The following is a 72,089-nucleotide window of genomic DNA, read 5'->3' on the forward strand; positions in this document are numbered from 1 at the left end:
CGGGTCTAATGCACAAAAGAGGATGTGCATAGCCTTAGCATTGAGTTGGAAATTCTTATTCTCTCCATTATTTTAATCATCCATCTCACCGAGTGGAGTGGAGTATCCCTTCATGATTGAGTTCCAAGCTCCTAGATCATTGGATAACAAGGTGGCTTGTTGACCAGTTGAGAGTCTTCGATGTAGTATGAGCCGGAGGTCGAAGCCATCTTCTTTCCAGTTATGACGAGAATTAGTAGAGCTTCTTCAAGGATCGTCTCAAGGATGTGAAGCCTTCTCAAGAGTTAAGCTCTGATACTAATTGTTGGGATTTTTAATCTTAATTTGAACAACCGAAAATTGCACAAGGGATGAATTGGAAAATTTGTGTTTAGGGAGTAAGGAGAAAGAAAAAATAGTTAATTTTGCATAGCGATTTATAGTGGTTTGACTTCTCAACTAAGTCTACCTCCACTACCTTAGCTCCTCACTAAGGATTTTCCAACAAATTCACTAATTTGTTCTTTCATATTCAAGGATCAAGAGTAACCTTTACAAACTCCCAAGTTTTTCAATTGGCTAAACTAGAACCAATCCCCTTTACAAAAGGTAAAAAGAAGTAAACAAATAAAACCACTTAAAGGTAGGGTGTTAACAAAAAAAAGCTCACAAGAACAAATATATACAAGAGAATAGAAAATAAGAAAAACTCGAATAGAAAATAAGAATGGAAAACTCTGCTCTTGTGTTTAAATCCTTGGATGGGTGTTCTAACCCTTCTTCAAGTGTCTTGAACTTGTATTTATATGTTGGAATGAGTTTGTCGTCGTTTCTAGCCGTTGGGAGTGATTTGCAGCCGTTGAGGATGTTTTCTGCAAAATAAAATTAACTAGTATAGAGGGTATCAGTACTCCTATAGGGAGTACAGATACTACCTTCGTTATTTTTAAATAAAACTAGATGTTACTAGCCGTTGGGCTTGATAGTATCGATACTAATCCTATGGTATCGATACTACTATGTAAAGTAGTATCGGTGCCCTTTTGGGTATCGATACCATTTTTGCATTCTAAAATTTGAGCAACGCTAGAAGTATTGATACTACCTAGTGAGTATTGATACTTCTTTTACCATTGGTATTGGTAGCATATTAATAGTATTGATACTGTTCATGAGGTATCGATACTGTAAGAACAGTATTGATATTTCTTGTCTAGAATAGCATTTTGTGTTCAATTCCAAGTTAAATCGACATTTGAATTATTTTTGAAAAACTTTGAATAAATTCAATTCAAGTCCAAAACATTTTTTTCTTAATTTGTTATATCACAATATAGTTCAACAAATACCGATACCGAAGGTTTTCCCAAAACGTCGAAGCTATTTTTGGTATCGATACTCGGGGTGAGTATCGATACCCAAGGGCTAGTATTGATACTTTGGCATATTATCGATACCATCATCATGAACTGGGCAATTTTTCCAGTTGGGTTTAGTGTTCATATTTGGGGGGTTTGAGGTCGTATAAGCTTTATGTACACTATTACATTAGAAAACAACAAAAGTATTTGAATTTACAACTAGAAACCAAGAAAGATAGGATGACATAAAACTAGCTATTGTGTGACGCTCAGGAAACAGTCAGGACATCCGAGTTACTCAAGTAGTATGACAATCATCTTTTATGTTGAAATATTTGGATATTGTTTATCGGGCACATATCTGACGCTCGTAAAATTTTGGATCTTGCCCAATACTTGAGAGCCTGCATGTGGACTTGGGATGTGAGTTTTCGATGCACGTAAATCTTTGGTATTCACCCCAAAACTTTTGAGTATTCGAGAAAGACTAGGGATGTAAGTTTCAATGCATGAAAAATTTTGGTTCTTACCCCGAGGCTATCACTTATTCAAGGTATGTTGTGTTATATCCTGATATGCACGTAAAATTCCTCTAACAATATCGCTAGACCTATTTCATGTTTTTTTGTTATACTTATGCATACCCATGACTTTACGTACCAACATGTTCATGTAATGAATGCATGTAGTATTGCATAATTATTATCGTGACATTGAGCTTGTGAGCTCAATGTTCGGAATGTGTTTCCTTGCGCAGGTCAGTAGAGGATCGATGAGGAGCCTATCGTGTAGATACATTCCAGATTAATCATTTTTGGAGTATGTCTTGAGCCTGTTAGAGGGCACATATTTATGTGGACCTTGTATTTATTCGAGTCATAACTCTGTTTTGATTTAAAATTCACTGGATGTATCTATTATTGGGATACTCCCGTATTTTGTAAACTATGATTTATGATCTTTTATCATGTTGTGGTGATTGATTTTAGATGTTTTACAAATGTTTTGAACGAAAATTTTGGGTTAGCCACTTTAGTGGTCCGTGTAATGCTTTAACCGTTTGATCTTTTAGTCGGACCAAGTTAGAGTGTTACATGTTCGGTGCTATGTAATTAATTTTCTCATAATTCTTATCACAAACTACAAGTCCTTCAGTTGCACTTGTGTCTGCCCCAATAATAACACTATCATTCAGAAAATTTCAAGTGAGAACAATGACATTGCCTTACCCGAATTAGACCATCCTATGCAAACTGTCAGCATTATTACATCCCATATTAGTGAAGACGAAATAAAAGAGAGGACAATTGAGAAGTTGACAACACAATGATACCATCTCTAGTTATTTTTCAAGTTATGCTGCATGTATTTCACCATTTGTTTTCAAGGACACCTATCTTGAACTTAAAGTCATGACATAAAAGAAACAAATAGCGAAAATAGCCACTTCAGCAAATTCTTAGATACTACTACAGCAATCAACTGTTTCTAACTTCAGCTTTTGCGTAACACGCTTGGAAGAATCAGCAACTGGGTAAAATGACTAAGGGCATTCTAAAAGTTACTCTTCTTTATGCCTATAACATATATTCAGTATAATTCTTCCTTTCTTCTACTCTTTAATCTAAAAATCAATAATAAAAACTTCAAACAAAGGGTTAAAACTGGCCATTGTCAACCAACCAATAACCGAAATATTGTATCTAAATAATACAGTAAAAACAGATAATGAAACGACTTTATCAGTAAAGTGACAAAACGAATTAAAAACCAAATTGGATTCTAAGTTGTACACTAAAATTAGGTAAAACTACACGTTTTCTTGGTAAAAAGAACAAAAAGCCCAGAATTAGTTTTTTCCCCAAACCTGGAAGATCATGCCAACAATTGTGGTACCAGTTTTCCTAAAAGATGGTGGATTAACGCATTTCTTCGCAAGCATCTCGTTTCTTTTACAAAGATCAAAGTTAAATCCACCTTTTGGAGGCATTTCGATCATCGATTTCGACATTTTAAGAAAAAATCTCTCAAATCAGTTGATAATTTGACTTAAAAATAAAGCATAAAATTGAAAATTGGATGCAATTTAAAGCAAAAATGGTTGGGATTTGGCCGGTCATCAGGACACCTATAAAGAGAAGAAAACTAGAAACAATTAATATCCTAACCCTATATATATAAAGCAAAGAAAACTAGAAACAATATACACACACTTAAGATATCACTTAACTTTATTCGTTAACTCGTTCATAGCATTAAACTTTTAATTTTATCAACTATAATATTGAAAGTTATTTTTACATTCAATTATATCACTTTGTTGAGATGATGATATAATTAACTGTTATTAATATGGTTTGTCACATCAAACGAGCTTCAATTTAGTGCGGCTATTTTGAGGCCTAAATATTAAATTTTAAGATGTATAAATTTTGCCACTAAAATTTTAAACAATTTTCTTTTTTAGTGTTGTAATTGTTGGTCATCGACGATAGATATGGACCATCATCTCTCATATTTAGTGACAATATCAATATTAAAATGTTTATATTTCACTTCCTTTTTTTCTAGAATTGATTTTTCACAAAATAGTCTAGAACTTAGGATTAGAAGTCCTAATAGTCATTTATTGTAGAACATAAAGAAAAAGAAGAATGGAAGGGGACAGTGAGAGTTTTTACACGTTGAAGCGTGACTCCTTTTTCGAAGTCTATATGGGAAGGAGCTCTCATAAAAACATTTATTTTTGTGACGAATGAGGACTAATGCATTGATGCAGATCATTTGTAAATAACATTTGCTACATATACTATCCAGAGGAAATAAATCGACTCACAGAAGACTTGTGAAAGGTCGACTCACAGAAGACTTGTGAAAGGTAAAAGAATAAGGTTCAAATGCTTGAAATGTGGGTTCTAATAACGCATCATCATCCCTAAAGGCTTTCTTTTGAAGTAACTTAATATCTGTAAGAGATGGCTCTCACAGTTTCGACTTCGGAAGAGTAAGTTCTGTGCCATGCCCAATGGGATTTTATCATATGAATTACAGTCAAAGGATGATGATATTCCTCTTAATCAAGCTTGTTTGGCTCCCATTAAAATCCATGAACCACCACTCATTCCTTTTTCACATTGATAAATCTGCTGTTGTGGGAACTGCATTTCATTCTTCTTCTTATGCTCCTTTTATGTTTCACAACAGCTGGTGACTTTTTTGGTTATTTAATAAAAAAGAAGTTAAAATTTTGTAATCAATAATGTAAAGGATCATAACTAAACTATCTTTTTCTAATCGGTGATCAAAATCGAACAAATCAAAAACACAAGGGACTACCAATAGTTTACCCTTAATCAAATTAAAACTAAAATTCATTTTGTAATGCCCCAAATTTTTTATAGTGACCAAAATATATGTTTTGAGAATTTAGTGGCCAAAATATAAATTTTGAAAAGTTTAGGGACCAAAAATGTAAAGTCTGGTAAGAAACTAGATAATCGGATGAAACTGAAATTTTACGAAATTTTTAAGGATGCTAGATAAAAGTTGGAAATATTATTTTCATATTTTAGAATAGTGAAATTTAGGATGGATCAGTTGGAATGAAGTTAAAATTCCCTTTTCAGCCAAAATTGGGAAAATTAAGTGACTATATTGCAATTTTAAAAGATTACATGGCTAAAATAGAAAGTCAACTTCAAGTTGGTTTATCTTTGACTATGAAATATTTTAATGGAAGATATTGCAATGGCATACGGTAATTATCATCGTTAATTAATGGAAAATTTGAAAACTAGAATTAAATGAATTTTAAATTCATTTATATTATTAAGTCACATGTATTATGATAATTAAGTGTGTAAAATTCAAGAAAATTGTTTGTTCTTCAAGCTCTAAGCCGTGAACCTCATGGTAGGTAATGAAAGCTTTTCCAATTTTATTTTTCAGGCTATATGATTGATTTTTAGAATAAGCTATTAGATAGAGAATTAATCATCTTGAAATTCTCAATCATTTGCTATAAATATTTCATTGAAAATATGATTGGTTGATGACATTCATGATTAGGGTTCATGACGAACATGTTGAATTGTGAATAATTAAAGGATGATTTTTATGTTATTAGTGTTGTAGATTAATTTCCAAGCCTTTGTGATGATTAAAATCAAGTGTAAACGTACAAATAAATTTTAGCCATGTTAGGGTTTTTAAGAATGAATTGAATTTTGACTTAATTTGATGTTATAAATACTAGAATAGCATGAATTCGATGTAAGGAGATTGAATTCATGCTTGAAAATGAATGAAAAAATCACCCTGGTGAATTAGTAATATTCGGCTAAATTGGTAAAAATAAGGGAAATGTTGAAAACATTTATGGTCTAGAATGAATATTAGATGAATTCTATGTGCTTTGGGGATGGAATTGGATCAATTTGGAACCTTGAGATACTGAAATGATTATTTTGTAAGTTTTGAGAATTATGAGACATTGATGAATAAATGTGTAATTTGGGATATTCAAGGATGAAATTTAATTATGGAGTGTTGAATTGTAAGTTAGAGTGTTGATTGGAAGATCAAAATGTAAATTTGACAAGTTGAGTAGTGGAATTCGAATGTTCTTGAGATTTAAGGACTTAATTGTAAGTTTGTAAATGTGAATGCACTAGTTGAACAAGAAATTACAATGCTGGAAATTATTAATTGAATGTTGATTCTTAAGTTTAGGATTATGTTTGGGATCAAATTTCAAATTTTTTAAAGTTAATGCTTGAATTCAAAAAGGCAAGGATAATTTTGGATGAAAATACAAGTTTTCAATTGTTTATGTATTGGATTAAGCATATTAGTTATATACTGCAAATTTTAAAGATTGATTTGAAGTAAGTAAAGTAGTGAATGACTATTGTAAATTAAATGGAAAAGTTAAAGTGAATTCTAAAAAAAAAATTTATAAATCGTGATTAAGTGTAAATATTGTGAAAGTTGAAGGATTGATGATGGAAATTAATATTTGTGGAATCGAATAGTTATTTTCAGAAAGTTTGAAGTTATGATGGAATTCAAATTCAATTTTATATAGATTTAGTAATAATTTTGTTTCAATGAATTTATATTAACGGAAATAGAATATGTTAGTATAATACTAACATATAATTGAAATTGGTGTTATGTATGTGATGTCGTACAGATTACAACAAATCTTGTGATCGTAGTGACTCAAAAACAAAAGGCAAAGCATCTAAGTAAATGAATATTGTATTAAAGGTTTAATTGAGGCAAACTTGAGTGCAGTTTTTTTATTTAATTATTCTGATCGAGGAAGACTTGCAATAAGTCAACCTCATATTACTTTTTAAAGAATGATATTGTTTCAACTATAGATTATTGTCATAAAGTCGTATAAAGGATTTATGATTATTTTGGGTATGAAATTACCCAATACATTTTTAAATTATAATTTCTGGAAAAAAAATACCCGTATGAATTTTCTAAAGTGATTTTAGAGAATGATATGAATTTTAATTATGAAATATTTCTTTAATGATTTCGGGAATATAAATTGAATTATTTCGGGTGTGAACTATCCAAATAATGGTTTTGATAATGATGTCTTGGAAATGATTTTGTTATAGAAATGTTTGATTTAAATGAATATAATATGATTTGGAAGCACATTGTATGTTGCATTGAGAGACGAAGGTATACTTGGCATGTCAAGAAGTTGAGTAAAGTAAACTAAAGTTATGGTACATTCGTGTACATTATAAATGGCACCGTTGGTGCAAATGATGTGATTGCACTTGGAGTGCATCATATAATAAAGATGATTCATATTGTTGGTGCTTAGTATGCACATGATGTTTGACTGACGTACCTACCTTGCATTCTCTTACATGTACATTGATTTATGAAAATAAATGTGAAAGTTAAGAAAAGTATATGAAATAAAAGAATTGAAAGTGAAAATGTGAATTATGTACGAATGAAAAGAATATGAAATAATTGTTATATCTAATGTTGATTTACATGATTTTGATAATATCATGAGATGATATTTTTCAGGTTTCCAAAATGAAAAATGGCTTGAATAGCTCGATTTGAAAGTTTCAATGATTTTCTTTAAATTACATTTTTATGTTTTAAAATATTTTATGACATTTTTTGTTTTATATCACCTTAGTTCTATTACTACCTCAGTAAGTTTTACTTAGCGCGTGATGATTTTCATGCGTAGGTTTGGAAAAAGAAAAAAAAGTGAAATAAGAAGAACTAAGAGCATCTTTTCTTGGGAAATCAAACCAACCTACAGAATCAATAAGACACATTTTACTCACTAGTGGCACGTACATTATAAATTTTTTGAATTGCTCTGATAGACTAAATTAAAATGGTTGGTAGTAGATATAATATTTAATGGGTAATTGAATAATTTTTAAATTTGACAGTATTTTGGAAGTTTATATATATTGAGAAATAACATTAGAATGCCTAATTATTGACTAAAATCAGTTTTGTTTTAGATGATAAATTATTATTTTGTGATTTTACCCTATTAATTAATTGGATTTAAGTCATTAAATTGAGGTTTTAAAAATGGTCTAAAATTTTAAGAGTTTATATACAAAAAATGTTTGTAATATTAATGTAACATATTTAACTCGTATGTCAAGACATATACAGGTTATGGGTGTTACATGTATTGGTATCAAAGGTACAGGTTTAGCCGATTCTCGGCCTAGACCAAACTTATTTTATGTTAGAAATGTGTACATGTCACTAGGATGTCGATATTACTAATATGGTATAGTAAGGTGATTTTTATTGATGATGGTACTCCTTAATAATGTAAGTTTGAAATGTATGTGTTAGATGTCAGAAGTTAAGAATAAGGGTAAGAAAGTTGAAAATACTACAAAGAATATCGAGATTAAAATCAATCGAAACAGATCATAGAGGCTTTTAGTATTTCGCCTAAGAAGAGTGAGAGCTATAAGAGATTATCCTCCATTTTGTGGAAGAAATACCCCACCTTTTAATGAGGTTAGTGAATTAGAGGAATCTATCAGCAAGTTTAGAAGGTGCACAAGAGAAATTGAGACTGAAAAAGATTCGGAGATTATTGAATTTATTGATGATTCTAGGGTTTTTACAAGTATGTTTAAATTTTTTAGAAGTGTATAAGTTAAGTATTAAGTTGCTTAAAGAAATGTCTCATTAGAGTTAATCTTGGGTGATAGATTAAATGTTAAATCTTTAAGGTCGGAGAGCAAGGGTAAGCGATAAGTAAGTTGTCCTGTAAAAGTTTAAAGAAAGATGATTTCATTTGGTCATATATATATTATCATCAATTAAGTGAGATGATAGTAGAAGATGAGTCTATATAATTCTGATCTATTTGGATTTTATGTAATCCCATGTTGGTACTAAATTAGTCAGAGAAAAAGTATTTCATTAGAACCCATTGATAGTGATATGATAGCTACAAATCCGCTAAGTTATAGTGCTAGAATAAAGCGGATAAGTAGAAATTATTGATAAAAATTCAAGGGGTTTTGTTCTCAGTGAATCTTATAGAATTTCCATTTGATAAGTTCGAGATCATTTTGGGCATGGATTGGTTATCTCCGCATTATGGTTGGATATATTTTCGCATGATGCAATTATTTTTGAAAGATATAAAGGGGTCTGAAATAATAGTAATAGGAGAAAAAGTGCAATCATTGCCCAATGTGATATAAACAGTGACTGCAAAGAAATTGATATCAAAAGGTTGTTCAGTCTACTTGGCTAGTGATTAAAACTTGAGAATCTTAGGTTAAGTAGAAGGATATTTGCGACAATTCAGGAATTTATGGATGTTTTCCCTGATGAATTACCCGTATTATATATTGAATTCGAGGTGGAATTCAAGATTGATATTTTTCTGGGTACTACACTTATATCGATGGCTTTGTACCAGATAGTTTTAATAGAACTTAAAGAGTTACAGGAACAGTTACAGGAGTTACTTAATTAGGGTTTTATTAGACCAAGTGTGTCTCCGTGGGGTGCATCAGTATTAATTGTTAAAAAGAAAGATGTATCTATGCGGATATGCATAAATTATCAGCAGCTGAAAAAAATGCCGGTAAAGAATAAATACCTTCTTCAGAGGATCGATGATTTATTTGATCAACTTAAAGGTGCTTCAGTATTTTTAAAGATTGATCTTTGATCTGGATATCATCAATTAAAGATTAAAGAAGAAAATGTTCTGAAGATATTTTTTGGGACCTAATATGGACACTATGAGATTGTAGTGATGTCATTCAGATTTGATGAACTAGGTGTTCCAGCTATATTTGGATCAATTTGTGATCGTATTTCTTAATGATATTTGGTTTATTCCAAGACTAAAACTGTACATGATGTACATTTCTGCATTGTACTTCAGACATTACGGAAAAAAAGCTTTATTCTAAGTTGTTAAAGTGTAAATTCTAGTTGGCAGAAGTTTCTTTTCTTAGCCATGTTATTTTAGTAGAAGGAATTAGGGTAGATCCCAAGAAAGTACAAGTAATGATGGAGTGGAAAACTTTTAAAAATGTCTGAAGTTCAAAGTTTCATGGGATTAGCTAGCTATTATTGAATATTCATAAAGAATTTTTTATGATTGTTTATTTCCACTTACAAAGTTGTTTAGAAAATACGTACCATTTGTTTGGACTAAAAAGTTCCAAGAAAGTTTTATATGCATAAAGAAGAATCTGAGAGAAGCACCAGTTCGAGTGTAACCAGAATCAGGTAAAAAACTATGTGATTTATAGTGATGTATCTTAAAATGGTTTGGAATATGTACTTAAACAAGAAGTCAAATTTTTAGCCTATGCTTTGAATCAACTGAAGGCGTATGAAAAGAATTATCCTACTTATGAATTAGAGTTAGCAACTATAGTGTTCGCTTCAAAATTTTGGTGTCATTATCTGTATAGTGAACGATATTATAACTATACGAATCATAAAAGTTTGAAATATATGCTAACTCAGAAGAAATTGAGTTTGAGATAAAGGAAATGGATTGAACTTCTAAAGGATTATGATGTGATCATTAACTATTATCTTGGAAAGGATAACGTAGTAGCTGGTACGTTTAGTTGAAAAACATTATCTTCTTTGAGAGCTTAGATGCTCGATTATCAATGGAAAGAAATGGTGCACTCGTTGCAGAATTAAAACTAAAATATGAATTATTAAATCGAATATAGGATCTTCAAAGTAAAAATGAAAAGTGTTTAGCAAAGATTGAACAAGTAAAGAAATGTGAAACAAGAGATTTTAAAGTTAAATTTGATAAATGTTTATATTATCGGGGTCAAGTTACATACCCGATGATGAAGTACTGAAGAAGGATATTCTTTCTGAAGCTCATTATAATCCTTTGACATTGCATCCGAGAAGAAATAAAATGTATCAAGATCTGAAAAGTCGATATTGGTGAACAGGTATAAAAAATGATATAACAGAGTTGTATTCAAATGTTTGACCTATCAGCAAGTAAAAGCAGAGTATCATGTACCATATGGGTTGCTGCAACCTATTTCTATTCCTCGGTGGAAATGGGAAAGAGTTATTATAGATTTCATAACATGTTTACCTTTGACACCTAGTAAGAAAGATTCGGTATGGGTGATTGTGGATAAATTGACTAAGACAACACTCTTTATTCCAGTTCGAGTGGATTACTTGATGGATAATTATGCTAAATTATATATATCAGGAAGATTATACGGCTTCATTGAGTACCTATCTCGATAGTTTTTTACGAAGACCCAAGGTTTACTTCGAGGTTTTAGAAGTATTTGCATGCTGCTTTGCGAGCTCAATTAAATTTTAGTACAATTTTTCATTTGCAAACTGATGAACAATATGAGCAAACTATCTAGATACTTGAAGACATAGTAAGAGCATATGTTATTAATTTTAAAAAATCATATGATTAAATTTAAGTGTTAAGGAATAAATAAATTTCGGCCATGTTAAGGTTTTTAAGGATATATTGAATTTTGACTGAATTTGTTGTTATAAAGATTAGAATAGCATGAATTTGATGTAAGGAGGTTGAATTCATGCTTGAAATCGAATGAAAAGTTCACCCTAGTGAACTAGTAATATTCGGCCAAAATGGTAAAAATAAGGGGAAAATGTTGAAATTTTTTTTATGGTCTAGAATGGGTATTAGATGAATTATATGTGCTTTGGAGATGGAATTGGATCAATTTGGAGCATTGAGATAGTAAAAGGACTATTTGTAAGTTTTGAGAATTGAGAGATATTGATGAATAAATGTGTAATTTGGGGTATTCAAGGATGAAAGTTAATTATGGAATGTTGAATTGTAAGTTAGAGTGTTGATTTGAAGATCAAAGTGTAAGTTTGACAAGTTGAGTGGTTCAATTCGAAAGCTCTTGATATTTAAGGACTTAATTGTAAGTTTCTAAATGTGAAGGCACTAGTTAAGCATGAAATTACAACAATGGAAATTATTACTTGAATTCTGATTCTCAAGTTTAGGATTATGTTTGGGATCAAATTGCAAGTTTGTTAAATTTAATGCTTGAATTAAAAAAGGATAAGAAATTTAGGATGAAAATGCAAGTTTTCAATTGTTTAAGTATTGAATTACGTATATTATTTATATACTGGAAACTTTAAATTTTGATTTGAAGTAAGTAAAGTAATGAAGGACTACTGTAAATTAAATGGAAAAACTAAAGTGAATTCTAAAAAAAGAATTCATAAATGATGACTTAAGTGTAAATATTGTGAAAGTTGAATGATTGATGATGAAAATGAATATTTGTGGAAAAAAAATAGTTATTTTTGGAAAGTTTGAAGTTATGATGGAATTGTGATTCAGTTTTATATAAATTTAGTATCGATTATATTTTAAAAAATTTATATTATTAGAAATAGAATATGTTAGTATAATATTAACATATAGTTTAAAACGGTGATATGTAAGTGATGTCATACAGATTAAGACAAATATTGTGATCCCAGTGACTCGAAAGCGAAAGGCAAAGCATTTGAGTAGAAGAATATCGTATTAAAGGTTCAATAGTGAGGCAAAGGTAAGTGCAGTTTATTTATTTAATTTTTTTTTGATCGAGTAAGACTTGCGATAAGTCAACCTCATTTTATTTTTTAAAGAATGATTTTATTTTTAACTATGGAATATTTACATAATGTCCTATAAATGATTTATTATTATTATGGGTATGAAATTACCTAATACGTTTTTAAATGATAATTTATGAAAAATATATATGAATGAATTTTTATAAAGTGATTTTAGGGAATGATCTTAATTTTAATGATGAAATATTTCTTTAATGATTTTAGAAATGTAAGTTGAATTATTTTGGGTGTAAACTGCTCAAATAATGGTTTTGATAATGATGACTTGGAAATGATTATGTTTTTAAAAATATTTGATTTAAATGAATATAATATCATTTGGAAGCCCATTATATGTTACATTGAGAGTCGTAAGTATACTTGGCTTGAAAGAAGTTGAGTAAAGTTATGGTACATTCATGTACATTATAAATGGTATCGTTGGTGCAAATGATGTGATTGCACTTAGAGTGCATCATATGATGAACATGATTCAAACTGTTTGTAACACCTACAACCCATATACTTATACCAGTCTAAGTTATAGATATCACATGAATTTCTTAAAACATTTCCCAACTCAAAAGTGATTTAAAAAAAATTTATTTTCTTTAAAAGGTAACTGATAATATAAAAATATTAAATCAAGTAAAATTATCACATGATATGTAAAACATATATATGTCATAATCAAATACATCTATTTATAATAATTTTATTTATATTATGTTGTTTTGATTATGGTATTAGAAAATGATATTAAATTTCATGCATGATTTTTATTGCACCGTTTACTGTTTTTAATTGCCTCACTAAGTGTATACTCAGCGTGTGATGATTTTCATGCGTATGTAAAAAGCCAGAAGTAGAGTAAAGAGTACAAAGCGACATCAAGCATCAAGGAATGTATTACAATATCAATAAGACATCCTATGATGTAATTTTGACTTAGTTAGTGGCGTGTACTTATGAATGTCCTAGTTGCTCTGTTAAACTATTTTGGGAACTGGTTTGTAATGGATACACTAAATCGTTTTAGTCTATTTTAATATGGATAATATGAATCAATATTATCATTTCTATCAAAAACTATTGCCCACAATTTTAATCCATGAGGAATCTGATATAGGAGTCAAATATTGCACAATAGTGCTAAGGTCGAGCCTTGCTCACATAATAATACACCGTAGTGCTGAGGTCCGACTTTGCCCACCTAACTTGTACTATGTGTCTTTATTTGACACTCTAGTACTACTTAAATTTGCAGCTGCTAGACTCTATGGCATGCCATTAATACTATTGAACCTCAATAACATACTTGGGCATCTAGTAATGAATTAAATCATCCATGGAAACATATAATCATGTAATAAACATTAAGGTAGTTCATACTCAAAATAACATCCACGGCAAAATATGATTCTGATAAAAACAAGGTACACTTGTCTCAAGTCTTCCTGATGATGTATAAAACATCTATGTACAATGTCATGCATGTATTACACTCACCTTGACACTTTATATATCAACAGATGTGCCTCACTATGCTCCACACTAGACTCTTTTATCATCTCCAAAACAAAAATCCATAATATACTTGAAATTTATTCTCTACTGAAATAATCGAACACTTAATAATTCAATTAATATTGGCACCAACTTTTTCAATTTACACAAAATGGTCTTTCGCCATTTTATCACTTAAATTTTTAATACCAAATATCCAACATGTAAATTATTACAATCCAAGTGCTTTTAAAAAGTTACAATTACATTTAAGCACTCCAACTATACGAATATTGCACTTAAATCACCAAACTTTTCAAACTTCCAAAATGGTTATATTTCACACCTTAACACTCATTTCAATTCCAAAATAGTAATTTCCAGTATAGCACATCATTTATTAAATAATTACACAACCATTCACAACTTTTCTAAAATTTCTTAATTGGTCCCCTAGCTTTTCAAAAAGTACATAATGGTCCCCAAATTTTTCTAAGGCTTGTAACATACTTCCTACATCATTTCCATCCCTTACATAATTTTCCATAATTTTTCTCACTCAAACATACTATGGTCGAATGCTTTAAACTTATAAAACTAGGTTTTCATGATTTTGTTCAATTTTGATTCGATTCAAACATGAAATCAACTTCCATTCAACCTTACAACATCTCTACAATCAAAGCCCTAACCAACTCTCATAAAAATACAAAGTTCTACAATTTCATCATTTGGCCGAAAAACCATAGAAGCATTTCTAGGATGATTGAACATGTTTTAATCATCAATCAAGCTTGAAAATGAATCTACAACCTCAAAAACATCAAGATTCATCATCAATTTCATGAACCGTAGTGTGAACACAAACTCTAGGATTTGGGATATTTGAAATCAATCAAGTTGAGCAAGCATAATTGATACCAAAATATAGCATTTTTCGAATAGAACAATTTTCTATTTCACGTCATAATTTGAAATCCAAAGGAAATTGCTCAAAAATAGAAACCAAATTTTTTTCTTACCTTAGGAGGGTTCGCGACATTTGGAGAAGATGATAACAAATTGGCATGGAATTTTACATTAATTTCATGTTAATTTGCCTTTAATTTAAACTTTAATGAATATTAAATTCATTTAATTAGGAAAAGAACAATTTACCCTTAATAAAACTTCATATTTACCATAAAAGCAAGACACCTTAACCTTATCATCTTCCTAAAGTCAGATATGAACAAGTAAAATCTTACTTTATCGATTTACCCTTGCATTTTTCTAAGAAGTTCAATCTTAACACTTTAATCCAACGATCCAAATTATACATGGAATTAAATCCGTAAATCCAAAGATTTATATTATTTGCCATCATTTTAAAATATGGAAATAATATTTTCAGGTCTATTTTATCATCCTTCATTTTTTTCTGAAATTTCTATTCGTTCTGATTTACCGAATTTTTCCTTAAACTTTATCGCTTTATAACTTTTAAAACAAAATCCGTACGAAAATTCTGATTCCCATAGAAACGTTATTCTTGAAGTAAACTATTTATTTACAGGGCCAAATTACAACTTCTAAAATTAACTTTTTGCTCCCTAAACTTTTTCAAAGTTTATACATTGGTCACTTAACTTTCAAATTTTGCATTTTAGTCCCTATTTAAAATTTGGGGTATTACAACTCTCCCCCTTAAATAAAATTCTTCCTCAAATTTTAATATGTACCTGGTTTGAAGAAGTATGGATACTACTTCCTAATGTCCTCTCTTTTCCATGTAGCGTCATCGACTTTATGATTTTGCCAAAGCACTTTGACTAGAGGAATCGTCTTGCTACGTATTTCTTTGATTTCTCGAGACAAGATATGTATTAATTCTTCTTTGTAAGTCAAATCTGGTTAGATCTCAATTTTCGTCGATGCAATGACATGTGAAGGATTCGATCGATACTTTGTAAGAATCGACACATGAAAAATATTATGAAATTTGTCTAACTCCGGAGGTAATACTAACTGGTAAGGCACCGGTCAAACTTTATTTAAGATCTCATAAGGTCCAACCCAAAACGCAATATCTTTTTCCAATGCGATACTCTAAGAAAAACATTATCGCGTTCTTGAAATTCAATCTCTTTTCGCTTCAAGTCTATATAAGACTTCTGCTAATCAGATTCCATATTGAGATTATCTTGAATTATCCTCACTTTATCCTCAAGTTCTTTTAATAAATTCGGGCCAATAATATTCTGATATTTTAACTCAAAACAATTTAATGGTGTTCGAAATTTAGTCCCATATAAAGCTTTATACGGAGCCATCTTGATGTTCGATTGATAATTGTTGTTGTAAGCAAATTATGCTATAGGGAAATACATTTTCCATGATCCCTTGATCTCAATCACACATGCCCTTAGCATATCTTCTAATATTTGAATAGTCCAATCTGAATGACCATCCTTCTATGGATGAAAGGTCATAATGAAATTCAATAAAGTACCCAAATCTTTATAAAAAGAATTCCAAAATATTGAAGTGAACCTTGGATCCCTGTCGGATATGATCGATATTGGCACTCCATGTAGTCGAACTATCTCTTTTATATACAACTCCGCATATTTGTCTAATAAATAGTAAATTCGTACTGGAATGAAATGTGCCGACTTAGTTAACCGATCAACTATCACCCAAATGGAATCCTTCTTATTTGATGTCAAATGTAGCCCAGTAACATAATCCATAGTGACTCTTTCCCACTTCCACTCTGGAATAGAAATTGGTTGCAATAATCTCGATTTACTTGTTGACACGTCAGACATGTAGCAATAAACTTAGTAATGGCTCTTTTCATACACGGCCACCAAAACTGACTTTATCATGATACATCTTGCTCCTGCTTGGATGCATAGTTAGCGGACTATAATGTGCCTCAAAAAGAATATCTTTCTTCAACATATCATCAAGTGGAATGCATATTCTTCCTCGATAATACAGATATCCATCAGATTTGACTTCAAAGTCTTTAGTCTCACCTTTTTCCACGAGTGCAATCTTTTCCAAGCATTTGTCGTCTTTCCTTATATCTCTTTTATACGATCTATAAGCATCGTCTTTAACTTTAATTCGGCCAACAATGTGACATTGTCTTTCAACAATACTCGCACATCCATAGTCGTAAAGCTGCAAAAGTTTTCTGACTAAGCGCATCTACTACAACATTTTCCTTCCATGGGTGATAATCAATGAACAAATCATAGTCCTTTAAGAGTTCTATCCATCTTCTTTGTCTCAAGTTTTGCTCTTTTTGAGTCTACAGGTACTTCAGACTCTTATGATCCGTGTAGATGTAGCACCGCTCACCGAACGAATAATGACACCAAATCTTTAGAGCAAAAACAACCACTGCTAACTCAAGATCATGAGTGGGATAATTTCTCTCATGCGCCTTTAGTTGTTTGGAAGCATATGCTACCACCTTACCTTCTTGCATAAGTACACAACCCAAACCATTATGAGATGCATCACTATACACCACATATTCTTTTCCATATTTCGGTTGTATCAGCACTGGTGCTTTCGTCAAAATATTCTTTAATGATACATGCATTGCAAGGCTCACATCAAATGAAGAAGTAATAAGTCTTCCAAATGATCCACTCATCCAAGCCTTCGAAAATAAGATCAAAACAGCAGCAGACTTACGACGACTTTTTGAATGGGATCCTGATCTTATTTAGTCAACATGTCTTCTGGATATACAACCATATGTCTCTTAGCTTTCCAACGGTACTTGAATCGTATCAATATGATATCGGGAACTCAAGATACGTTCATTTTAGTGAAGACAACACATGCAGAAATTCGTATACGAGATTAATACGTGATTTTGTAAATATTACGAATTTTAAATATTTATATTGATTATTTGTAATATAATTTAATATAGGATGATGCATTATCTTTTAGGATTAGATTTATTATTTTGTTAGGAATTAAGGTTGAGTTAAAACATTAATTTTAGTTGTTATTATTATTATATTAGGAATTAGAGTTAAGACATGTTTAGTTTGTAATTATTTTATTCATTAGTTATTTATGACCTTTAGAACTCAGCCCTATATAGAGAAGGCTTCATTCAACTTTGTAAAAACAAATTTTTCTTTGATTAATAATACAACGAGAGTTCCTTTTTGCAATTGTTGATTGTCTTGTGCCTTCGAAGCTTCTTCTCCTGGAGTTCTTTCAAGTTCTTGTGAGGGAGATTAATCTTCACACTCCAATTTGCCTTTTCATTACGACTAGGAGGGTTGGATAGAGCCATATTATTGAGTTTTCCTTTTCATTGTGACTAGGAGGGTTCGATAGGACACTTATCCATCTATTTTCCACAAATTCATCTTCACCATCATCATCTTTACATTTCACCTTCACAAGGGAGCCGCCTTCTACTATTCATCCCCCTTTGTTCTTCATCGAGTCTAGAGCTTTATAGGTTTGATTCTTCAACAAGAGCAACCACCGTTTCCCTATCAATTGGTATCAGATATAGGCTGATTTTTGGAAAGAAGCAAGCAATCTTCCTTGTTCTTGCACACAAAACCGTCAAGGTACCCCAAAGGAGTTAGTTCGCAAAAGATTCATCATTTCATGTTCTTTTTATTTAATTTTAATTTAGATTCAAATCTTTCTTGTTATTGTTTTTTTGTTTTCATTTAAAAAAGGCCGGAAAAAAATGAAAAAATACAAAATTCAAAAATTGCAAACAAAGGAATTTATGGCTGACTTTCTCCATATCTCATACTCATCCTAAGCTTAATCTCCACTCCAAAATGCACCCCAATCGGAGTTCATTAGAGCATTCAAATACATCGTTCAAGTTTCATTGGCAAATTCGGTCTAGAATCTAGTCGAATTTCTTGAAAATTATACATGAGGAATTTCGTGGTGAAAATTTTCATATTGAAACTACATATATTGAAGATAATTCACACAAAAATAAGAAATTTTGGAGATCAATAACACCTTCGAACAAAGCAATCACGAAAAATAATTTGTTTGAGGACTCATCATTCAACAGGGTCTACTGGATACTAATGAAGGTATTTGGTTATGAAAATTTACAGGTGGTTTCTACACACATTGAAATACCTTCTAGAATTTTTTCTATAATTTTTGGACATGGGTAAACCCTAAAAAACATTTCTCAAGTTGACCCAACATTTTCTAGGTTTTTGGTTTAGTTCTTTTTTTTCTTTCTTTGACTCTTAGTCCTTTAGGTTCTTTTGTTTTCCTTTTTATTGTTCTTTTACATTATCTTCCTTGTGTTAGTAGGATGAAAGAGTTTTCATATTTCTTTCTTCTTTGCAGTCTCGTTCTCTTGGAGTCTAACCTTTGTTTGGCCTCTTAGAGCTTTTAAGTTTTTCTTATCGCCTTTGCTAGTAATCAAACTCCGATATGAATTGTGGAAGACTACTTGATAATGTGAGTTTTAAAGAGTATAAGATAGACTTACTTGCCTCTCGTTGTGTTACTTTCTTGGAGTGACTTGTGAGGTTTCTTACTTTGCTTAATTTTATTTCTTTTATTTTTATTTTACTTTAAAATTTTCTTTTGAGTGTTATGATTTTAGGATGGGCAACAATAACAACAAGACACTTACGGCTATCTTAGCCGCACTTGCACAACTCATGAATCAATTTGAAAGATTTTATGAACTTAACAATATCATGAGAGAATGACAAGAACCATAACTAGATCTACCAAACCAGAATCCAATACCACACAATGTTGAACTTTTGCGACCCAGACAAGCACAGCCACGTTTCCAAGAACCCAAATGTTTTGCAAAACCAAAGTTCACGATCTCATCTTTCAAAGGAGACAACGATCCGGAGAAGTATATTGATTGGGAAGGAAAAGTTGATATCATATTCGTATACCATGATTGCCCCCAAGTTGAACAAGTTCACTTCATCACTATGAAATTCGAAGGATATGCCCACACTTGGTGGATGCAAACAAGAAAAAAGATCAAGAACTTCCAAATTCAAGCAATCAGTTCTTGGACCAACCTCAAACAAACCATGAGGAATCGATTCCTACTGACAGATTATACATGAGAAGTTAAACTACAACTACACCGACTTTGACAAGGTAGAAGTTCAGTTGAAGACTACTACATGGAGATGCACTTCTTACTCAATAGGGCTAACATAACCAAAGAAGAAGAAGACACTGTGTCAAGATTCATCGTCGTCTTGAACTTAAACATCACTAATCTTATTGACCTCCATGGGTACGAAAACCTTGAATATGTACTAAAAAAGGCAATAACAACCGAAGAACAAATCCAAAGGAGATTTTGATTCAGAGAACATTACCAAGGTACTTCATCCTCTTACCAAGGTAATCCTTTAAATCCTTCCTCATCTTCTACTCTATCTTCTCAAAAAAAGCTGAGAGATGACAAACCAGACAATGAGAAACAATGATAACACACTTCCAGCCTCTAAAGATCAAATAAGAATTTGTGAGGAGATAGGGAAAGTAAAAAAAAGCTGAGAAAGAGGCAAAAGTAAAAGAGGTCACTAGTTATAAAAGTCAAAAGAATAATGACCCATGGGAGGTGAGTGAACCTAATTATGAGAAGAAAAGAATGACTCAAAATCTATCTGTGAGCAAAAAAGAATTGAAAGAGAACCTTATTTACAAATAGCATTGCATCCTTGTTCGCTTTAAGGAATCAATTATTTCGATTTCTAACACTAACAATGATTTGTCTAATGTGTTTTCATCTTTGTTATAGGATTTTTAAGAAGTGTATGGTGATCCACTTAACGGATTACCACTGGAAAGAGGAAAATAACACCAAACCAATCTAATTCAAGGTTTTATCATACCTCATCAAACATGCAATCTCGAATAAACCAAAGAGTTAGATTTGTTACAAAAAGGCTACATCCAGGAAAGCCTTAGTTGTAACGCACATGATTCGAACAACTCCATAGGCTTTATAATTCGCGCACAGGGAATCCATGTAAATGATAAAAAAGTAAAAGTGACGAGACTGGCCCACACCATCTTCTATCGCCAAGAGTTTTCGAATATTGATAGGTGACCCTCCTGACGGGTTACCACCTGAAAGCCCTAATCACTATGCCATATCAATGAAGAGTCATGACTTACGAGAGTCCATAGGTAAGTATTTTATTACTCATTTTAATGATATTGTAACGTACTTGTTCTCCTTTTTACAAGGTAAGACTCTTCAAGTTGTCAACCATACTAAACACAACTCCTTTAGGTGTGTAACAGAACGATGTAAGCAAAACAAAATAGACGATGCACTACCACGAAGGTTCTAGAGTTCACAAATCTCCTCCTGAGAATTCTTAATTCATGAACCAAGCTTAAGAGACTTAAGGGATTAATTTAACAAACCATTTGACATGTTTTTAAACACTCATTCTCACCACACACGAATAAAACCATGGAGAAATTATCTGAAGCAATCATACAAAAAGCCAATAGTGGTCGGTGCCGTGTTGAATTTCAACCCAAACATCATATTACAAGACTTGTATGCAAAATAGGATTTCAAGACTATAAGAAATCAGTTCCTACAAAGAGGAAACCTCGACTAAAACACATAAAGACACATTACATTGATCATGGTAAATGTTTCACAATTTTTCCTTTCAACACATCTAATTCTCTTTCTCTTAGATTTTCATATTCGAGGAGGAATCCTTTTGTGGAGTGGGGAAATGATACATGCACCAGAGTCCATAATACATGCTTCTTTGGACTAATGTTTCTAATATAACCTATTAGAAGAACAAAGTCTTAAAGATTCAAAGCATATCTATTCGGTAAGCTTAATGTGAATGAATCATTAAATGATTCTAATGTTGCTCCCTTTAATTTTCAGATTTGAGGTCGAATGTTTTTTAATAAAGGTAGGATGATACATGCATCGAAAGGCTCTCATCAAAGGAAGAAGTAATAACTCTTTCAAATGATCCACTCGTCCAAGCCTTGGAAAAGAATATCAAAACAGAAGCAGACTTGCGACAACTTTTGAATGGGATCCTGATCATATTTGGTTAACATGTCTTATTGATATACAACTTTATGTCCCTTAGCTTTCCAACGGTTCTTGAATCACATCAATCTGATATCGGAAACTCAAGATACATTCATTTTAGTGAAGACAACACATGCAGAAATTCCTATACGAGATTAATACGTGATTTTGTAAATATTACGAATTTTCAATATTTATATTGATTATTTTTAATATAATTTAACATAGTTTAGTTTATTATTATTTTATTCATTAGTTATTTAGGACCTTTAGAACTTAGCCCCTATACAAAGGAGTCTTCATTCAACTTTGTAAAACCAGATTTTTCTTTGATTAATAATACAACGAGAGTTTGTTTTTGCAAGTGTTGATTGCCTTTTGCTTTCGAAGCTTCTTCTCCTGGAGTTCTTTCAAGTTCTTGAGAGGGAGAATAATCTTCACACTACAATTTTCCTTTTCATTGCGACTAGGAGGGTTGGTTAGAGCCATATTATAGAGTTTGCCTTTTCATTGTGACTAGGAGGGTTCGATAGGACACTTAGAGCTATAATAACAAGTTTGCCTTTTCATTGCGACTACAAGGGTTCGATAGGACACTTATCCATTTATTTTCCATAAATCCATCCTCGCCATCATCATCTTCACCGTTCACCTTCATAAAGGAGCCACCTTCTACTATTCATCCCCATTTGTTCTTCATCAAGTTTAGAGATTTCTAGGCTTTATTCTTTAACAAGAGAAATGATCATTAATTCACCTCCGCTTCCCCTATCATTTAAAGTTTCAAAACTCTCTTGACACTTCTTAGTCCAAATAAATGAACATCTTTCCTTAAGAGCTTTTTCAATGGATAAGAAATCGTCGAAAAGTTTTTCATGAACCTTCGATAATAACCAGGAAGTCCCAAGAAGCTTCGAACCTCTGTAATATTCTTTAGGGTTTCCACTCCACTATTGCCTGAATCTTCTTAGGATCAACTCTTATGCCTTCTACCGAGACCATATGACCAACAAAAAAATCTTCTGACAGCCAAAACTCACACTTTGACAGCTTGGCATATAACTTTTTTCTCCTTAAGTATCTCGAGTACAGTGCGAAGATGGGAATCATGCTCTATCTTGTTTTCAAGTACATCAGAATATCATCAATAAATATCACCACAAACTGATCCAAATAAGGTTGAAATACTCGATTCATCAAATCTATGAATGATGTCGGGTCATTTTTCAAACCAAATGGTATTACCACGAACTCGTAGTGCCCATACCGTGTTATAAAAGTTGTCCTTAGAATATCTTCCTCTTTAATCTTTAACTGGTGATATCTCGATCGAATATCAATCTTTGAGAAAACTACTGCTCCTTTAAGTTGATCAAACAAGTCATAAGTCCCTGGAAGAAGATACTTGTTCTTGATAGTCACTTTGTTTAACTCTCGATAATCTATGTATAATCACATTGTTCCATCTTTCTTTTTCACGAACAACACCAGTGCACCCCAAGGTGAAATACTCGGTCTAATGAATCCTCGATCTAGCAACTCTTGCAATTAGGCCTTTAATTCCCTTAACTTTGAAGGGGCCATTCGATAAGGAATCATCAAAATAGGAGTTGTATCTGAAAATACGTCAATGCCAAACTCCACCTCTCTGTCTAGAGGTAATCAAGGTAACTCATCAGGAAACACCTCTAGATATTCTCGTACAGTTGAAATGTTTTCCAACTTAACTTCACCAGTTCTTGTATCCAACACATTCGCTAAAATTGTTTGACATCCTTGTGACAGTAACTTTTTAGCAGTAAAGGATGAAATCACATTGGATAAGGGATTTACCCTTAATCCAACAAATATTATCAGTGAACCCTTTTCATCCTTTAAAAATAATATCTTTAAACGAAAATCTACCCAACCATAGTAGGAAGATAACCGATCCATGCCTAAGATTATTTCGAATTCCTCAAAAGGCAATTCCAACAGGTTTGTAGGAAATTTTACTCCCTATATCTTTATCAGACACTCATTACAAATCCGACTAATCTTCGAACTATGGCCCAGCAGATTTATTGCCACAGTATCACTAGAAATAGGTTCTAAAGAAATTCCCCTATCTCTAACCAGCTTTGAACTAATATAAGAGTAAGTAGAACCATGATTTATCAACATAAAAATAGGTTCATCAAAAAGATAAAAGGTACATGTGATAATCTCAGGAGCATCTATGTCATCATCAGTCTTGATAAGATAAACTCGTGCAATAGTCTTGCCTTCACGATTAGATGCCACCTCAGACGTTCCTGGTTTTCTACTCTTTTTACTTCCACCTTGATGTGGTGCTGCTACTAACTGATCTGGATAAAGTTCTGAACATTTATTTCTATAATGTCCAGCTTGCTTGCAATGATAGCATTTTCCCTCTATGAGTTGGCATTGACCGAAATGATTCTTTCCATATAACTCACATTCTGATTTAGGAAGAAATCTCGAACCTTTAGTATCTGCTGAAGTTGTCTGTGTCTGCTTGAATTTTCCTACAAAAAATCTCTTTTTACCAGTGGATGCTGATGAAACATAATTTTTCTGCTGCTGACCCTTGTTGCGTTTGGAAAACGGTGCAGAGTATGAATTTTAAAACCTTTTGTTTGTCTGTGTTTTCTTTGCCTCCAGATCTTAAAGGTTCACTTTTTCATAGCTTTAGCCTTGTTTACCGCTTCTTGAAAACAAGTAAAATAATGAGAAACCATAATTCATTTATATCGAGGATCCAATCCATAAATAAACCTATCAATTCTAGATTTCTCCATTGGAAGTAACTCCGAAGCGAAATGACTTAGCTTGTGGAACTCACATTCATACTCATAAACTATTCTATTAGACTGCTTCAAATTCAGGAACTATTGCATCATTTCACTGGCGAACACGTCCCCAATATACTTTTCCTTGAATTCTTGCAGAAAGAATTCCTATGTGATCTGCTCAGGGGAAACTCGTGCGGCGACTGTATTCCACCACACACTGGGTTTCTCCATCAGAAGAGACACAACCCCTGATCTTCACAAGGAATCCTGTTCAACATGTTCTTAACATCATTCAACCAGAAATCAGCAGCCATTAGATCAGCGTCTATATCGTCCCGAAATTCAAGTGCTCTCATTTTTCTCAGTTCTTTCGGAACTGACACTGGAGTTTGGTGATTGATAATGTTATCCAGAGCTTGTAAGAACAAACCCCAATCTTGAACATGCATATTATGTTGCTTCAGATTAGCCGGTTCTACATTCGGTTGAGCATTAGGTGGATTTTGATTCACCTCATTACCCCCACTTTGTGCAGGAGTAACATGCTCACCTGCCCTACTAGATTCTTGATGATCTGATATCTGAACAGAGTCAAACTCATCTAACATTAGTAAGGAGTAACTTTACTCACTAATAAGCATCATAGTATATATACAACTATTAGTAAACTTTTGACATTCTAGTGGAATGTATACATTCTTAACTTAATATAGACTCATTTCATGTCTAGAAATGACTAAACTTGTAGCTTTTATACCAATAAATGTAACATCTACAACTCATATACTTATACCAGTCTAGGTTATAGATATCACATGAATTTCTTAAAACAATTCCAACTCAAAAGTGATTTAAAAAAATTATTTTCTTCAAAAAGTAACTAATAATATAAAAATATTAAATCAAGTAAAATTATCACATGATATTTAAAACATATATATGTCATAATCAAATAAATCTATTTATAATAATAATATTGATTCATATTATCTATATTAAAATAAAGTAAAAACAGTTTAGTTTATCCATTACAAACCACTTCCCAAAATAGTTTAACAGAGCAACTAGGACATTCATAAGTACATGCCACTAACTAAGCCAAAATTACATCATAGGATGTCTTACTGATATTGTAATATATTCCTTGATGCTTGATGTCGCACTGTACTCTTTACTCTACTTCTGGCTTTTTACCAACACATGAAAATCATCACTTGCTAAGTATATGCTTAGTGAGACAATTAAAAACAATAAACGGTGCAATACAAATCATGCATGAAATTTCATATCATTTTCCAATACCATAATCAAAATGACATAATATAAATAAAATCATTTTTATCAATAATTACTGGCCACAATTTTAATCCATGAGGAACTCGATACAGGAGTCAAATATTGCACAATAGTGTTAGGTCGAGCCTCGCTCACCTAATAATGCACCGTAGTGCTGAGGTAAGGCTTTGCCCGCCTAACTTGTATTATGTGTCTTTATTTGACACTTTAGAACTACTTAAATTTGCAGCTGCAAGACTCTATGGCATGCCATTAATACCACTGAACATCAATAACATGCTTGGGCATCTAGTCATGAATTAAATCATCCATGGCAACATATAACCATGTAATAAACATTAAGGAAATTCATACTCAAAATAACATCCATGGAAAAATATGATTCTGATAAAAACAAGGTACACTTGTCGCAAGTCTTCCTGATGATGTATAAAACATCTTGGTACACTTGTCGCAAGTCTTCCTGATGATGTATAAAACATCTATGTACAATGTTATGCATGTATTGCACTCACCTTGAAACTTTATATATTGATACATGCATCACAAGGCTCACATCAAAGGAAGAAGTAATAACACTTCCAAAAGATCCACTCGTCCAAGCCTTGGAAAATAAGACCAGAACAGTGGCAGACTTGCGATCCTAAACTTATTTGTTCAACATGTCTTCTGGAGATACAACCTTTTTTCTCTTATCTTTCCAACGGTTTTTGAATCGCATCAATCCGATATCAGAAACTCAAAATATGGCTATTTTACTGAAGGCGGTGCATGCAGGAAATCCTATACGGGGATTTTGTAAATATTACGAATTATCAATATTTATATTTATTATTTTTGATATAATTTAATATAGGATGATCAATTATCTTTTAGGATCAGATTTATTATTTTATTAGGAATTAAGGTTAGGTTAAAACAATATTTTTAGTTATTATTATTTTATTAGGAATTAGAGTTAAAACATGTTTAGTTTATTATTATTTTATTCTCTAGTTATTTAGAACCTTTAGGATTCAGCCCCTATATAAAGGAGGCTTCATTCAACTTTGTAAATCAGATTTCTTTGTTTAATAATACAATGAGAGTTCGTTTTTGCAAGTGTTGATTGCCTTGTGCCTTCGAAGCTTCTTCTCCTGGAATTCTTTCAAGTTTTTGTGAGGGAGATTAATCTTCACACTCCAATTTGCCTTTTCATTACGACTAGGAGGGTTGGCTAGAGCCATATTATCGTGTTTGCCTTTTCATTGCGACTAGGAGGGCTCGATAGGACATTATCCTTCGATTTTCTACATATCCATCCACGCCATCAATCATCTTTATCGTTCACTCTCATAAGGGAGATCTTTTGATTTCTTACACCAAAAAGAAACCCTAAAGAACTCTAGCTATTGCCGCCACCTTCCTCATTCATCCCTTATTGTTCTTCATCGAGTCTAGATCTTTTCTAGGTTTGATTCTTCAACATGAGCATCGTTCATAAATCCGCCACCGATTTCCTATCAATTGGTATCAGATTTGGGCTGATTCTTGGAAAGAAGCAAGCAATCTTGCTTGTTCTTGCACACAAAACCGTCAAGGTATCCCAACGGAGCTAGTCGAGAGAAGATTCATCGTTTCAGGTTCTTTTTATTTAATTTTATTTATATTCAAATCCATCTTGTTAGTTTGCTATTTTTTTCAAAAAAACAAAAAAGTCAAAATTTCAAAAAAAAAATGCAAACAAAGTTATTTAGGGCTGATTTTCTCCAGATATCATATTCATCCTAATATAAATCTTCATTCCAAAATTCACCCAAATCAGAGTTCATTAGAGCCTTCAAATACATTCTTCAAGTTTCATCGGCAGATTCGGTCTAGGATCTTGTCGAATTTCTTGAAAATTATAAAAGATGAATTTCATGGTGAAAATTTTCATATTTCAACTTCATATATTTAAGATCATTTACACAAAAAATCAGAATATTTAGAGATCAAGAACACATTCGAACAAAGCGATCAAGAAAAACAGATTGTTTGAAGACTCACCGTTCAACAGAGTCCACTGGATACTACTGAAGGTATTTGGTTCTGAAATATAACATGTAGTTTCTTGACGCATCGAAATACATACAAGAATTTTCCCAAAATTTTCGGACACCGGTAACCCCCTAAAAAACGTTGCTCAAGTTGGTCCAGCGTTTTCCAGGTTTCTGGGTTGGTTCTTTTTTTCTTTGACTCTTAGTGCTTTAGGTTCTTTTGTTTTTTATTTTTATTGTTCTTTTGCATTACCTAACACATTATCTTTCTTGTGTTAGTAGGACTAAAGAGTTTGCATACTTCTTCCTTCTTTGCATTCTCGTTCTCTTGGAGTCTAACCCTTGTTTGGCCTCTTAGAACTTTTAAGTTTTTTCTTATCGCCTTTGCTAGTAATCAAACTCTGATACGAACTGTGGAAGACTACTTGGTAAAGTGAGTTTTAAAGAGTACAAGATCGGCTTACTTGCCTCTCGTTGTGTTACTTTCTTGGAGTGACTTATGAGGTTTCTTGCTTTGTTGAATTTATTTTCTTTTATTTTTATTTTACTTTAAAATTTTCTTTTGAGTGTTATGATTTTAGGATGGGCGACAATAACAACAAGACACTTATGGCTATCTTAGCCACACTTTCCCGACTCACGACTCAAGTTGAAAGATTTGATGAAATCGTGAGAGAACGATAAGAACCACAACTGGATCTACCAAACCAGAATCCAAAACCAAACAATACTGAACTTTTGGTACCCGGGCGAGAACAACTACGTTTCCAAGCACCCGAACTCTTTGCAAAACCAAAGTTCACGATCCCATCTTTCAAAGGAGATAATGATCCAGATAGCTATATCGAATGGGAAGGAAAAGTTGATCTCATGTTCGCATACCATGACTGCCCCCATGCTAAACAAGTTCACCTCATCACCATGCAATTCGAAGGATATGCTCGAACTTGGGGGATGTAAACAAGGAAAAAGATCCAGAACTTCCAAATTCCAATAATCACTTCTTGGACTAACCTCAAACAAACCATGAGGAAGCGATTCCTACCGACACATTATACACGAGAAGTTAAACTACGACTACACCAACTTCGACAAGGTAGAAGTTTAGTTGAAGAGTACTATAAGGAGATGTAGTCCTTACTCAATAGGGTTAACATAACCGAAAAAGAAGAGGTCATCGTGTCAAGATTCGTCGTTGGCTTAAACTCAAACATCACTGATCTTCTTGATTTACAAGGGTACGAAAACCTTGAAGATACACTAAAGAAAGCAATGACAATCGAAGAACAAATCCAAAAGAAATATCGATTCAGTGAACATTACCAAGGTACTTCATCCTCCTACCAAGGTAATCCTTCAAATCCTTCCTCATCTTCTACTCCATCTCATCTAAAAAAAAAAGAGATAACAAACCTGACAAGGAGAAAGAACGACCAGCAAAGAATGGCACACTTCCAGTCCCTAAAGATCAAATGATAATTTGTGAGGAGGTAGGGAAAGCAAAAAAAATAAAAAGTTGAGAAAGAGGAAAAAGCAAAAGAGGTCACTAGTTACAAAAGCCAAAAGAATAATGACCCATGGGAGGTGAGTGAACCTAAATGTGAGAAGAAAAGAGTGACTCAAAATCTATGTGTGAGCACAAAATAATTGAGAGAGAACCTTCTTTACAAACAGCCTTGCATCCTTGTTCGCTTTAGAGAATCAATTGTTTCGATTTCTAACATTAACAAGGATTTGCCTAGTGTGTTTTCATCTCTTTTACAGGATTTTCGAGAAGTGTTAGGTGATATACCTAACGAGCTACCACTGAAAAAGAGGAAAACAATACCAAACCAATCTAATTCAAGGTTCCATCATACCTCGTCAAACATACAATCTTGAAGAAACCAAAGAGTTGGAATTGTTACAAAAAGGCTACATCCAGGAAAGCCTTAGTTGTGATGCCATCTTAACGACGAAACATGACTTGAACAACTTCACATGCTTTATAGTTCGTGCACAGGCAATCCATGTAAATGATGAGAACATAAAAGCAACGAGACTAGCCCACACCCTCTTCTATAGCCAAGAGTTATCGAATAGTGCTAGGTGACCCTCTTGACGGGTTACCACCTGAAAGCCCTAATCACTATGTCATATCAATGAAGAGTCACGATTTATGGGAGTCCAAAGGTAAGTATTTTATTATTCATTTTAATGGCATTGTAACGTACTTCTTTTCCTTTTTACAAGGTAAGGCTCGTGAAGTTGTCATCCATACTAAACACAACTCCTTTAAGTGCATAACAGATAGAGGTAAACAAAACACAGTAGACGATGCACTACCACGAAGGTATACTCTTACCTATCAAACGCATACTACTATTCCAAGAATTGAACATATCAAAGATCTATATCACAATAACTCGAATATTTTTGATATTTTTGATATTTTTGAACATATCAAAGTGCTTCTAATGAGTTTTATCTTGTATATCAGTTTCCTATCCAACTAAACAGGTTCTACAGTCCAAAAATCTCCTCCAGAGAATTCTTAATTCATGAACCACACTAAAGAGACTTAAGGGATTACTTTAACAAACTAGTTGATATGGTTTATAATCACTCATTCTCGCCACACACGAATAAAACCATGGAGAAATTATCTGAAGCAATCATACAGAAAACCAACAGTGGTCGGCGCGATGTTGAATTTCAACCTAAACATCATATTACAAGACTTGTATGCAAAAGAGAATTTCAAGACTACAAGAAATTAGTTCCTACAAAGAAGAAACCTCGACTAAAACGCATAAAGACACATCACATTGATCCTGATTTGAGGATGAATCTTTTTGAAGAAAGGGGGGATGATACATGCATCACAAGGCTCACATCAAAGGAAGAAGTAATAACTCTTACAAATGATCCACTCGTCCAAGCCTTGGAAAAGAAGACCAGAATTGGCAGCCTAGCGACGCCTTTTTGAATGGGATCCTGATCTTATTTGGTCATAATGTATTCTGGAGATACAACCTTCTGTCTCTTATATTTCCAACGGTTTTTTAATCGCATCAATCCGATATCGGAAACTCAAGATATGGCTATTTTACTGAAGGCGGTGCATGCAGAAAATCCTATACGGGATTTTGTAAATATTACGAATTTTCAATATTTATATTGATTATTTGTGATATAATTTAATATAGGATTTAGGATCAGATTTATTATTTTATTAGGAATTAAGGTTGTTTTAAAACAATATTTTTAGTTATTATTATTTTATTAGAAATTAGAGTTAAAACATGTTTAGTTTATTATTATTTTATTCTCTAGTTATTTAGAACCTTTAGGATTCAGCCCCTATATAAAGGAGGCTTCATTCAACTTTGTAAATCAGATTTCTTTGATTAATAATACAACGAGAGTTCGTTTTGCAAGTGTTGATTGCCTTGTGCCATCGAAGCTTCTTCTCCTGGAATTCTTTCAAGTTCTTGTGAGGGAGATTAATCTTCACACTCCAATTTGCCTTTTCATTGCGACTAGGAGGGTTGTTTAGAGCCATATTATCGTGTTTGCCTTTTCATTGAGACTAGGAGGGCTCGATAGGACATTATCCTTCGATTTTCCACATATCCATCCACGCCATCAATCATCTTTATAGTTCACTTTCGTAAGGGAGATCTTTTGATTTCTTACACCAAAAAGAAACCCTAAAGAACCCTAGCTATTGCCGCCACCTTCCCCATTCATCCCTTATTGTTCTTCATCGAGTCTAGATCAACGTTCATCAATCCGCCACCGCTTCCCTATCATATATCAAAAGATATGCCTCACTATGGTCCATACTAGACTCTTTTATATTCGATTTGCTTCGATCACAAAATCAATCACAATCTGTACAAGATCACAATTTGATATTGATACATATGTTAGTATTGTACTAACGTAAACACATCTCTAAAACAAAAATCCATAATATACTAGAAACGTATTGTCAACTAAAATACTCGAACACTTAATAATTTAATTAATAATGGCACCAACTTTTTCAATTTACACAAAATGGTCGTTCACCATTTTATCACTTAAAATTTTAATACCAAATGTCCAGCATTGAAATTATTACCATCCAAGTGCTTTTAAAAAGGTACAATTACATTTAATCACCCCAACTATACGAATATTGCACTTAAATCACCAAACTTTTCAAACTTCCAAAATGGTTATATTTCACATTTTAACACTCATTTCAATTCCAAATAGTAATTTCCAGCATAGCACATCAATTCTTAAACAATTACACAATCATTCACAACTTTTCCAAAATTTCTTAATTGATCCCCTAGCTTTTCAAAAAGTACAGAATGGTCCCTAAATTTTTCTAAGGCTTATAACATAGTTTCTACATCATTTCCAGTCCTTACATATTTTTCCATAATTTTTCTCACTCAAACATACCATGGTCGAATGCTTTAAACTTATAAAACTAGGTTTTCATGATTTTGCTCGATTTTGATTTGATTCAAGCATGAAATTAACTTCCATTCAACCTTACAACATCTCTACAATCAAAGCCCTAATCAACTCTCATCAAAACAAAAAGTTCTACAATTTCATCATTTGGCCGAAAATCATAGAAGCATTTCTAGGAAGATTGAACATGTTTTAATCATCAATCAAGCTTGAAAATGAATCTACAACCTCAAAAACATCAAGATTCGTCATCAATTTCATGAAGCCTAGTGTGAACACAAACCCTAGGATTTGGGATCTTTGAAATCAAGAAAGTTGAGCAAGCATAATTGATACCAAAATATAGCGTTTTCGAATATAATAATTTTTTATTTTACGACATAACTTGAAATCCAAAGGAAATTGTTCAAAAATAGAAACCAAAATATTTTTCTTACCTTAGGAGGGTTCACAACACTTGGAGAAGATGATAACAAATTGGCATGAAATTTTTGATTAATTCCATGCTAATTTTCCTTTAATTTAAACTTTAATGAATATTAAATTCATTTAATTAGGAAAAGACCAATTTACCCTTAATGAAACTTCATATTTACCATCAAACCAAGACACCTCAACCTATCATCTTCCTAAAGTCAAAGATGAGCAAACAAAATCTTACTTTACCGATTTGCCCTTGCATTTTTCCAAAAATGACAATTTGTCACTTTAATCCAACGGTCCAAATTAAACATGGAATTAAATCCTCAAATCCAAAGATTTATATTATATTCCAACATTTTAAAATTTGGAAATAATATTTTTCAGGTCTATTTTCTTATCCTTCAGATTTTCCTAAAATTTCTATTTGATCTTATTTATCAAATTTTTCCTCAAAGTTTATCGCTTTATAACTTTTAATACAAAATCCATACGAAAATTTTGATTCCCACATAAACGTTATTCTTGAAGTAAACTATTTATTTATGGGGCCAAATTGTAACTTTTAAAAATTACCTTTTTGGTCTCTAAACTTTTCCAAAGTTTATACTTTGGTCACTTAACTTTCAAAATTTATTTTAGTCACTATCTAAAATTTGGTGTATTACACCATTGGTGCTTAGTGCTCACATAATGTTTGAATCACGTACCTTACATTCTCTTACATGTACATTGGGCTATGAAAATAAATGTGAAAGTTCAAAAAAAATATGAAAGGAAAGAATATGAAAGTGAAAATGAAAGTTTTGAATTATGTACTAATGAAAAAGAATATGAAATAATATTTATATCTGATGTTGATTTATATGATTTTGATAAAGTCATGAGATGATGATTTTTCAGGTTTCGAAAAAGGAAAATAACTTGAATAGCTCGGTTTCAAAGTTTCAATGATTTTCTTTTAAATTACTCTTTTATGTTTTAAAGTATTTTATGACATTTTATGTTTTATCTCACCTTAGTTGTTTTACTGCCTCACTAAGCTTTACTTAGCGTGTAATGATTTTCATGTGTAAGTTCGGATAAAGAAAAAGATATGAAGTAAGAAAAATTGAGAGCATCTCTTCTTGCGAAATAAATCAACCTCCAGTATCAATAAAACATCTTTTACTCATTAGTGGCATGTATATTATAAATGTTTTGAATTGCTCTCATAGACTAAGTTAAAATGGTTGGTAGTAGATATAATATTTAACCGGTAACTGAATGATTTTTAAATTAGGCAATATTTCGGTTGGTTTATATATTTTGGGTGTGTTATATATATTGGGAAACAATAATGAACTGCCAAATTACTGTCTAAAATATGTTTTATTTTAGATTATAAATTATAAATTTGTGATTTTACTCGATTAATTAATTGGATTTAAGTCGTTGAATTGAGATTTTTAAAATGGTCTAAAATTTTAAGGGTTTATGTACAAAGAATATTTGTAATGTTAATGTAAACTCTTTAACTCGTATGTCGAGACATATACGGGTTATGGGTGTTACTCATACTTTTTTATTGTTAATACAACAACATAATCAATCAAGTATTAAAAGGGTGTTTTGGATACTAATGATTCTCACAAGTAATCGATTCTTAAATCCATCTCCTGAGTAAGTAGATTATAATTTTTATTAAAATAAAATTTTTTAGATCATCCAATCACGTCATAATAAAGATTTGTGACAATTCCTCAAACAGCACATTAATATTTAGGAAGCAGGCTTTAAAAGAAGATAATTTCCCATTTTTTAAAAACGTTTCGGCTAACAAACCATCTAAATTAATTACTTGACAAAAGGATTTTTCCATAACACTGAATTTTACATCTGACAAATCATATGTGGTTTTATAGCTCAAACACTACATTATGCGTACCTAATTACTAATTTGTCAGGTTTCCATGTCTCGTATTGTCTCAATCTCCAAAAGCAATCCTCTCTTGAACTCCACATAAGGGTAGGCAAGAGGGAAGTCATCTGCCAATGTTTTCCATCTTTTTGAAACATAAAAAAAAAATCCCAGAATCAATTACGATTCATAGATAAAGTAACGAATATGGTAATGCAGTAGGATTCCAACATTTCTCATAATTGTGCTGGTTCCTAAGTGGGAAGTAATGACCTTTGAGGATTAATTTAAATATGTTGAGGATGAAATTTTACCTATAATTGAGGACAAGATGATGGAGGAAGAAAGCAATTTCTACTTTTGCAAGGTCAGCCCCTGGACATAACCGAGGACCACCACCAAATGGCATTACCTTTTTGGTCGTTGCTTTATCCTGTGTCATCCAAAGTGGCCGACGATCGGATTATACAAACCAAAAAACAATACCAAACGAAAACTAATATTTTTGTTTCGGCCAAATTCCAAAAATAATGTGTTGGGAAAAATATTAGTTTATTTAGGACGGTGGAAAAATTATTTGCTGAGATAAAGTGTTTATTACCATGTCTTTGTGAGACACGAGTACCGGTCGACGTCTTTGGAAAGATATACATGTAGTCAAAACGTCAAGTCTAACCTAGTAGCAATATAAATGACGCCGAGTGATTCAAATTTTTTCCCAAAGTGGTCGAGTGATCCAAATGTCTTCATAAAAGCACTGTAACAAAAACCCTATCCCAACAAATAATTTTCTCAATCACACTAAATGAATCAATCTTGTTTATTTAAGAGTAATATATGGGTAGCCTTTTCCTCGTCGAGCTAGCATCATATGTACAGATAATAATATCTCCATCTATAGATGATTTTCTTTGTGTCAACTATTGTTTAACGATAATATACTTACAGTCCATCTCCAAGGATTGAACTCCATAGGATCTTCGTGAAGAGTGGGATCAAAGTGAGCTGCAGTCAACATTGGAAGTATCTTCCATCCCGCAGGAATGAAATATCCTACAACAGTATTATATATATATAAATATGTATAAAATATAACCTCCTCCCTAATGAAGAAAACTCGGATTAAAAATCTTGTGAAATCTAACTTGAACTTAAGAAGAAAAAGGAACAAAGGGCTGTAATTATTAACCTTTAAATTTGACATCTTGAAGGGCAACCCGGTGGAGAAATTTGACTACATTTCCGCACCTCATAGATTCGTAAATAACCTATACATATATGTAAAACAAAACTACCATTATAAATTTTCTTTTTTCACTTATATATATTTAGAATATGTAGATATCTTGTAAATGAAATATTTTCTTACATTGTAAGTGAATTCCATTTTCTGGTAATCTTCCCAGTTCAAGGGTTCACCTCTCTTTTTGTTTTTCCTTATTTCATCATGTTCTCCCTGGCATAAACAGTGTTAGAAAAAGTACACTATATGGGGGGGGGGGTAGGAAGAGAGTTTATTTATATGCATGCATGTAAGAATACCTCTAAATGTTGTAAAACATTTGGATGAAGGGAAAGAAAGTAGACAATCAAGGACGTGAGTGTTGCTGTTGTTTCGTAACCTGCAAGCAACAGGTCCAACACGACGCTTACTGTTTCTTCATCACTTAGACTCTCTTTACTTAAAACTGCATCCAAGAAATCTCCTTTGTCATGCCTCAACTTCTCCTTTTTCCTTTCTTTTATGATCCCTCCAACAGTTGCAGAAAGCCTTTCCCTGGCCTGCAGTATATTATGTTCGTGGTATCAAAATATATATAATATTGTATATGGCTCGTGAAAATATACAGAAAAATGGATCTAATTTAGGCCATGTTTATTTATGTCAGTCAGTACCTTAACGGCACTGGCATAAGCTGTACCAGGGAGATAAACTGGCAAAGACACGAACCCTTTCATGTAAGTTAGAAAATCTTCCAGGATCTTGAAGGCCAGTGGCTCTTCTGGTTCAATACTTAACAGATGCTTCACCATAAGATTGAGTGTGAACTGTTTGCAAGAAAAAATATATTTTAACATATGCACGAGTCTGGAACTTATTTAAAGAACTTATTTAAATAGGAAGGTACATATCATGGATTTAAACAGAGGTCGTTATATAGCGGTAAAAGTGTCATCAGAAATCATTATTGCACAATCGCGATATCTGCAATGATTGGAACAACGTCCGCTATTGCCGCGATAATCGCAACCGCAATTTAGATCCCTGGTATATATAACTCCCGATAGTCCCACCTTTTTGACTTCTTTACAGAAGCCAATTTGCTGACGATTTTTCCATGAATTCATCATTGAGATAGTCATATTTTCCAAGCAGTTAAGAAACACCGGGTTCGATTTAGAGGCAGTGATAAAGCTGGCGCCGATATTTCGTAGCTTCTTATGAATATCCCCAGAAACAATAATCATAGAGAATTTGCCAAGAATTCCATGCATGGCCTTGGGGTAGCTGACCTGAAATAGCTTCTCTTCAGTTTGAAGAATAAGCGTGTTAAGCTCATGATCGCACGAGACTATAGTTGGGGAGCCAAATAGATGAGATTTGAACACTCTCCCATATCTGTATAGCAGCAAATCAATGCAAGTTTTTTACAAATAAACCATGGTAGCGGCTATCAAGTATTTAAGAAATGAGAAGGGCTTGCTTAGATTGTTACCTGGAGCAATGTTCTTGCAGAAAACTCCCCATGGAGTTTGATCTATGGGGCTTAAGGAAGCCAAGAGTCTCCCCAAGCAAAGGCAAACCCATACTTCCATGGGGCAAATTTGCAGGCTCGTGTTTTGCAAATGCTTTTACAAGAAAATGGAGTCCTAGTCCTAGCGAGAGAGCTGATAAAATGAAAGGAAAAAAATCAAACATTTTTTTTTTTTTTTTTGCAAATCGAAGTTTGTGTGGTGCTGATTTTGATTTCTTATCGTAAGGGTTAGATTTGTACGTATTTAAACCAAATCCAGTGGCACCTAAGTTCTGGTTTTAATCATCAGGATATCTTTAAAAGGGTGAAAATTTAAAACTTTGGAGCCCCTTCTCTTTATTGCCTTAAATTTTCACATATGAGCTGGATCTAAAGCCTCTTATTTGGTAAATTTAATATAAAAGGAAAATGTACTGGTACACGTATCAATATCACCTGTCATATAATTTTGTCTAATTTTCAAATTAATTTGGTTTTAATTGGATATTATTTTTTAGCACAGGAAATATTTTGCTAATATTAAAAGCACCATTGGATGGTGGGTTACAAGGCCCTTTTTCGTGGGAAATCAAACCCATTTGTAAGCCACTGTATTCCTTGTACAATTGTAACCTAATCCCTCTATATTTATTTTAATTTCTCCAAAATGTACTTGATCACGTTCTTCCTTTTTCCTATAAACTAAGAAATTATAGGGGGTGAATGAGTTGATCTTTCGCCTCAGTATTAATAATTGATGGCTAGAGAAGAGAACCCATAATCATGTTCCCACTAAAATAATGATTAAAATGAAACAGCAGCTAAGGCTTACCTAACCTTTTCATATACCTCTAAAATATATATTCCCTTTATCTAAAAAAATCACATTTGATATTTTTAAATTTAATTATTTTAAATATTTTAATTACTTAAATTTATAATTAATATATATATAAATTCTACACGAATCAAGTGACTTCCGTAGTAAATGAACTGTTATTATTCTTTGATGATCCGGGTTCGAGCACCATAGATGTCTGGGTGTGAGCGTTTAAGGTCGAAAGGTTGAGAGTTATCTATGAACATATATTATCTTGTACTTACCCGAATTAAAAAAAATTATTTCATTCATATATTTTAAAAATAAGTTTTTATATTTTTTAAAACAATAAGAAGTTAATTTAAAAAGTTTAACTACTAAAAAACAATATGTGACAAATGTATTAAGATAAAGAAACAATTTTTTCAGTTAAAGTAAAAATATTTTTATTGATTTATTTATAAATTGAATTAAACTAAAACATAATATTTCAGAGTAAACCCTGTTTGAATGGAACATAAAGCCAATCGGGAGCGATGCTAGAGGCCATCCAATATCTGAACTAATTTTCTTTTTTGTCCCTATTGATGAGCAAAAGGGATTAGGGGACACTTGCAGAGAACGGAATTAGGGTTTCCTAAAGGAACAACAAAGAGGGTCCATTTTGGTTGGTGAATACGTACCCTTTTCTGCTAACTAAAGACGATAAGAACTTTCAAAGGCATCCCCACTTCCCTTTTTCTATTTTTTATTATTATTTCTGTAAAATAAAAATTAATGTTTGGTTGTATAACCTTTAGATCCGATCAAGATATTAAAGTCAAATCCAAGAAATTATGCTTTAATGCAGGCTAAACACGATAACCTCTTTTAAAAACTAAGAGGATGAGTTCTAGAGTTTAGTGTATTCTTTAATGTAGACTAAAAAAATCAAATATAACGTTAAATCAGTACGCGATAACCATCTTTACTCCATTAACCTTTCCTACAATCATTACATGAACATCGAAAACAATTCTTACTCTAGCTTGGTGTGGCCCGTTGAATATTACTGTCGATAGTAAAAGTTATATATGTTTGCATGGTGCACGTGCAATAGATGGTGGACCCTAGACAATCAAATGGTTGGCATTAGAATAATTAATTAACTATATATCATTTTTCATGATTGCATGTCTCTTTGATCTTTCCATTCTCCATTTCCACTAAAAATTAAACAAGTAGTAATTTCTTTAGCTTATGTTTGTGTTGTCGGCATGTCTTGTTATTTTTATTTTATTTGATGAAATGAAGTGTTAATTACTACTTAATTTGATTCCTGTGGGGGTTGTGCTGTCTCATGTTGAGTGTTGATTGTTCATTTGTTTGGCTTTTATATCCCACTATGCAATATAAAAGCATCACAATAAAATATTTGTCTTTACTTTGAAAAGGAAAAGTGTTAAAAATATTGTTTATAATTATTTAGGATTGGTTAGGAATTATCGATGATGTTGGTTCAAGTGGTAAGTAGTTTAATATCATTTAAGTAATGTTTCGAGTTTGAGTTCTTGTGTATGCAAAAAAAATCCATGTTGGGAGACTCACTCACCAAAGCCAAATGTACGATGCAGATCGATCGGAATTAATCAAGACAAACCCTTCGAACCGAAAGGGCAACCGAAAGAAGGTTGGGTTGGGAGTTAGGAACATGCACATTTTTCAAATGAATGTCATGGAAACAAGCTGCCCCATGCGGTGCCCAATAGCATTATTATAGGAAACTTTTGGAGTTTTAAGAGCAACTTAATTTTTATACGGCCGTGCCAACAAAATCTTGGTTTAATTTTTCAGATTTAGAAATCTTCTTAAAATTTATTTGTATTTTTATACGTTATATAACCAAAATGTTTTGCAAATTATTTATATTAATTCTTTTAGTTTATAAAATAACATATATAAATAATTCTTTGATTATAAGATTCTTTTATTGTGTTTCCCAAATATAAAAAGTACCAAATTGTTTATATAATTTGAAAAAAATAAATAAGTTAACTATTTTCTATTTAAACAGATGATAGAAATGATGTGATAATTAATAAAACTAGTGTAATAATAAATTTAATCTTTAACTTTTACCCATTATTATAATTATTTAATGTTAATTTTAAAACTGTAACCTCCAAAACTTAGGATTGTAAGGCCAAGTTAGAATCCCACCATCGTTATTCATAGCGAGTAATTTGTAAATTCTTATGTATATCCTAAATAGGTCTTAGATATTCTCTGGCCCTGGACTTGGACTGAGAGACCCACTCTAACCTTTTTTTTTTTGTAAAAAAATGTAAACTCCAACATTTAATTATTACACCAGGTTAATACTAAAGAGATAATCGCCTCAGTGACCAAAAATGCCTTATAATATACGATTTTAACCAACTTTTTTTTGATTTGCCAAAATGACCAACAAAATCGCAACGCGATATCAAAACCGCAACGCGATTTAGAAAAGCGCAACGTTGAAAAGAAGATCGCAACGCGATTCAGAAAATCGCAACGCGATCTTCCAAGAATCGCAACGCGATTCTTGGAAGATCGCGTTGCGATTCTTGGAATCGCGTTGCGATTTTCTGGATCGCGTTGCGATTCTTGGAATCGCGTTGCGATTTTCTAAATCGCGTTGCGATTCTTGGAAGATCGCGTTGCGATTTTCTGAATCGCGTTGCGATTTTCTGAACCGCGTTGCGATTTTCTGAATCGCGTTGCGATTCTTGGAAGATCGCGTTGCGATTTTATGAATCGCATTGCGATTCTTGGAAGATCGCGTTGCGATTTTCTTTTCAACGTTGCGCTTTTCTAAATCGCGTTGCGGTTTTGATATCGCGTTGCGATTTTGTTGGTCATTTTGGCAAATCAAAAAAAAGTTGGTTAAAATCGTATATTATAATGCATTTTTGGTCACTGAGGCGATTTTCTCAATACTAAAAGGGTAAATTACACTTATGATCATTTAATTAAGGGGGAATTCTATTTTGACCATTAGTCTTTCAATTTTGACAATAAGACAACTTAACTATTTAAAAATTAGTTACCCGTTGTTAACATTTGGTGCAAGGTCTAATGTGGTAGTTAACAAAAATTAACATCATTATACATTTGGTCATCAATACTTACATAATTGATCAATATAGTCCTAATTTTAATTTAATTACAAAAAAACTAACCCTCTAATTAAGAAGTCACACATTTCACCACCTGATTGGAGAGTATCTTTTATTAATTTTGTTATATTTAATTAAATACATTTTTATCAAATCGAGTTATGAAATGTGTTGTCATATGATTGGAGATTTGAATTTGAGGGAATCAAATCACTAAAACAAGGATTATATGAAGTAGGCTCTGGGATGGATATAACAAGGATTATGTGTCTCGAGATCTACTTAGTTAATGTAATGGGTATAATTTTAAATTTATGTGTCGCGGAAGAGTGATGATTTTAAATTTTATATTCATAACGGATAATGAAATGAAGATGATGATGAATTTTGTTATAGGGATAGATACAAGTGAACATCTTGTACCTGTCCAATTCGATTGACATTTTCGTATAACATGCGTTAAAATTTAAAATATAATTTCACTAAACGTCGTATTTTAAAAAGAAGTTGATAGCAAAACTCATCAAATAGTTTATTGGTAAAATAATATATTATTCTCTTTAAAAATTTTGAGTTCGAGCAGTTATGTCTATAGGATATACATTCATTGTCGATAACTTAAAATAACTCTGAACGTATATTATATTAAAATCATCCAAAATATTTTTAAAAAAAATTGATTATACACTTATATTTTTTTTATATACAATGTATATGGATCCCACTTCTTTAGCCTTTATATTAAATCTCCATCTATGCTTCTTTGTCTACCAACGAATGCATGCTTCACTCATTCTCCATTTCACATTTTAAGAATATTTAAATTTGTCAGTCCAAAAAAAGTGATCGTATTTTTACTTTCTTGGTACGGTGGGTTCAGGCTTTCTTGCTTTTAAATTCCTAATTTATCTTTTAAATAACGTTAGAGTTTTAAAGTCTATGCATTTAGAAGTTTGTATTTTTTTTAAAAAAAAAATTATGATTGCACGGGAAAAACGTTTCTTCATTTTTTTAATGGAGTTAACCTAGCTATAATGTGGACGAGTGATGATTTAATCTGTAATCATAATATTTTTTTCCATTGAAATTTATATCAATTCTTTAATGAAATTATGTATAATATGAGAGTATATTATCTAAAAATATAAATAATCTTTTTAAAACAAATATACTTATTTATCATACACATACAAATGACACAAGTAATATATGTGAAAAGGATCAATTAAGGAGCATGCATGATGAATAATGATGATTTAAATGTACATAAACTTGACGGTTTCTCAAAGTTTGTCTGAAAAAGAGGAGAGGAAACCCTTCCTTTCCGGCAACGAGTGGGAAAGCAATAATTATTTCAGACGATGTCCTGTTTGTTTTTGTATTAGAAAGAAGAAGAAAATCGCAAATTTCACATCACAGCTCATTTGCACGTTTGATGCTAACCTATTTCATCATTTTCTTCTTTGTCCTTGTCTCTTTCTTGTTCTTAAAATCACTTTTGAATGCAATATTGTTTGAACACTATTTTTTTGTTATATATATAAAACAATCAAAAAAGATATTTAAGAAAATAATTAACTTTTTATCGTATGGGATGAATATGCATCATATCGATTATGCTAGCTTTATCGATCAACCAAAATATGCCAAGAGCGGGGTTGAATTGAACTTTAAAAACTTCGTGGTGGAAGCAACCAAAATTAAACTTTTGCACAAGGAATTTAGAGTGCTTCTACTTCTAAACCAAGTCTACATCTATTATCTTATCAACCACACTAAGAATTTCTCAAATCCACTAGATTTGCTAACCTTTGAGGACAAGATGTAACTTTACAACAATACATAAGATTTATACCCCAAAACCTTGTTTACACTCTTTCTACAAGAGGAATTACAAATTTAGCAAACAAAAAAAAAAACTTAACAAAAGCAAATTAGTTTGCAACAAATTAAGCACTCATGCAAATCACACTTGAGAAAGAATAAACAAATAAGCTAACAAGTGTGTTTACAATGAAGAATTTGACAAAGTAAGCTCTAAAACTCTTTTGCTGTTGGTTTGATATTGCAATTGATTTTCTTATTGTTCTCCATTTGATTATTGACCCCTTTTATGTCTTCTAACATCAATCTAGCCGTTTGGAGCAGTTGGTGATTGATTAGAGTTGTCGGATTCATTAATTTTGAGCATTTAATGCTCACTTGCACATTTAGTAACGATACCGGGCAATGAGTACCGAAACAGAGCATCCTAGTTGTTGAACCTATGGTATTGATATTGCTCGTGTGTGTATCGATACTCACCTACCAGTCTTGATACCAACACCATAGTATCGATACCAAAAAGCCTATTGGAATATAGGTATCGAGTGTGGAATGTTGATCTCGAGACTGACATGGGTTTTTGTTTTTTAAAACAATATTTATAATATATGAAATTACTCGAGAACACTTATTATTATTTTTCACACTTAAAAACATTTGAAAATTGTTTTTGACAAATTATTTATAGAATCATAAAATTTTAACAAATTAAAACATTTAAAAGTTCATGTTATATCAAAATCAAAGTTTGGTTCAACAAGTTATGCTTTTCAAAAGCTAATATTTAAGTTTGATCAAATTCAAACTTTATTTTTGACAATTCAAAATCAATAAATTTGACATAAAATTATCAAAATCTCACATTGTTTAGATATGTGTTTTTCAAGTATTTAAGTATAATCTTTCAGATAGTGTTGAGTAATTGAAGAAAAAACCTACATATGTTCATCGTCGTCTTCATTCGACTCGTGCTCATGAAAATATGTGTATTAACACGTATCATGTAACGCCCCAAATCCTGGGTTAATAGTTCGGGCTAACCTAAGACTTATAAACGAGCCCAATAGAGCTTGGACCTAATTGAGTTGGATGTGGGCTTGAGTTAGGCCCCATATAATAGAGAGTTAGGATTATCTTATTTTTAGAATGAAAGAATGAGGACTAAAAGAGTGATTAACCCATCTTTCTAATTAAAGATGAAAACCTTAAAAAATTTATGGTTTTCACGTGTACCCACTTCAGTTTCTTTATCCCACCAAACACTCTTCTTCTTCTTCTTCTTCTTCTTCCTCTCTAAAGTTGTATAAAGGTGGAAGCTTTAAGAATTCTAAGTCTAGTTTGGTTTAGCAAAGGTTAGAATATTAATCTTCATCCTTCAAGCTTTAATTTAAGCTCTTAACCTCGACTTTTGGTTATACTTTCATAAAATAGATTTTAGGGAGGTTTAAGACAATTAAGTGATTCTATCTCGTTTCCAGTGGATTCAAGTAATAAGAAGTGTTCTTAACTTCAATCCAAGCAGCTAGTTGAGTTAGTAATTCATTTTCTTGCTTTGATTAGTGAAAGAGGTAGGAGAAACCTTCAAAGCAAGGTGAAAGGAGAAATTGATCATTGGTTGATTTGGGAGAGGTTCTAGTAGCTAAGAAACCAAGGTAACACATTCACAACTTCCTCGTACCATTTGTGGGTGGGTCATTTAAATGTTTTATAGCTAGAGAATTGAGTTATAAAGCATTATATAGCATTTCATGGTAGATTACATGTTTTGGTGCTTAAGTATGTTTCAAAGCCCTTAATAATGATTGGGGACCTTGTATAACACATAAAACTTTAATAACGATTGGGGACCTCAATAGAACATTTTGGGTGAGTTTGGGAATTAATTTCATGCCCAAACAGGGCATTTTCGAGCATAAGTATCGATACTGGAAGAACAACACCGATATTGTTTGTATGATAGGCAAGAAAACAAGGGAGTTTACGTGGAGAGTATCGATACTCATTATAAGAGTATCGATACTGGAGTTTTGGTTTCGAGACTCATAGGTTGGTATCGAGACCGTTTTTCCAGTGCCCATTTTTTGTATCAATACTCGAGGGGAGTATTGATACCAAGGGTAGAGTATCGATACTTCTGAGGGGAGTATCAATATCGATGTAATTTTTAAAGCAACGAATCCAAATTTGGTGTCAATACCCTGGATAGTATCGATACCTTAGCCTAGGAGTATCGATACTGATCTAAGAGTATCGATACTCAAGGGTCAATACCGATACCAATAGGCCTAGTATCGTACCAGCATAATTTTTGGGGTATTGGTTCCAAGAGATTTTAAGGGGTAATGAGGTTTCCCAAGAACTCCCTAATTACTCTCAAATAAGACTACAAGTGAGAACAAGAATAATGCTTGAATACAGTAGAAACAAGATCAATTATGGTGATATAGAACTAGCCTTGGTTGATGCTCAGGAAACACTCAGAACACAAGAGTTACTTTAGTAAATGATATTAATGTTGAGAAATAGAAATGTCTGGATATCCTTAGGTAGTGAACGAGGCACTTTAAACTGACTAACTAGGGCCTCGGCTAGACACTTGCGAGGGGTGGGTTAGTCGAGAGTGTTATGTCCGATGTAGAGATTTCGAGCCTCATTATTTGTAGACTAAAAGGGTGCATGAGCTCCGAGATGCGGAACCCTCATTCGTACTATGATGTTTACCCTAGAGTAGAGAGTGAAGTATACGAGTATACTCACTATTGCATTACACTCGATAGCATGAGCATTTAATAACCATTTTTAGTATGGTTTAGTTGTTAGTGTAGTACTAAGCTAATGAACTCAGCGTTCATAATTTATTTATGTGCGCATGTATTTAGGAGGAGCATTTGGAGAACCTTCTGAGCATCAACATTTCAGACTAAGTGAGAAGTTGAGCATGTCTCGAGTTATCTTCTTTAGAGGGCATGTATAGTTTGTAGAACCCGTTGTACATTCGAGTCGTAACTTTGTTTTGTATATTGGATTGCATTATTTGATATACTATTTTGGTAACTCCCGATGTAAACTTATTATATATTTTGAGATGAATTACCTTATTTCAAAATGGTTTTAATTCGTGTTTTATTAAGTAATTAAGAGAAAATTTTCAGGTTAACCACTCCAATGATCTCGTAAGGCATTCTAATCGGTCGAATTTGTGTCGTATCAGATTAGGGTGTTCCATATCACATACGTTTTCTTTTTCCAAATAAAATCTTTTTTTAAACATTTTTTATCTTCTCTCTTTTCTTTCATTTCAACTTCGTTCAGTGCAAATCTAGGAAGTTTGGTCCGAGTTCTCTGCCACATCAATAAAGATATATCCTATCAAACATTTTTTATGAAAAACGAGACTAACATAGTACTACTCAATAAAAAAATAGTATTACTCACAAAAAATTTCCACTTTGAAAGTTAAGCTTATTTCTTCTTTTGCAAAAAAAATTGAAAAAAACATTATTCGATAATTTATGGAAAATAAACAAATAGAATGACTAATATGAAAACCCAACATCAAGATTACGATCAAATGGAAACAAAGTGCAATTTAAATAAAGTACTGAACGCAAAATATCAAAGTATCATAAAACATCACCACAAAGTTTAAACTTTTTAGAGTATATGTTAGTTATGTGCATTGCCAGTGTAGAGAATCTTCATCAACCTGTATATTTCTCGTTCAATTAGAATATGTAGTATCAATGGAGGGTCTGAAACTGACCAAGATTAAGAATCAATGATTGCTGAAGTTCTGATACATGCATCACAAGGCTCACATCAAAGGAAGAAGTAATAACTCTTCCAAATGATCCATTTGTCCAAGCATTGGAAAAGAATATCAGAACAGAAGTAGACTTGCGACGCCTTTTTGAATGGGATCCTGATCTTATTTGGTCAAGATGTCTTCTGAAAATACGACCAGCTATCTCTTATCTTTCCAATGGTTCTTGAATCGCATTCATCCGATATCGGGAACTCAAGATATGGTCATTTTACTGAAGACGGTGCATGCAGGAAATCCTATACAGGATTAATACGTGATTTTGTAAATATTACGAATTTTCAATATTTATATTGATTATTTGTAATATAATTTAATATAGGATGATCAATTATCTTTTAGGATCAGATTTATTATTTTTATAAGGAATTAAGGTTGGGTTAAAACAATATTTTTAGATATTATTATTTTATTAGGAATTAGAGTTAAAACATGTTTAGTTTATTATTATTTTATTATCTAGTTATTTAGGACCTTTAGGATTCAGCCCCTATATAAAGGAGGCTTCATTTAACTTTGTAAATAAGATTTGTTTGATTAATAATACAACGAGAATTCGTTTTTGCAAGTGTTGATTGCCTTGTGCCTTCGAAGCTTCTTCTCCTGAAGTTCTTTCAAGTTCTTGTGAGGGAGATTAATCTTCACACTCCAATTTGCCTTTTCATTGCGACTAGGAGGGCTCGATAGGACATTATCCATCGATTTTCCACATATCCATCCACGCCATCAATCATCTTCGCCGTTCACCTTTATAAGGGAGATCTTTTGATTTCTTAGTTATCTTACTTTATTTGCAATTCCTTTATCTTTTCTTTATTTTGTTTTAATCTTGTTTCTTACATTGTTTCCAGTACCTAAAAAAAACTCCAAGAACCCTAATTACTACTGCCACCTTCCCCTATTCATTCCCCATTGTTCTTCATCGAGTCTAGAACTTTCTAGGTTTGATTCTTCAACACGAGCAACGATCATCAATCCGCCACCGCTTCCCTATCAATTGGTATCCGATTTGGGCCGATTCTTGGAAAGAAGCAAGCAATCTTGCACACAAAACCGTCAAGGTATCCCAACGGAGCTAGTTTAAAGAAGATTCATCGTTTCATGTTCTTTTTATTTAATTTTAATTTAGATGCAAATCCTTCTTGTTAGTTTGCTATTTTTAAAAAAACAAAAAACCCAAAATTTCAAAAAAATTGCAAACGAAGGTATTTAGGGCTGATTTTCTCCAGATATCATATTCATCATAAAGAAATCTCCAGTCCAAAATTCACCCAAATCGGAGTTCATTAGAGCCTTCAAATACATCCTTCAAGTTTCATCGGCAGATTCAGTCTAGGATCTTGTCGAATTTCTTGAAAATTCTACAGGAGGAATTTCGTGGTGAAAATTTCCAAATTGAAACTTCATATATTGAAGATAATTTACACAAAAAAATCAGAATTTGTGGAGATCAAGAACACCTTCGAACAAAGCGATCAAGAAAAATAGATTGTTTGATGACTCACCGTTCAACAGAGTCTACTGTATACTACTGAAGGTATTTGATTCTGAAATTTTACAGGTGGTTTCTTGACGCATCAAAAGACATTCAATATTTTTTCCAAAATTTTCAGACACCGATAACACCCTCAAAAACGTTTCTCAAGTTAATCAAGCGTTTTCCAAGTTTTTGGGTTGGTTCTTTTTTTTCTTTGACTCTTAGTGCTTTAGGTTCTTTTGTTTTTCCTTTTTATTGTTCTTTTGCATTATCTAACACATTATATTTCTTATGTTAGTAGGACTAAATAGTTTGCATACTTCTTCCTTCTTTGCATTCTCGTTCTCTTGGAGTCTACCCTTGTTTGGCCACTTAGAGCTTTTAGGCTTTTCTTATCGCCTTTGCTAGTAATCAAACTCCGATACGAACTGTGGAAGACTACTTGGTAAAGTGAGTTTTAAAGAGTACAGGATTGGCTTACTTGCCTCTCGCTATGTTACTTTCTTGGAGTGACTTGTGAGGTTTCTTGCTTTGTTGAATTTTCTTTCTTTTATTTTACTTTAAAATTTTCTTTCGAGTGTTATGATTTCAGGATGGGCGACAATAACAACAAGACACTTACGGCTATCTTAGCCGCACTTGCACGGCTTACGACTCAAGTTGAAAGATTTGATGAACTTACCTATACCGTGAGAGAACGACAAGAACCACAATTGGATCTATCAAACCAGAATCCAAGACTAAACAATGCTGATTTTTTTGTACCTAGGCGAGAACAACCACGTTTCCAAGCACCTGAACTCTTTGCAAAACCAAAGTTCATGATCCCGTCTTTTAAAGGAGACAATGATCCGGACAGGTACATCGATTGGGAAGGAAAAGTTGATATCATGTTCGCATACCATGACTGCCCCCAAGCTAAACAAGTTCCCCTTATCACCATGCAATTTGAAGGATATGCTCGAACTTGGTGGATGCAAACAAGGAAAAAGATCCAAAACTTCCAAATTCCAACAATCACTTCTTGGATCGACCTCAAACAAACCATGAGGAAGCGATTCCTACCGACACATTATACACGAGAAGTTAAACTACGATAACACCGACTTCGACAAGGTAGAAGTTCAGTTGAAGACTACTACAAGGAGATGCAATCCTTACTCAATAGGGCTAACATAACCGAAAAAGAAGAGGTCACCGTGTCAAGATTCGTCGTCGGCTTAAACTCAAACACCATTGATCTTCTTTACCTTCATGGGTACGAAAACCTTGAAGAGACACTAAAGAAGGCAATAACAATCGAAGCACAAATCCAAAGTAGATTTTGATTCAGAGAACATTACCAAGGTACTTCATCCTCTTGCCAAGGTAATCTTTCAAATCCTTCTTCATCTTCTACTCTACCTTCTCAAAAAAAGTCAAAAGATGACAAACCCTACAAGGAGAAACAACGACCATCAAAGAATGACACACTTCCAGCCCCTAAAGATCAAATGAGAATTTGTGAGGAGGGAGGGAAAGCAAAAAAAAGAAAAAGATGAGAAAGAGGCAAAATCAAAAAAGGTCACTAGTTACAAAAGCCAAAAGAATAATGACCCATGGGAGGTGAGTGAACCTAAATGTGAGAAAAAAGGAGTCACTCAAAATTTGTGTGAGCAAAAAAGAATTGAGAGAGAACCTTCTTTACAAACAACCTTTCATCGTTGTTTGATTTAGGGAATCAATTATTTCGATTTCTAACATTAACAAGGATTTGTCTAGTGTGTTTTCATCTTTGTTATAGGATTTTTGAGAAGTGTTAGGTGATCCACCTAACAAATTACCACCGAAAAGAGGAAAACAACACCAAAACAATCTAATTCAAGGTTCCATTATACCCCGTCAAACATACAATCTCGAAGAAACCAAAGAGTTAGATTTGTTACAAAAAAAATACATACAAGAAAGCCTTAGTCGTGGCGCCATCTTAATGACGAAACGTGACTTGAACAACTCCACAAGCTTTATATTTCGTGCACACGAAATCCATGTAAATGATGAGAAAGTAAAAACAACACAAGACTGGCCCACACCATCTTCCATCGCTAAGAGTTGTCGAATAGTGCTAGGTGACCCTCTTGACGAGTTACCACCTGAAAGCCCTAATCACTATGCCATATCAATGAAGAGTCACGATTTACCGGAGTCCAAAGGTAAGTATTTTATTACTCATTTTAATGACATTGTAACGTACTTCTTCTCCTTCTTACAAGGTAAGGCTCCTGAAGTTGTCATCCATACTAAACACAACTCCTTTAAGTACGTAACAGACTGATGTAAGCAAAACATAGTAGATGATGCACTACCACGAAGGTATACTCTTAACTATCAAACGAATACTACTATTTCGAGAATTGAACATATCAAAGATATATATCATAATAACTCGGATATTTATGATATTTCTACTCATACTTTTAAAAGTGTTTTTAATGAGCTTTATCTTGTATATACGTTTCCTTGTCAACTAAACAGGTTCTACAGTCCACAAATCTCCTCACGAGAATTCCTAATTCATGAACCACACTTAGGAGACTTGAGGGATTACTTTAATAAACCAGTTGACATGGTTTTTAAACACTCATTCTCGCCACACACGAATAAAACCATGGACAAATTATCTGAAGCAGTCATATAAAAAGCCAATAGTGGTCGACGCCATGTTGAATTTCAACCTAAACATCAGATTACAAGACTTGTATGCAAAAGAGGATTTCAAGACTACAAGAAATCAGTTCTTACAAAGAAGAAACCTCGACTAAAACGCATAAAGATACATCAAATTGATCCTGGTAAATGTTTCACAAGTTTTCCTTTCAACACATCTAATTCTCTTTGTTTTGGATTTTTCAGATTCGAGGACGAATCCTTTTGAGGAGTGGGAGAATGATACATGCACCAAAGTCCATAATAAATGCTTCTTTGGACTAATATTTCTACTCGAACCTATTACAATAACAAAGTCTCGAAGATTCAAAGCATATCTATTCGGTAAGCATAATGTTAATGAATCATTAAACGATTCTAATGTTGCTCCCTTTAATGTTTTAGATTCGAGATCGAATCTTTTTGAAGAAAGGGAGGATGATACATACATCACAAGGCTCACATCAAAGGAAGAAGTAATAACTCTTCCAAATGATCTACTCATCCAAGCATTAGAAAAGAAGATCAGAACAAAAGCATACTTACGACAACTTTTTGAATGGGATCCAGATCTTATTTGGTCAAGATGTCTTCTGGAGATACGACCATCTATCTCTTATCTTTCCAACAGTTCTTGAATCGCATTAATCCGATATCGAGAACTCAAGATATGACCATTTTACTGAAAACGGTGCATGTAAAAAATCCTATACGAGATTAATACGTGATTTTGTAAATATTACGAATTTTCAATATTTATATTGATTATTTGTAATATAATTTAATATAAGATGATCAATTATCTTTTAAGATCAGATTTATTATTTTTATTAGGAATTAAGGTTAGGTTAAAACAATATTTTTAAATATTATTATTTTATTAGGAATTAGAGTTAAAACATATTTAATTTATTATTATTTTATTCTCTAGTAATTTAAGACCTTTAGGATTCAACCCCTATATAAAGGAGGCTTCATTCCCTACCGCCACCTTCCTCTATTCATTCCCCATTGTTAGTCTAGAGCTTTCTAGGTTTGATTATTCAACATGAGCAACGTTCATCAATCCGCCACCACTTCCCTACCAAGTAACACTTAAATGGACCAAAAATTGCATGCCTTGAAACTATTGTGCTACCAAAGAAGCATACTGCTTGGCTAATGAGCTTACAAGTATGTTTCAATCTATACTGCATAAATCCATCAAAGATTAATTATGGGGACTATACTCGTGTTTTAGTGACAATAACAAAAAGATTAAAAGAAATGCCGGCACTAAAGTTTAAAGTATGTTTGTCAACACCTTTAAGACAGAACAATTTACATGGATCATTAGCATATACCTATAGAGAATCCTTTGATAGTATTCAGTGATCGAAGGCCATGTATCTTGATAGATTGCCATGTATAACTGCTGTCATGGTCTCAGAAAGATGGTTATAATATATGGGCTGTAACATTGCAATTGTGAAAGCATTTTAGCTTTCTCGATGGCTTCAACGTAGTAATATAATCTCCAGAGCGTTGCATTTTCCTGCAAGACAAGACATTGCCCTAGTACAGGGTTTTTTTTTTTTGATAAAAAGGGAGGCCTCGTTAAAAACCCCCCTTCATAACCGTCAAGCAACAAGAGTGGCTCAACGGACATTGGAATTTTTTTTAAAAAGAAGGCCTCGTCCCTGGTACAGGTTTGAAATTCTAAATTAACTCTTGAAATCATGTTACTTGAAGCTATTTCTTTACCTCTTTTTCCAGTTCAACAAAGATTTCTTCACTGCAAGTATTTCCAGTTGGCCTACCACGTTGGATAATTTCAACCACACGGGCAAGATTTTCGTTGGGTAGCTTTTGTATCATTTTCTGAAGCTGTCGTTTCTCAGTGCGTGTCATAGGCTTGTAATTGAAGTTTAAAGCGCAAAAACCGATTGAAGCAAGGCAAAAGGTGGCAGTATTATAACATCATATGCACATGTGAAAGGTAAAATACATAATATGAGCACCTAATATTCATTGCAGAATAGCACAATGTCTAAAGCACACTCAAAGCTGTAAGCTCCTCGGGAACAAATCCATACCTACACTTGGGCATCATAGCATCTAAAGTTTCTTCAAGCTTTTGTTCCATATGCACCAGCTGAAGAAGGATGTCACTTGATTTCAGCTATAAACAATTTTTGGAAAGTGGCATACAGGATACAGAAGAGTATGAAAAAACAAAGGATAAAGTACAAATATATCACTAAATTATGCTAAAACGATCTTTTTGACCATTGAAGTATCAAAGTTACAAAAAGGTCATTAAACTTATTGAACTGTTGAAAAATGGTCACCACACGTTATAAAATAGAGATAAATTTCCATAAGTTTAAAGACCATTTTGTAATAGTTTGATTAGTGCAATGACCATTTTGTAACAATTAGATAAGTTAAATGACCATTTTTTTAACAATTCAATAAGTTTAATGACCATTTTGTAACAATTAGATAAGTTTAATGACCATTTTGTAACAATTCAACAAGTTCAAAGATCATTTTGTAACAATTCGATAAGTTTAATGATCATTTTGTAACTTTCAAAACTTTGATGGCCAACCAGATAATCTCAACATAGTTTAGCGACCATTTGTGTACTTTACCCAAAAACAAACAACTAAAAAGGACAATTCCAGAAAATCACCGTTGAGGATAGTTCATCAGAATATTTTCTCATTGTTTCCTCTACCAGCAGCTGGTTATCGTTCTTTAGAAGGAACTCCAAGTCATCTTCCTTCTAAAAAAAGGAAAAAGTATAATGAAACACATTTATTAACAAGTTACTAATGATAATGCCTCATTTTGTAAGCACACACTCGAGAGAAAATGCCTCAGCTGCTTCAAATAGAATATGCATACAAGACTATAGATACATAGACATACAATGTGCAAATATATCCAATGCGGCCAAAAGTTCCACAGAACAAACTAATGCCAACAGTTGACTACAAAAGCGTCTGAATATCTACTATCTGTCCATTTTCAGTATAATAACTTGGCAATTGGCATTTTATACAATCTAATGACCTGTTTGAAGATAATGCATGTGCTCCTTTTATCGTGCATGAAATACATTTCTGGTTAATCAATATCAAGATTCAACAATGGGATAAATGTAAAATATAACCTCTTTGCAAGATCCAGATTTGATAGGATAAGAATTTCCTGAAATGTTGGTTGATGAGCAGGAAGATGACCTGGGATGAATCACCATCTAATGCTGAATTCACCAAGCTGTTGTTTTTGAGCTTAAAACGTAACTTGGACATAGCCACAACAGGATCTAACATCTGCAATAATCAAAATTTTCAGTTATTACAATATTTTTCCCCTCTGAAAGATGGAGGCCAAAAACCAATTCTACATTATTGTTTCATTGACCATTTACTTTTGAAAGAAGGGAACCATTAAAGCAGCAAGCCAACTAAAGGTTACTAAGAAGCGATAAAAACTAGAAAGAGATTCCAGTAAGTGACTATAGGAATGAACGTGTCCTTCAAAATAGAATATTCAGTGCAAGAAGTTTTATGACTTGCACCCTTGAAAACATTGGTAAAGAAAAATGAAACCGATAATCTCTTCATGACTGTCTGAATTGGGATATATCTTGATTGTTAGAAACAAATTAGTTCTTTGGCAGAACGTAGAACCAATGTTTATGAGAGCGGGATATTAGGTACACAAGCATGAGGGCAATGAGGCTTCCAAATTTTGTCTATTGGTAGTTTTCATTTGTCTTAGGAGAGAATATGATTGTTTGATATTATAAAAAGCTAAAAAAAATGTACTATTAACCCTAGAAGTTCCGAACACAAAAACCATATGCACTTTGAGAAAATCAAATTCCACAAGTACCCAATAGTAGGCATCATTACTCATTTATCTTCAGAAAACAGGGGTGGAAAGAACCTGTACCTCATCAACTTCCATTGAGAGATCATTCACGCTCTGCCTAAGTAATCCCTTCAATCTTCCTTTCTTGAAATCTGAAATCCCAGCAACAATGCTGTTTTGGAAAATTGAATCAGCATCTTTACAACTGCAGTCTAAAGTGTTTTTACCACTGACCGCCCCATATTTCCCTTGAGACAACTCAGATGCATTGGAAATGGACAAGGCATTTTCATCTTCTGACAACAGATCAGCTATTTGACAAGCATAGAATCCAAACAAATCTGGTCCAGCTTTATATTGCTTACTCAAATTTTTTTTTTGAGGTTCTGACATGATAGATGTACTACTAGTCTGCATATGACAACTATATCCATTAGTTGAAATGTCATCAAATCGATCCAGGTAAATAACTGAAGCGTAATAGGAAGAAGCACCATGATACATATACTGTGAGAAGTTCCCTCCAACACTATATTTAGAAAAATGAATTTGAAAATTTGGGGTTTAAATTTCATTTTTTATATAAAATTATGAGAATGAAATGCAAACACTATGATTATGTAAAGTTAGTAAGATTACTTATTCGAAACCTTATTAATAAATGGTAGTTTTGAGTAACACATCAAATATACATTCTTTAATAACATTGTATCCATTTGTCTTAAATTTACTATTAAACTAAATATCAATGACCAAAATTGGGACAATAAAATGCACATATTATGTAAAACGATTTAAGATTCACTAGATTACATGCTTGAGAGATATTAAAACATGAACTTAAATTCACAGATATCAAATATTCAAATTCACCTATAATAGACATAAAAAATCACAGAATTTGAAAAATATCAGAAATATAACACTTACATGTGTTTTATTACACAATATATAGTATTTTTGAAAGTCAAAACCATTTATTGAAATTCAAGTCTCCAAGCCTAACCTAAAACTTATCTGAAATCCTAACTAAGAAAGCATAGTTTTGATAAGTACGTTATAGGGTTTCAAATAGGGGTGGCATAGTGGTGACGCAACCGCTGAGTCCTTGTAGATGCACCTGCACCACCGTAAAGACCTCAATAGTAGTGTGCGCAAAATTCACAACAATAGCGGTGTATCACAGCCGCAAACAGCAGAATAACAAAATAGCGACGATATTGGCCCGCTATTCTCGTTAAACTGACATCTTTCTCTTCAAAAAAAAATTATTTATCTCCACAAAGTGATCACAAAGAGAGAGAAGAAGACGAGAAGAGTAACAAACAAACAGATAATCAAATATGGCAAGGTAGTTCAGAGGCAGAGATCAGATAACATAAACCGATCCATAACTCAAATTCTCAGGACCTAAGCAGAAACTTTCAAGATAACTTTAGGGTTTCAAAACATACCAGCTTGGATCGGGCACCGGAAGAGGGGAGGGTTGTGTTAAAAGGAGTGAGAGAGAGAAATAGGAGGCATGCTTCGCGAAGAGACGGAGATCAGAGTGGGTGGAACTTTCAAAACAAAAAATAAGAAAAGAGTTTTCTTTTCAATTGTCATTTAAAGTAGACATATTTTATTAGTTCCGAGATTATCTTATGCTGTAATTACTTAGTCACATTGATTTAATTAAAGATTTTATATAATATTAAATTATTTGAATTAAAATTTTGAAAAAAGTTATACAATTTTAATTTATATGATTTAGATATATATTAATTTATTATTTTTATTAAATTTAAGTAATTTTTTATTAAACATTTAAATTTTTATCATATCCAAATCAATATTTTAACGTCAACTCAAATTGTTATCAATTTTTAATAAAAATGATAAATTTATAACATATGAATAATTGAGTTGATAATAAAAAAACTCAATAAAGTGATGTCATATAGTTGAGGGATTATTTTATAACTTTTAATAATCAATAGACTTAACAAAACATTGTCTTATAATTAAGGGGTTGTTTGATAAAATAAAATGATTAAGAGCTGAATGATTCAGTGGCCTGAATGATTCAAATGCTCTGTATGAATTGGCTCTGATTGTAACATGATATTTGATAATGGTTATTAATGTACAATGTGAATTATGAATATTTTCATTTTTACCTTCATAATGATTTATTATATTATAAGATATGATTGTTTAATAAGACACCATGTGAAAAAATAAGTATTATGGTAAAATATCGGGAGCTTAATGATTTAGAATGTACTTTAATGTTGAATCATTCAACAATGTTTTGCTGTTTCATTCAGCAATGTTTTATTGTTTCATTCAGCATAGTCTTTATTCAGATGTAAGAATCAAACACGCTGAATGATGAACGGTTCAGCATTCAACGCTGAATGGTTTCATTCAACAATAAACAAACAACCCCTAAGTGATTCAATAAAATATTATCTTATAGTTAAAATACTTTTTATGTATTTTATCATAAGAAAAATAAAAGGACGAGAGTTGTTTGAGACATAAGAAACATTATTTTTAAAGATACTTCGCAAGAATATATATCATTCAAAATTCGACAAACGTTTCTACAAAGTATGGAGCGTGTAAAGCAAAATTCTAGGAATACTCAATTTAAAGAAGAAAGTGAAGACAATAAAAACATAAGTTTTTTTTAATTAATCACTGGTATCTGATTTATTGATCGACTAATCTAGATCGAGTACTGCAGAGGTGAGTGCGACCTTTGAACCCCTAACCTTACTTAAAATACCTAGTGTCTCATCCCACTAGACCAACTGGTTGTTAATACTTTTTGGAATGTATTTTGAAAATTATTTGAATATTTTAATGATAAATTAATCAAAATTAATTAAAATATTTGCAATATGGAGAAGATACAATAGTTATTATATTTTTTTTTGTCCTCGAGTTCTAAGGTTTCGGCCTGACTAATATGGACCGATCCAGGTCGCACACCTAGTTTCGGTGGGTGAATGAGATTTTCTGCATACACAAAAACTCAAACCTGAGACTCTGCTTAAACGATATCAAATTGCTTACCACTTGAACCAACACTCGTTAGTATTGTATTTGTTCTTTTGACTACATTATAATATTCCTTTTGAAATAAAAGAGTTAATTGCATTACATATCCTCAAAGTATAATCATCATTTCAAATTTGTCCATAAACTTTTAAACGTTTCAATTTCATCCTTAACTATGTTTATAATTCTAAAATAGTCCTCAAACTTTTGAACATTTCAATTTCATCAAACTATAACCTTCATTGTAAACCACTCCCCAAACTTTCTAAACATTCCAATTTCATTCCAAACTATATGAATATACTAATCGCACCCTTTGTTAATAAAATCGTTAGGCCAAGTTATATTATTATATGTTTGAAAAAAAAACAAATTTTTAGGTTAAAGTATGGTGAACTAATTACATATTTGGATGAATTTGAGGATGAAATTGGAATATTCATAACTTTGGGGACTAAATTAGAAGCATGGTCATAGTTTAGGGATGAAATTAGAATGTTCAAAAGTTTAAAGATTGATTTAGAATGAGAGTCACAGTTTGGGGATCATATTAGAATCTTCAAAAATTTAAAGAATAATTTAAAATAAAAGTTATAATTTGGAAACATATGATAGAATTAACTCGAAATAAAAAATTAGGAGATCTTTTAACTAAAAAATTAGGTGATCATTTTACGTAAGGAAATCGAATAAATTATCTCTAAAATAATGCTTTTTTAGATATATTTAATTTACAAAGATCCCTCACATATTTCAAAAGAATAGGAAATGAAAAAGAGCGGAGTATTCTGATGTAACATAGTCATTCGAGTGTCTTATGGACTATGAACCAAAATTTAAAAAGTATGACATAGTTTACTGGTGAAACATATTTCTATGTATCAAAAACTTATTATATAAATTAACATTCGTATTAGTCATGTTACATTTATTCTTGCTTTTCATCGTGATTATACGGTAACAGGTTATGTACGTGCCTTGATTTTCATGCCTGGATTTTCATAAGTGTTCTAGAGATTTACCATGAATATCATAAAAGCAGCTTTACTTCACACTTAAATAGGTCGAGCCATCAAGTGTATTATGGAGATCAATACATTATTTATAAAGGCTATAGGTTTGATTTAAGAGTCTTACTGACCCTCACCTAGGGATATAAAATATTAATCCGACATGTAAAACTGACTGAAATCGATTTGAGTCAAAAATATTTACGATCCGAGTAGTGGTGATCCGAAATCGATTTGAGTCCGAACTGATATTGACCTGAACTCGAGTTGCACCTGAAAATTGTGGATCTAAACCCGGCCTACACCCAATTTGAGAATGACCAGAACCCGAATTGAACTGATAATATGATAACTGAACCCGACTTGCATCTTACTGATATAAACCCGAACCTGACCTGCATCTGACTGATATGAACCCGAACCCGAGATTAACCTGGTAAATAACTGATATTACCCACCTGTTATCAACCTGACCTCTTATGAACCTGACCTGTAATTGACTCAAACTGTAAATGATCTGACTTATTATTGAACTGATATGATATTTACATGACTTGATATTTATCTGACTTATAAGTTACAATTAATGAAGTTGTGATATTTTAAATTTATAATAAATTATATTACTTATAAGTTACAATTGATGTAGTTATAAGACTTTGATGAAGTTGTGAAGTTTTGAATTTATAATAAACTATGATAATTAATATAATTATTTTTTAAAAAATTAAAATAAATTGTTAGTTATGATAATTAAATTAATAAATTTACTTTCTATATTAATTATAATATTTATATTATAAATATTAATTATAATCACTAAATTAATTTCATTAAATAATTTATTTATTAAACATGATTTCATTAGATTATATAAAATTAATATAAATCTTATTTATAAATTTAATTTATTTTTATGTCATAATTCATTAAAAATTTAAATATAATTTATCTTAAAATTTTAAAAGATAATTTTACTTGAGATAGAAAATTTTAAAATTTATGCATCAATTTAAAATAAACCGTGTATATATATATATATATACACACAAATGAGTGGTTGTTTTTCTAAGGAAAAATTGGTGGGAGGATTTTTAAAAGAAAGATTGTTTTTAGAAAAAATAAATGTGTTTTTGAGAATTTAGAAGCGGGAATTAAGGTGCCTCGTGAGAACTTTTAATGTCCAAAAATATATTTTGGGTTAATTAGGTATGTGCTCCTCCAACAATCAGTGTTTTTCAATTTTGTAATTTGTTTTTTGATTTCTTTCATTTCAATCGTGATTTAATTGTAAATCTCTTCTTGAATTTTCAATGCAATGCAATTTAGTCATATATACATTCTAATTACTTTTAATTTTCCCTTCTTTCTTTAATGTTCATAATTATTAAATGTGAATGTTAAGTTTAGAATCTTTTGTTTTAGTCACTTATGTTTAATGATATATATACACTTTTATATTTTTTTTGAAAGGCGTGTTTTGCATGTTATTAATACTTATATATATATACACACACAAACACACATTTATATATACTCTATATATATATATATTGATGTAATGGCGTTGTACCCTCTTGATTACGGATCTAGGAAGGAAGCAAATAACCTGCACAACAAGTGAATGACCACAAAAGAAAATGGCTAGGACAGTTGATGTATGGAAGAATAAAGGGTTGATTTGAACAAAGTGAAGGTTGGTCGCAATGATATGGGCTTGGGGTATGGTTTATGAAATAAAAAGGAAGATGGTGATGGAGTTATGGTGATAGCATCTTGAAGAAAATGCTCAAAGAAGAACCTATACTAAAGAGTATATACCCAGACTTTATATGCTTTCAACAAGGGGTGGTAGAATAGGACTTTTACCCACTAGATATAATGATCTAGGAACCAAAAGTATCAATGGAAGTAAAGAGGTTTGACGCCACAAGTAAAGATACTTGATAAGTCGATGAGTCACAAAATGACTAAGATAAAGGAGTTAAAACCCACAGAGAAATTATATTGCATAAAGGATTGATGCCTTACAAAGAAGATGACCTAAGTATTTATAGAAATTGAAGGGGTATGACCGAATGGTTACATGATGTTTTGGCTTTCCTTGTTTCTCTTCCTAAAGTCACAATTTATTAATTACAAAAGAGAACAAATAGAGGTGTTGGTTGAACATTGATGGAGGGACATGGTGATACGATCCAAACTAGCTCCAACTTTCTCCATGACTTGATCACACCATGGATGTTTTTCATTGTTGTTTCTAAGGGAGTTCTTGATTACCCTATCTTATATTATATCATTCATACATTATATTCTATCATAAGCATGCATTCACATGTTAGTATAAATTATCATAATAATTACATCCTATGCCTAGTTGATCATGTCCATCATATCATTCAAATATATATTATGATTACATATCATTTCTTAGGATATTATTATTACATGTTTCCATTTATCATTTATTATGAATACCATGTTAAATGATATTCATGCATACAACATATATCCACAATGTTATTTCAAGCATGTTAAGTATGATATATTAGTCTTGCATTCATTTAAGCATGATTATCATATATACATAAAGGCAACATCATTATAAATCATTTCATTAGTTCATATGCACTCATATTAGCTCTTCAGCTTCATGCATAATCTTACACATATTATGAGATGATATAATTAGCTCATAGCCTTCAAACATAGCTCACATTACCATAATCATACATGGCAGCAATGTATTTAGCTCATAACAAATCAATATCATGGACTTACCTTGTTTCCTTATACATATAGGTACATTGGAGTGTGATGCACGTTGAGTTAGGTTGGTGGATTAGTTGGACATCAAATGCAGCTCACAAACAACTCACAAGGAACATGGCAGCTAATGGAACACTAAGGAAAGCTCAATTCAGCTGGAGGAGCTCAAGGCTAGTTAAACTCAGCTAGTTGGACTATTTGGAGTTGAGTTATCAAAAATGATATCAATGGTAGCTGAATGTAGCTAAACATGTTATTATGGAGCTCACAAGGACTCGGCTAGGAAGCTTGTTAACAAACAGCCCCATGCTTTCTAGTTCCACACTCAAGCTAGCTTGGAAGGAGACACATGCACGCCCAAGATGGAGCACATGACCAGACATCATCACATGCACAAGGCTGCACCACAAGGCTCCTTAGATCATCCATGTGCGTGCCATATGACCAGCCCCCATGTGCCTTGCGTGTGATATCATTTAGGTGCCAAGATGAAGAGCCCTCTCTCTATTCGGCCAAGCATCATCTCCCATCCAATTTGGCGCCAACATAAAGGGACACAAGAACTATTCGGTCAAGGTTTATTACCCTCCATTTAAAATAAACCAACCTCTCTATTTTGTAATTAAGTTATGACTCTATAGGAAGGCACAAGGCTGGCCGAATCCCCTTGTAATCATTCGACCATACCCCTCTATTTCCTATAAATAGGAAAGCAAATATCATTTGTATTCAGACCTTTTTGATTAATATAAGGGAGATTATTCTATTCCTTAAGTCCTGGTGACTTTTATCGACTTATCAAGTATTTTATACTTGTGGCGTCAACCCCCTTTTCACCTTGATACTTCTGGTTCCTAGTTCTTATAACTAGTGGGTCAAAGTACTTAATACCACCCATTAAAGAAGCAATATAAAGTCTGGGTCTTTGCTCTCTATAGCATTGGTTCTTCTTTGAGTCTTCTTTAAGATACTATCCTCACAACCATCCCTTTGTTTCATCAGCCATAACCATAGCCATATCAACCATCTTCCGCTTCCATCATTAATTATTTAAATAGCCTACCTATTCACCGATATGTTTACCACTCTTAACCATCTCTTTTGAGCCATTCACTTGTGCATGTTGTTTTGCTTCCTTCCTAGATCCACAATCAATTGAAAAGGTACAAGTGCCTTACATCAAGCGGTAATCAGAGCTTTGGTGGAAGAAGCAACGTAAAATAACAACAAAAATACCAAAAAGAAGTGCAAGTGAAGTGCAAAGTGAAAGAAATCAAGAAAAAAAATAGAAGCACTCCAAAAGAAAGAAAATTCCAGCACTCAAAAAAAGAAGAAAAAGCAAAGAAAAGAAAGAAAGAAAGTTGAAGCACTCATCAACAATTCTCATCACCAAGCTGTTCAAGTAAGCCTTTAAATTGATTGTGGTGATAGAAGGTTGAAAAGTGACTAAGTAGCCCCTTTTGTTCTCTTCTTTCTATTTTTAAGCCACCCTTTCATTATATTTTATTTTTCCATTCCTACTAACCCTTTTGCAGCCAACGCCAAACAAGTAAAAATTTACTTGATACGGTCTTGAGTAAAGTCCTCTAGAACTTGGGACAAGATAATCGAGAGGAAAAAGGTTAGAGCGTGTGTGAGATCAGAAGAGGACAAGTAAAAGTCATTAAAGTCCTAGAGTGCAAACACGAGCAGATTGAGTGACATTCAACTTTCCTTGGAGTGACTTGTGAGGCTTTGTGAGAGTATATTCCGGTAAGGTCCTACACACATTTCGTTTTTCTTATTTCCTAACATGTCTCTTCCATCCAACATCTTTGTAGTCAAAAGGACTTTGAACATTCAAAGTCAAGAAGATGAACAAAGAGAGAATAACTTCCATACAAGATGTCACGTGGGAGATAAAGTTTGTGTGGTGATCATTGATGGAGGAAGTTGTACAAACGTAACAAGTACTCACATGGTGGAAAAGTTAGGTCTCAATACTTCCAAGCATCCTCATCCATACAAACTTCAGTGGCTCAACAATGTGGGTGAAACCAAGGTAACCAAACAAGTTGTTGTACCTTTCTCAATTAGAAGATACAATGATGAAGTCCTTTGTGATGTGGTGCCCATGAGTGCAAGCCACCTTATACTAGGACGTCCTTGGCAGTTTGACAAGAAGGCTACCCATGACGGATTCTCTAACAAGTACTCTTTCCAGCATCAAGGAAAGAAAATCATATTAACACCCTTGCTTCCCAGTCAAGTCCATGAATGCCAGGTTACCCTCAAATCACGTATAGAGGAATGGGATAAAACTAAAGCCATGAAGAAAGTTGAAAGAGAAATTTTGCATGAGAAACAAATAAGCTTGGAGAGAGTTGAAAATGAGAAAAATGAAAGGATTGAATCTGGAAGCAAAGAGGAAAAGGAAAATGAGGGTGAAGAACATATTTTATCTAATCTTACTTCTATTCTTTCTGTTGATGTACAGGACAATCTAATAGACATATCACTTCAAGTTGAAGATTCAAGAAACGTGTCTTTTGAAGAATCAATAAATGTGACTTTTGGTGATCCACAAGACATGTCCTTTGACATTTCAAAGGATGTACCTCTTGAAATTCAAAAGAATGTACCAATTGAAGTACCAAGAGTTGAGATCATTGATAATCCAAGTATATTGCACATATTGAAGGGAATTTAGCAACCAATGGAGATTTTCATCAGTAAGCAACCAATGCCCATTAAACATCCTCCATGGTTTGCTAATTCTATTCATTTTGTTATTAGTTTTTCGTTTTATAACTTTGATTCATTTTGCAGCAATTTGATTAGTATAAGTGGTGTTATCCAATCAATCTATGATGACAAGATCATTTGTCATTTTGAGTTTGATTGGTACATCAAATTCAGCCACTACGATGGTGTGAAGCAAGCATTGTCCACCTTTTTAAAGGTCATCATCTGGAAGAGAACAAAGCTTAAAGTTGTTGACTTTATCCACTTTCTTGAAGGAGATCAAAAGTCAAATTTCTTCACCAACCATCATGATGATTCAAGAAGTAAGAGTGAAAATATACAATGTTTTGAAAGGATACAACCTTTGGAGTACAAGACACAATTTTTGATTCAAAGGACATGTGATGGTTCCCAAACATTGTGTCATCCCATTAAAGGACTTGAAGTTACCAGAATTGAAGCCAAGAGGTTGACATTTCGTGTGAATCATCTATTGGAGGAAAACATAAGGATTCAATCCTTTCTACATCAATAAGGTCTTCAATGAGAAACTACTTCGACTTGAGGACAAATTGCCTAAAAGAAGGGGATGATGATACGATCCAAACTAGCTCCAACTTTCTCCATGACTTGATCACACCATGGATGTTTTTCATTGTTGTTTCTAAGGGAGTTCTTCATTACCCTATCTTATATTATATCATTCATACATTTTATTCTATCATAAGCATGCATTCACATGTTAGTATTAATTATCATAATAATTCCATCCTATGCCTAGTTGATCATATCCTTCATATCATTCAAATATATGCTATGATTACATATCATTTCTTAGGATATTATTATTACATGTTTCCATTTATCATTTATTATGAATACCATGTTAAATGATATTCATGCATGCAACATATATCCACAATGTTATTTCAAGCATGTTAAGTATGCTATATTAGTCTTACATTCATTTAAGCATGATTATCATATATACATCAAGGCAACATCAATATAAATCATTTCATTAGTTCATATGCATTCATATTAGCTCTTAAGCTTCATACATAATCTTACACATATTATGAGATGATATAATTAGCTCATGGCCTTCAAACATAGCTCATATTACCATAATCATACATGACAACAAGGTATTTAGCTCATAACAACTCAATATCTTGGACTTACCTTGTTTCCTTGCACATATAGGTACATTGGAGTGTGATGCACATTGAGTTAGGTTGGTGGATTATTTGGACATCAAATGAAGCCCACAAACAGCTCACAAGGAACATGGCAGCTCATGGAATACTAAGGAAAGCTCAATTCAGCTAGAGGAGCTCAAGGCTAGCTAAACTCATCTAGTTGGACTATTTTGAGCCGAGTTATAAAAAATGATATCAATGGTAGCTGAATGTAGCTGAACATGTTATTATGGAGCTCACAAGGACTCAGCTAGGAAGCTTGTTTACAAACAGCCCCATGCTTGCTAGCTCCACACTCAAGCTAGCTTGGAAGGAGACACATGCACGCCCAAGATGGAGCACATGACCAGATATCATCACATGCACAAGGCTATACCACAAGGCTCCCTAGAGCACCCATGTTCGTGCCATATGACCAGCCCCCATGTGCCTTACGTGTGATATCATTTAGGCTCTAAGATGAAGAGCCCTCTCTCTATTTGGCCAAGCATCATCTCCTATCCAATTTGGCGCCAACATAAAGGGACACAAGAACTATTCGGTCAAGGGTTATTACCCTCCATTTAAAATGAACCAACCTCTCTATTTTGTAATTAAGTTATGACTCTATAGAAAGGCACAAGGCTGGCCGAATCCCCTTGTAATCATTCGACCATACCCCTCCATTTCCTATAAATAGGAAAACAAATATCAATTGTATTTAGACCTTTTTGATCAATATAAGTGAGATTATTCTCTTCCTTAAGTCCCGTTGACTTTTATTGACTTATCAAGTATTTTATACTTGTGGCATCAACCCTCTTTTCACCTTGATACTTCTGGTTCCTAGTTCTTATAACTAGTGGGTCAAAGTACTTAATACCACCCCTTAAAGAAGCAATATAAAGTCTGGGTCTTTGCTCTCTATAGCATTGGTTCTTCTTTGAGTCTTCTTTAAGATACTATCCTCACAACCATCCATTTGTTTCATCAGTCATTACCATAGCTATATCAACTATCTTCCGCTTCCATCATTCATTATTTAAATAGCCTACCTATTCACCCATACGTTTACCACCCTTAACCATCTCTTTTGAGCCATTCACTTGTGTAGGTTGTTTTGCTTCCTTCCTAGATCAACAATCATTTTAAAATGTACAAGTGCCTTACATCACATGGTGCTTGGTCGAATAATGCTTGTGGCTCTTCAAGTTGGCGTCATTTTGAGGGGTTTCAAGTTCTTGGCATAATGGTGTGCATCTTTTAGAGTTGGTTCCTAAATTGATGGTCCATAGGAGAGCCTTGTGTTGTCATGCATAGGAACTCCCCTTAGTGTAATGTGCTTGCCATGCCAATACTTGATGTATCATGTGCTCCACGCCTAGGAAAGGTTGTAATGTTCGGCCATGGTTCCCCTTAGGTGGTTAGGTGACTTAGGTAGGTTTTATGTAAGTGGATAGCTGAGTTAGATCTAGGAACAGTCAAACTAGCTAGCTAGTAACACTCCATCTAGTCAACCACCATATCAGTTACACTACAATTGACTTTAGTCCTCAGTTCAGATACCAAGTGCTCAGTTATCCTTCAGCTACCTTCAACTCCTTCCCAACTTCTTTAGCTATCCTTTCAGCTCCATTAAGCTCTTTTGAGTTGAGTGGGCTATGCATTCACCTTCCAAGCTATCTTTGAGCTACCATACTTGTCTTTAAGCTCCACCAAGCTTCCATTTAATGCCTCACCAATGTGTCTACCTATGAGAATCAACAAAACAACCAAATGAATAATGTGCAAGCTAGAAATAAATCAAATACATGTTGCCATTTATGTTAATCATGTGTTTAAGCTAATATAAGCTAGGTATGAATGCATGAGCTATCATAATCTTAACATAAGTTATGAATGAACTATGAAATATCATAAACATTGTGTTTAAGTTGGGAATGAAGATAAATCATGTAATATGCAAACTTAAGCCTAGGTATAGGAATATAAGGCTACTATCTCACTAGATGCTTAATGTATGCGCATGTTATAATGCACTATCAATATCCTAAGTATGAAATGTTAAACATAAGATAATAATTTAGCATGTATTGCAACATAATGCAAATGATCATGATAAATGAAATGAATGTTAAGTATAAGATGTAAAAGAAATGAAAAGGTTAAGAAAACTCCCTCATCCTTTAACCATGGATAAGTTGCAATGTAAAGAAGTAAAATGAGTAGGAATGAGATTGTATCATATATATACATACTTTATACTTTATACTTTATACTTTATAAATATACTTTATACTTATATATTTATATATATGTATACTTATACTTATATTATATATGTTTTTAAGTATATACTTATAATGTATGCATAAGTATAATGTACATTATAAGATATATACATGCATTATATTATCATAACATTCATTGTATATATATATATATATATATATATATATATATATATATATATTATAATTTTTTCAATTTTTCCTCAAATTTTGAAATGAATGCAATTCAGTACATTTTACAATTTTTCCTCACATTTACAATTATTTCGATTTGATCCATCTGTCTTGTTTAATATATTTATATTTTAATTTATAATTTTATATTTGTTCAATTTAGTCCTTAAAATTATATTTTTTTATCCGAAATTAGCCCATTCTTATTTATATTTTTTTAATTATTTCAATTTGATCCCTCATCCATGATTGTTGTTTAATTTATTTAAATTTTTGTTTGTAATTTCATGTTTGTTCAATTTAGTCCGTAAAATTATATTTTTTTATCAAAATTAACCCATAATTATTTTTATTTTTTTGTAATTTGCTCTAAATCATATACAATTACAAATTATAATTTGACTTTCATGAAAGGAGAAAATAATTAACCTAAAAATAACCCAACCTGAAGTCAATTAATATTCAGTTAGACCCGACCTGAATTTTGCTTGTTAATGATGTAACCTTATCTGAATGAGATCCAATTGAAGTCCATCTGAACCTAAATTAACAAGGTATTTAACTGTTTCATACATGAACCGTTTTGACCTGAACTTATATCGATCTGAACTAAATTTAACCCGACCTGAACCCAAACTTAATCTGATGTCAAATCAACCTAAAAATAACCTAAACTGGTTTGACTTGGATCTAACTTGATCCGAGTCGAACCATTAAATTGACCTACACAACATGTTTCTGATTTAACATGACCTGATATGATCCGACTAAAACCTGAACGATTACCTGATTTCACATCCTACCCTCACCATCCTTGCAATTTTGCACTACTTATATCGTAGAAGAGACAAATAATTTGTAGTGCTCTTTGTATCAGATCAATGAATGACTTGTTATTATCCATATGAACCTTCTTGATGCGATCTCCAGTCATAAAAGTTAGGTTAATATTATTGTCAATTTATTCTATTGACATAAGTCATATTCTCATCGATATTTCACCTATTAATTTTCTCCTTAGGGGTTTAGTTAAAGGATCAATTCAATTTATTTTTTTATTTTACATAATCAATTGGCATAACTCCATCTTTTTGCACCTACTTTATTACCTCATGTCTTAAATGAATATGTATATTTTTACCATTAAAGGTTTCGTTCTTTGTAATGGTTATTTTTGTTTGACAATCACAATGAAAGAGTACCAAAGTTATTGATGTTGATCTTGTTAGGAAAATTGTAATACCCCGAATATCAGGCCAGTGACTTTATTGAAAAATTTTAATATTTGAGGATTTATTTAATAAATGATAAAGTATAAGAAGATAATTTATAAATTTTTTTGTTAAGACCAATTTCTAAGAATGAAAGAATGAAAGGGGTATTTTGGTCCTTTAAAGGGGAAATGAGTTAGGGTATTAAAGTAAAGTAAAGGGGAAAAAGGGAAGAGTGTTAATACCTTAGTTATCTTCTCTTATTATTTCCCGTGTTCATGTGTTCTCCTCCATAGATAAGGTAAGTTTCATTAAACTAGTTTTCCTTTCTATTCTTGTTTGTTCTTGTAACCTTAAGTGATATGTAAGCTTAAGGAAGGGTTGAATAAGAGTAAAACTAGGAGATGAATGAAATATTTGAGATTTAAGAAAATGGGTTTTTGAATGATATGTTAGAATATGCGTTTTTATTGATGTTTACTAGCATATTTAACTTGTCAAAAAAGTAAATAAGAGATTAGAAGCATTTGATTATATTAAAAACATGTTAGAAAAAGTGGTATGATTCTTAGATAGAAATGTTCTTGGGAGATTTTGGATGTTTTAAGAAGCTAAATGAAGGGAAATTAGTAGGGATAAGTAAAGAAAAGTTTAGTATTATTGTTGGGGGTAAACATAAGGAAATTTGACCAAGTTTGGGTAAGAATCGGGCTGAAAAATGAAAAATATGGGTAAGGGTATCGATAATGAAAGAACAGTACCGATACTATAGGCTTAATTTTGAGGAAATCAGATGTGCGATATCGATACTAATATAATTAGTATCGATATTGATGTGAGTATCGATACTAAGAGAAACGTATCGATACCTTGGAATCCAGAATGTAGAAATGGTATCAATATTGAAAGGGAGTATCGGTACCATAGCATAAAAGTATCGGTACTAGGAGAAAGGTACCGATTCCATGGATTCCATAATGTCGAAATGGTATCGATACTGAAAGAGAGTATCGATACCATAGTATAGAAGTATCGATACCATGGTATGGGTACCGATACTATTGAGCCAGGAATTATAAGATAGGCTGAAATTGTTATAGAATTTTAAAATAATAGTAATTTTGAGTATTATTAAAGTATAAATGTTAGATAATAAATGAACATTTGTATGAAATGTGTACTAAATGGGTGCTTGTGTATATCATAACCAAGCTCCCGAGTCAAGCAAGAAAAAGGGCAAGGATAAAGTTACCGAGTAGTTGGACATCACTATAGCATAGTAGGGAAACATATCAGGTGAGTTCATATATTGTACTTATATGGTTGAGGGAGACACACAATAAGTCCACCTCAAATGTTTAAATTAATGTATGTTTTACCTTATATGATATATGTTTATAATGTGCATGGAATTGATATTATGAATAATTTTTAGGGTAAGAACTATTCTTAAAATAAAAGATTAATTACCTAGTTGTGCCTTATTGCAAGTTAGATGACAGACTAAATGCCTTTGAGTAAAAGATTAATTGCCTAGCTATGCATTTGGCAGAAAGGTGCCAATATTGCAAGTTAGATGAAAGGCTAAATGTGCCTTTGAGTAAAAGATTAATTGCCTAGTTGTGTATTTGGCATAAATGTGCCAATATTACAAGTTAGATGAAAGGCTAAATGCCTTTGAGTAAAAGATTAATTGCCTAGCTGTGCATTTGGCAGAAAGGTGCCAATATTGCAAGTTATATGAAAGGTTAAATGCCTTTGAGTAAAAGATTAATTGCCTAGTAGTGCATTTGGCAGAAAGGTGCCAATATTGCAAGTTAGATGAAAGGATAAATGCATTTGATTAAAATATTAAATGATTAACAGTGTATTTTGACATAAACGATGGCATTTATTGATTTAATTAAAAGATCGTAAAGGAGGCTCACAAAGTAGATGAATTATCATGGTTTTGATAGTCAGGACATGATTATGAATAAAATTATAGTTCCTTTACAAGATTATGCATCACTAAGTAAATACGTAACGTGTGTTGATTTCAAGTGTAGGTAAAAATCAAAGATTTATTGAGTATGGAGTGCAACAGCAACAACCATCATCAATTAAAGGTTGACTCGTCAGTAATATTGGGACAATCATACTCATTTTGAAACTTAGATGGCATATAATAGAACTTAAGAAAATATTTTGTAAATTATTTAAAGTGATAGTTTTTGTAATATATTTCAATGAATATTTAATCATTGTGTTAAATTGTGTGGTTTTAAAATTTGAAACAAAAATTTTACGGGTTTTCAAATGAGTAAATATTTTAAAAGTGATGTGACATCTCTATCATGT

General features: G+C 32.4%; 2 protein-coding genes across 2 annotated transcripts; both read right to left on the reverse strand.

The window, feature by feature from the left end:
* Positions 1 to 35,280: 35,280 nt before the first annotated feature.
* On the reverse strand, positions 35,281 to 37,890 carry LOC120207285 (cytochrome P450 724B1-like). The gene is made up of 8 exons (XM_039206782.1): positions 37,688 to 37,890; positions 37,266 to 37,590; positions 36,867 to 37,019; positions 36,513 to 36,752; positions 36,340 to 36,426; positions 36,160 to 36,238; positions 35,917 to 36,023; positions 35,281 to 35,403 (listed from the first exon to the last, which is right to left on the reverse strand). The coding sequence occupies exons 1-8, from the start codon at positions 37,888 to 37,890 to the stop codon at positions 35,281 to 35,283; spliced, it is 1,317 nt and encodes a 438-aa protein (XP_039062713.1).
* Positions 37,891 to 54,180: 16,290 nt separating this feature from the next.
* On the reverse strand, positions 54,181 to 56,899 carry LOC120207304. Its single transcript, XM_039206794.1, has 5 exons — positions 56,796 to 56,899; positions 56,398 to 56,461; positions 55,423 to 55,752; positions 54,635 to 54,797; positions 54,181 to 54,244 (listed from the first exon to the last, which is right to left on the reverse strand). The coding sequence occupies exons 3-5, from the start codon at positions 55,732 to 55,734 to the stop codon at positions 54,234 to 54,236; spliced, it is 486 nt and encodes a 161-aa protein (XP_039062725.1). The 5' UTR covers positions 55,735 to 55,752; positions 56,398 to 56,461; positions 56,796 to 56,899; the 3' UTR covers positions 54,181 to 54,233.
* Between the last annotated feature and the right edge of the window lie 15,190 nt (positions 56,900 to 72,089).

The sequence above is a fragment of the Hibiscus syriacus genome, unplaced genomic scaffold (assembly GCF_006381635.1).
Source record: "Hibiscus syriacus cultivar Baekdansim isolate YM2019G1 unplaced genomic scaffold, ASM638163v2 tig00014444_pilon, whole genome shotgun sequence".
NCBI lineage: Eukaryota > Viridiplantae > Streptophyta > Magnoliopsida > Malvales > Malvaceae > Hibiscus > Hibiscus syriacus.

Coding starts and splice junctions, on each gene's coding strand:
- LOC120207285 (XM_039206782.1), bottom strand. CDS start 37,890: ATGTTTGATTTTTTTCCTTTCATTTTATCAGCTCTCTCGCTAGGACTA. Junction 37,591..37,687: donor CTGCAAGAACATTGCTCCAG/GTAACAATCTAA, acceptor GCTGCTATACAG/ATATGGGAGAGTGTTCAAAT. Junction 36,239..36,339: donor AAATGGAATTCACTTACAAT/GTAAGAAAATAT, acceptor ATATATGTATAG/GTTATTTACGAATCTATGAG.
- LOC120207304 (XM_039206794.1), bottom strand. CDS start 55,734: ATGTCAGAACCTCAAAAAAAAAATTTGAGTAAGCAATATAAAGCTGGA. Junction 54,798..55,422: donor TCTCAATGGAAGTTGATGAG/GTACAGGTTCTT, acceptor TGATTATTGCAG/ATGTTAGATCCTGTTGTGGC.